The sequence below is a fragment of the Phyllostomus hastatus genome, unplaced genomic scaffold (assembly GCF_019186645.2).
Source record: "Phyllostomus hastatus isolate PE091 unplaced genomic scaffold, TTU_PhHast_1.1 phas_scaffold_443, whole genome shotgun sequence".
NCBI lineage: Eukaryota > Metazoa > Chordata > Mammalia > Chiroptera > Phyllostomidae > Phyllostomus > Phyllostomus hastatus.
This window is the reverse complement of record NW_025334031.1, coordinates 138,055-201,622: the sequence shown is the minus strand read 5'-3', so window position 1 is coordinate 201,622 and position 63,568 is coordinate 138,055. Positions and strand designations below refer to the sequence as shown.

At 64.1% G+C, this 63,568-nt stretch overlaps 6 protein-coding genes across 8 annotated transcripts; 3 read left to right on the top strand and 3 right to left on the bottom strand.

The window, feature by feature from the left end:
* The first annotated feature begins 20,717 nt into the window (after window positions 1-20,717).
* Window positions 20,718-21,698, top strand: LOC123807294 (interferon-induced transmembrane protein 2-like). Its single transcript, XM_045820990.1, has 2 exons — window positions 20,718-21,005; window positions 21,377-21,698. Exons 1-2 carry the CDS (start codon window positions 20,820-20,822, stop codon window positions 21,563-21,565), a joined length of 375 nt encoding a protein of 124 aa, XP_045676946.1. The 5' UTR covers window positions 20,718-20,819; the 3' UTR covers window positions 21,566-21,698.
* Window positions 21,699-22,941: 1,243 nt separating this feature from the next.
* Window positions 22,942-44,512, top strand: LOC123807374 (interferon-induced transmembrane protein 1-like). 2 transcript variants are annotated; one of them, XM_045821156.1, is made up of 3 exons: window positions 22,942-23,155; window positions 42,115-42,351; window positions 42,890-44,512. In XM_045821156.1, exons 2-3 carry the CDS (start codon window positions 42,166-42,168, stop codon window positions 43,082-43,084), a joined length of 381 nt encoding a protein of 126 aa, XP_045677112.1. In that variant the 5' UTR covers window positions 22,942-23,155; window positions 42,115-42,165; the 3' UTR covers window positions 43,085-44,512. The 2 variants fall into 2 exon arrangements, with proteins under 2 accessions (XP_045677112.1, XP_045677113.1); XM_045821157.1 differs by lacking the exon at window positions 22,942-23,155 and adding an exon at window positions 37,918-38,029.
* Window positions 24,167-25,177, bottom strand: LOC123807375 (interferon-induced transmembrane protein 3-like). The gene is made up of 2 exons (XM_045821158.1): window positions 24,941-25,177; window positions 24,167-24,450 (listed from the first exon to the last, which is right to left on the bottom strand). The coding sequence occupies exons 1-2, from the start codon at window positions 25,124-25,126 to the stop codon at window positions 24,307-24,309; spliced, it is 330 nt and encodes a 109-aa protein (XP_045677114.1). The 5' UTR covers window positions 25,127-25,177; the 3' UTR covers window positions 24,167-24,306.
* A 6-nt stretch (window positions 44,513-44,518) lies between the features above and the next one.
* On the top strand, window positions 44,519-45,798 carry IFITM5 (interferon induced transmembrane protein 5). The gene is made up of 2 exons (XM_045821155.1): window positions 44,519-45,046; window positions 45,460-45,798. Exons 1-2 carry the CDS (start codon window positions 44,627-44,629, stop codon window positions 45,670-45,672), a joined length of 633 nt encoding a protein of 210 aa, XP_045677111.1. The 5' UTR covers window positions 44,519-44,626; the 3' UTR covers window positions 45,673-45,798.
* Window positions 45,799-47,775: 1,977 nt separating this feature from the next.
* Window positions 47,776-54,092, bottom strand: PGGHG (protein-glucosylgalactosylhydroxylysine glucosidase). Of its 2 annotated transcripts, none has more exons than XM_045821140.1 (13): window positions 53,628-54,092; window positions 52,938-53,204; window positions 52,390-52,600; window positions 51,879-52,314; window positions 50,975-51,094; window positions 50,515-50,646; window positions 50,230-50,341; window positions 49,755-50,048; window positions 49,532-49,665; window positions 49,333-49,428; window positions 49,051-49,148; window positions 48,765-48,976; window positions 47,776-48,682 (listed from the first exon to the last, which is right to left on the bottom strand). In XM_045821140.1, the coding sequence occupies exons 2-13, from the start codon at window positions 53,194-53,196 to the stop codon at window positions 48,627-48,629; spliced, it is 2,160 nt and encodes a 719-aa protein (XP_045677096.1). In that variant the 5' UTR covers window positions 53,197-53,204; window positions 53,628-54,092; the 3' UTR covers window positions 47,776-48,626. The 2 variants fall into 2 exon arrangements, with proteins under 2 accessions (XP_045677096.1, XP_045677097.1); XM_045821141.1 differs by having other exon boundaries at window positions 49,755-49,891; window positions 49,976-50,048; window positions 52,938-54,088.
* Window positions 54,093-55,708: 1,616 nt separating this feature from the next.
* Window positions 55,709-62,432, bottom strand: NLRP6 (NLR family pyrin domain containing 6). Its single transcript, XM_045821089.1, has 8 exons — window positions 62,244-62,432; window positions 61,265-61,545; window positions 60,966-61,004; window positions 58,924-60,721; window positions 58,327-58,419; window positions 57,153-57,323; window positions 56,885-57,052; window positions 55,709-56,471 (listed from the first exon to the last, which is right to left on the bottom strand). The coding sequence occupies exons 1-8, from the start codon at window positions 62,270-62,272 to the stop codon at window positions 56,333-56,335; spliced, it is 2,718 nt and encodes a 905-aa protein (XP_045677045.1). The 5' UTR covers window positions 62,273-62,432; the 3' UTR covers window positions 55,709-56,332.
* Between the last annotated feature and the right edge of the window lie 1,136 nt (window positions 62,433-63,568).

The following is a 63,568-nucleotide window of genomic DNA, read 5'->3' as shown; positions in this document are numbered from 1 at the left end:
CCAGGCCAAGGCCAGTGCCGGTGTGGCTGCCGCTGCCTGTGGGCACCGCCGGTCAACGGCAACCGTCAACGGCCCGGCTGCCTCATCCCCAGCCTCCTGGTGCCACTCACTGCGCTCCATCACCCTCCTCTCCGGAGTCCGCAGGGCAGGAGCCGTCAGCATCCAGAGAGCAGCGGCGAGAAAGGATGCACCCTCAGTGTCACGAGCCAGCTGCCCCAATTTAATTATTTTAAAAGATTTTATTTATTCTTTGAGAGAGGGAAAGGGAGGGAGAAAGAGAGGGAGAGAAATATTGCTGTGAGAGAGAAACATTGATTGGGTGCCTCCCATATGCCCGCCCCCCCCCCCCAACACGGATTGAACCTGCCACACAGCCATGTGCCCCGACCGGGAATCAAACCGGCGACCCTTCACTCTGCAGGACGATGCCCAGCCCACTGCGCCACACAGTCAGGGCACGACTTAGTTCTTCAGCCCGTGAACACCGCACCACACCGACCCCGCCAGTGCCAATGCGCCACCGAGTGGCTGTCGGAGCGCGCCCGTGCTGTGTCCGCCTTCGGGGGCGCCAGCCAGGCGTTCGGGCCCTCGACCACCAGCCTGCTCCTTGATTTGGGGGCGTTTTGTACGAGTGGAGTCACACAGCGCGTGGCCTTGTGCTCTCCTCGTGTGTCCCCGAGCGTCACATTTTCAAAGCGCATCCGTGGGGCAGCTGGGGGAGGCCCGTGTCCTTTCACGCCTGGCCGGCCCTGGGTGGCAAGGACACGCCCACTGAGCTTTACGCCCCGCCCTCCCCCAGCCCCCCCCCCGCCCCCCGCGAGCGTCCGTTCGCCCGCGCGCGGGCGGGCTTCTCCCACGTTCGGGGACCAGGCACGATGCTGCTAGAGGCGTTCCAGCGCGAGCTTTTGCCGGGACGCGCGTTTTACTTCTCCGCCCCTCACATCTGGCAGCGGCGTTAAGGGGCCACGCGGGGAGCCCGTGTCTGACTCTTGGAGGGACTGCGGGCTGCTGCCCACGGCAGGTGCGCCGCCGCGTACACCCCCGCCCGCAGCCGCGAGGGTTTCGGTTCCGCCTCGTCCTCGCCGCACTCCAGCCGCCCCTCACTGCCCGGGTTTCTCGTGCCTTTGCCCGGCCACCCGCGGAGCTGAGCTCCTTCAGGGCGCTCGCTGGCCGCTGCGCAAATGGGGACCCTCGGCTCCGGGCCTCCGCGGCCCGTCTCCTCCTGGGCCGTCGCGGTCCTGGTTGTCGCGCTGCCGAGGTCGGCTCCCGGTCCGACCCCCAGACCCTGCCGCACCCGCGAACCGCACAGCTCCTCGCTCGCTCTCGGCAGTGACCTCCCAGGCTCACCCGCCTCTAACTTGCCGAGGCGCAAGTCCCCTCCTGTTGCTGCCGCCGCAAAGCAGAAGCCGCTGCCTGGTCCCCGGCCACACAGGGCCACACAGGGCCACACCTGCATTTCTTTCTATCCGTTTCAGTTCTTCTATTAGGTCCGTGATCCACTCCGAGGTAGTTGCGGCAGGGTGTGTAAGGCAGCAGCCCCGCATCCTGCCCCTCCGTGCGGATGTCCAGCGCCTCAGCGCCGTTTCTGAACGTCTCGGCTGGCCCCTCGTGGGGAACGAGCTGAGCCTGGCAGCGTGGACTCACTCCTGGGCCCCAGATCCGTCCCGTCCGGGGGCCCCTGCCTGTGCTCAGGCCCGGCGCTGCGGCTGTGAGGTCAGGGGGTCAGGGCCCAGCCCCGTCCTTCCCCGGGTGGTTTCCGCCTGACATTCCCTGTGCGTGTTGGGGTCAGCTTTTCCGTTTCCTTCTCTCTTCTAATGAGTTCTGCTTGTTTATTTGTAGGGAGAGGGGGAGGACGGGAGAAGGAGAGGGGGAAATACATCGAGGTGTGAGAAAAATGCCATGGGGTGCCTCTCCCAGGCACCCCAGCTGGGGACCTGCCCCACAACTCGGACCTGTGCCCTGACGCAGAATCAAACCCATGACTTGTCACCTCGCAGGGTGGCGCCCGGCCCACCCAGCCAGCGGCTCCTCCGTTCCTGAAAGCAAAGGCGGCGGGAAGTCCGACGGTGGCGGGGCCCCTCGCTACGAAGGGTGAGCACCTGATGTGTGGGTCACCTGCCAGCAGTGATCACGGAACGCTGCGGATGGCTCGTCGAAACGTGAGAAAAAAACATGCACAGAGACAGACCAGTTTCTGTGCAGAAGTAGGAATGGAATGGACACCTCCTGTAGTGGGGAGCGTGCCAATTTACCGACCAAACCGGTTTTTATTGGGTTCGTTTTGCATAAGAATTCAGGTAAAGCACATTACTCATTGCAAGGAAGTAAGGATCAAACTATAGGTAATAAGGAGCTCTGAGGGTCTATTTTGAGTTGGGGTCAAAGAGCTGTAAGACTTTAAGGAACAAACTAACTTCCTCCTTGGACCCTTCTCATTCAACTGAGAGCATTCTAAACCAAGAAGTTTTCACAGGAATTTACATGTTCTTTCTTAGGCCTGATCGCCCGGGGAACCCGCCCTTTCCAGCACAGGGTGGCACCACCCTGTCATTGTTTCAGGCTAGGTGGAGCGAAGGGAAGTAAGGCACCCAGGAGATTAGGAGATTTTCTTGCAGAGCAGGAGGACTCAGGCTTTGTCAAAGCCAAAGGGCGAGAGTCCATCACCCCCTTTTGCTGTAGCCCCTAAAGTCCTTCTTTTGGGGGCCTCCCACGTGATCATGCCTGTCTTAGGTCGTTCCCCTTTGGGGAATCTTACCCGTCATTGGCTAACTGACCCAGCATTGGGTTCCAGGCCGGGTGAGGTATGAAGGAGCAGAAGCAGTGCCCTCCTGTCAGGGAGATAAGCTTGTCTCCTTGCTGGCTTATGGTTTCAAGGGTGTTCCCTTAGCCTTAGCCTGGGGGGGGGGGGCGGTTTACAGCTTCTAATGCCAGGCAGGGCGGTTCCCAACAGGCACCTATGCAAGACATCCGTCTGGGCCTCTCGCTGTGCCCTGTGGGTCTCAGTGCCCACAGGGTTCAGCGTCTTCCTAGCTTTCTCTCCCGATGCCGTGACCAACGACGCTTCTTCCTTCAGGACGTCACTGGGCTGCTTCTGGCCAGTGCTTTGCACGTGCAACTTTGTCACCTGCCACACTCGTGGGTTCCGATCCAGGGGACCGTTGACACGACCCTCCCCCGGTTCCTTTGGCTTCTGTCCAGCGTGGCAGCTGGGGTAGCTCCAAGGGCGGGCCGCGCACGCCAGGCTACACGCACATCGAGGTGCTCGGTGGGACAGAGAAGGGGACCTGGCCCTTGCGGGGGTGACCTGACAAACCCGGGGAGGCGTCCAGGGCGAACCAGGAGGGTCCCCGAGCCGAGAGGTGGCCGGCCTGTGCCCCGGGGCTGCGAGGGGGCGGGCTCTCCCTCAGCCTGACTCCAGCCCCGGGTCCCTGCACAGCAGGTGGCGGGGCCGCCCGACGCCCTGCCCCTCCCCTGCCCCCCACCTGGAGGGAACACCCTCGGGTCCCCTGGAAGGGTTCCTGGGTGACCCACAGCACCCGTGTGACGTGTCGGGGTGTCCAAGCCGTTCTGCCATGAATTCCCGAGGACCCGTGGCCAGAAAGGAGGGGGTGAGCCTGGGGCGTTCTTGGAACTCAGAGCCTCCGGCGGGGCCGCGGGTCCAGGGCCAGCGTTCCTGTGAACGCCCTCAGAGGAACACCCTGTCCCAGCAGACTTGGGGCCGGTCAAGGAGCTGGAGGCCGGGTCTTCCTCCTGTGGAGTCCAGGCTCTGGGAGGTCACCAGCTGGCATCGAAAGGAAAAAGCAGGTCTGCACAGGGGCTAGATGGCAGGGTGGTGAGGGGCGACCAGGGAGCTGCCGAGGCCCACGGGGACCCGGTACCACTAGGAGCACACGCCAGGGCGGGCCAGGCATGCACACCCTGGGGTCAGGGGTGCTCAGGGTGGGGGTGGGGACACGCGGAGGGGCTTCAGAACTGTCAGCAGGACTTGGGGGCGGCCCTGTGCTCCTCAGGGGGTGCTGCTCGCTGCCCCTGCCCCAGGACTGGGTGCTAGGGGGTAGGGGCAGCTGAGAGATCTGCCCCAGAGGAGACACCACCAGGCGCCCTCTGCCCCTCGGGTCCCTTCTGAGCTCTGGTGGCCGCAGGAGACCTGGGGCAGGTCCGGGAGGGGCCGGGCAGGGTGGCTCCCACACTTTCAGGGCCAGGTGTCTGAGTGGCTGAGTCAGGCCTGCGCTCCCCACCTGTCCTTGCTCTGCCCAGCAGGGGGCCTGGGAGGGTGTCCCCTGCTGCCAGGACCCTGCCTGGCTGTGGGGAGCAGAGCCCCCCGGTGACCTTCCTGGACCTGCGTGTCCCGGCTGTGCTGGCGGCCTGACCCACCTGCCCTGAAAGCCGCCCCCTCCCTGGGCGTCCTGGGGCAGAGTCTTCAGCCCAGCTCCCCTCCTTCCTGGAAACTTTTCTTGGCAGGACCAGGCGATTTCAGAAACAAAGTCTGATGAGTCACGTTCCCAGCATTTCTGCTGGCTGTAGCCTGGGGCTCCCGAGTCTGTGTGGGGCACCTGGAGCCCGTCCTCCTGGGAAATGGGACACCCTGACAGAGAGGCGCACAGGGGACTGGGACTTGGGGCCACTACTGCATCAGCCCCTGAGGAAGGGCCCCTTCCTTGCCTCCGATGGCCACCTGCTGGCTACAGGAACCACCACTGTGTGGACATGAGCCTTGCACCCAGAGACCTCCCCCAGCCCTCTTACCAAGTCTAGCAACACCTCTGCTGTGTCTCTGTGCCACCATCTCCTCTGAATGGGCGGCTCCTCCTGGCTCCGTGCCTCCCCCACAGCGGTCCCCTTTGCAGCTGTGACGCAACCCCGAGGTCCCTGTTCATCGAGACCACCCGGCACCTGTCCTGCCCAATGGTGACCTGGGACCTCGGGGTCCCGGGTCTGCCGACCACCTCCCGACCCACCCTGGTGGCAGAGCCTGTGGGTGTTTGTCATCTCCCACGGGAGCTGCCATGGTCACAGCCGGTGCCGCTGACTGTCGTGTCCCTGGGCACATGCGCCCAGCTCCTGGCTCCGCAGGGTGTCCCCACAGAGCCCCTCCGTGTGAGGGGTCCCCTTCAGGGCTTGCTGTGACCCGAGCCCTGTGCGTTGTCTCCCTGAAAACAGCCCCTGTCTGCTCTGTGCCCAGACAGCCTGTCCACTGGGAGCGGGATTTTCAGGCGGCTGCGGTGGCCCGTCTCAGGGTCCCCTGAGTCCACAGTTGCTGTGACGCCAGCTGCCAGCCGAGTGTCACCCCGTCAGGCTCTTTGTCACTTGGATCTTGTGTTTGCTTTGCTGGGGTTCCACCGGGATGTGCTGAGCGTGGGTTCGCCCCTCTTTATTCTGGTGGAGAATGCTGGGTTCCTCGGGTCTGTGCGTTCCTGTCTCCCTGGGTCTTGGGAGATTCTCATCCAGTGCATTTTCACATCTGAGCCTCCCTCACTGCCCACGCCCTGCCCTTCCGGACCCCAGGGTGCGGGAGTGGAGCCCTCCCTCCATCGCGTCCTCACACTCGCCCGCCCGTGTCTGCCCCTCGGCCTGGGCGCTGCTGGCAGGAGGGTTGTTCCTCGTGCGCGTCCTCGGAGTGGGGCTGGGGGGCGGCTGCACAGGGACCAGACCCTGGGTGTCGGCGGGACCCCGCGTCCGCCCCCGCCCCCGAGTGTGCCCCTGAGTGTGCCCCTTGCTCAGGGCTCGGGCACTTCCAGGGTGGCTGGCCGGTTCCTGGGCAGATCCGCAACGGCACGTGTCACCGTGTCCCCTTCTGTACTGGACCGTGCACACTTACCATTGACCTCCAGGAGGTCACCGCTCGGCCGGCGTCTCACTGGGAAATGCCAGGGTCCAGCGCATCTGTCGCCTGAGGTTCCGCAGATCCTCAGCCACCTGTTCCTGTGCCCCGGGTGCCGGGCGGGCAGGTGGGTGCAGGCCTGGGCCACACCCCCCGAAAGGCTCCTCCGGGGTCCGAGGGCGCAGGACTCACCCACGGGCGATCCGAGGCTGAGATGGCCCTGTGTCTCTGGACGATTTCTTACGTTGTATCTCCTGCTGCACCTCCTCCTGCAAGTTCATACTCATTCCATGAATTTCTTTGTTCAGACTTAATTCTTCCATGCTTTTCATATTTAGTATTTGCACAAGTGTTTTTTCTGTTCTTCGTTGATGTTCACGGGTGGACCTTTTTCATCTTACAGCTTTTAGGAAAAGTTCCATTCATTCGTGCATCCAGCAGGGACTTGCTGAGTGAGCCCGGACTCGGGAAGGAGCGGCTGCAGGGGAGGACGCGTGGCCGGCCTGAGGGGCGTGGCGGCCCCAGGCTCACCTGTCCACCTGTCCCGTCCCCCCCCCCCCGCCCCGTCTGAGGGCTGGGGCCTGGCCCCACTGCTCTGGGGTTCCCTCTGGGTCCCCTCTGTCCCCCACCCCGCTGGACCAGCCACCCCAGCAGCTGCTGGGGGCCGGCGTGGCAGCCCTGCCTCCGTGCTGGAGCCCTGCTCCTCCCTTCTGTGGGGGGTGGCTTGTTCTTGGGACACCGGCCTGGGTGGGACCCTGACCCCGCCGTGGCTCCGGCCATTCTGGGCCTGGTTTCCTCCTCTTTCAGTTCCTTCTCCAGTGCACCTGTCTGGGAGGGACGCATCCTGGGGCTTTCTGGCGACAGAAGCAGGCACTCCCAGGCCACTTGGTGCGTCCCAAGCTCTGTATACTGTGCATGCCCTAATAGAGCTAATGCCCTCGGGAAGGCGGTAAGTGCTGCTGTTTCCCGCATCATGGGACAGGGAACGGAGACGCAGGGACGTTCACCACCTGCCCCTGGTCGCACAGCCTCAGAGCAGCAGAGCGGGCCTGGCCCCAGCCCCTCTGCCCCCTTTGCTGTGCTCCTCTCCACAGTGGCTCTCTAGCTCTGTATTCGGACGCAAACGAGACTCAGGAAGGTTTTGAGAGACAGATCAGAGAACTCGGGGCCCCCCTCCCCCCTGCCCAGAACTTCCTGTTGACGCCTTTTCTCAGCCCCCCGCCCCCGCGACCCAGACCAGCACTTGCCTTGAAGGGAAAACGCCTCAGCCGCTGTCCCCAGTGCGTCACTGGGGTCTTCCCAGGGAGGGTCCCCGGTCCCGCTGGTGGCAGCCCTTCCACGTGTGCTGGCTCCTCGTGATGGTGGTGGCCCCAGCGAGAGCACCCCTGCGGCTTCCCAGAGCCCGGCTCTCCGTGCAGTGCCGGGGGCCGGGGGAGGGGCGGCCTGAGGCTGCGCACCTCTGGCAACAGTGTTGCAGAAATGGAGCTGGGCCTTGTCAGCGCCCCTCTCGGGGAGCTGTGCTCCGTGACTCTCTCCATGGCGACGTGACCTTGAGCACCGGGCAGGGGTGGGTCTGTGGGGTGTCCCCCTGTAGAACCCCGGTTTTCGTGGCCCGTGGGAGTGATTGCACAGACACCTGGAGGCTGTGCGATGACGCTCGGGCCTCCCAAGCTGTGGCCCACAAACCCAGCCCGTGGTGGGGGGGGTTGTCTAGGGTTACTCCGGTGCCCTTTGCCCAGAGGTGATTTTCCACTTCCTCTGTCCTCCCTCACGTGCTGACGGGAGTGCGCTGTGCCCACGGGCTGTCCCTCCCCGGGGGTGTGCCAGCAGTGACCCGTTCAGAGCAGCGAGGACCATCCTCTACCCCTGGGCGGAGAGTCCAGGCCTCGCACCAGCTGCTGCTCCAGCCACTCCAGACTCCAGTGCTCCGAGGCGCCCCCCGCCCCCCACCCCCCACCCCCCACCCCCACCCCCACCCCCGTGGTGGTGGTGGTACTACTCCTCCCGCCACCCTGTCCAGTTCTTCAGATTCTGGGGCTGCAGGACGCCCCAGGCCCCTCCTGGACTCCTCCTGCCCAGCGGGCACAGCCATTGCTCCCAGGGGCCCTGGGCCTGTGCTGGAGGAAGGGCCTGGGGAGGGCAACCGGGGCCCTGGGGGGCTGCTTGCCTGCTGTCGAAGCTCCGAGGCCCCTCCGCAGAGGGCAGTGCACGTGCCTGTACTAGCCGGGCACACGCACGTGTCGCTGTCCTTGTGCCGGACCTACGTGGAGGGCCACACCCCCCGGCGGCCCCTGGGGATGGCCGCCCAGCCCTACAGGACCCAGTGCCTTTCTCAGCAGGGACAAGTCCCGCTCTCGTCACAGAGACGGGCGCGTCTGCTCAGTTCCCGTGCACATCTCGGAGCGTCAGGGTCCCGGGAGATGTCCCTGCGCGAGGCCAGGCGGGAGCTGCGTGCTCGGGTCCGCCGGCACCGCGTCCAGGGCGCCCGTCCTGCCCGCCCTCGGGAGCGGGTCCCCTGGAGCCCTGGCTCCCTCCATTAGGCAGCCCTCTGGGACGCTCCCCAGTCCTGACGCTCCACGGTGCTGGTTGGCTCCGTGCGTGTGAGCATGGGCAGCGTGACCTAGGCTCTGAGTCAGAGCAACGGGGCCTTGGGGACAGGGTCGGGGGTGAGCCCCGCCAGAGCCGCTGCTGCTCACTGCCCCCCTGGCTGCGAGTCTCCTGGGGACCCTGAGGTTTAGGAGATGCTCGCTGCTGGGGGAGGAAGGGCGTGGGCGTGCTTGTGGGAGTGAGGGCAGGCGGGCAGAGAGCTGTGTGGTGAGGGTTTTTTGAAGGCTGGGCGTTTAGCCTTGGCTGCTGTGGCTCCGTGGGTTGATCCCCACGGCCTGCAAACCCGACAGCCGCCAGTTTGATTCCCAGTCAGGGCACAGGCCTGGGTTGCAGGCTGGGTCCCCAGCTGGCTGTGATGTTTCTCTCCCTCCCTTCCCCTCTCTGGTAAAGTAAGTGCATAGAATATTGTTGGGAACCGCCCTGACTGGTATCAGAGACTGAAACCCCCACGTAGCTAAGGCTAAGGGAACGCCCTTGGAACCGTAAGCCAGCAAGGAGATAAAAGCTAATCTTCCTGGCAGGAATGCTGCTTCTGCTGCTTTATTCATGACTGAACCCCAAAAAGCTTGGTCGGTTAGCCAAAGACGGGTAAGATTCCCCACGGGGGAAACGACCTAAGCCAGGCACGATCACTTTGGGAGGCCCCCCCCAAAAGAAGGACTTGGGGGGCTGCAGCAAAAGGGGGTGATGGACCCTCGCTCCTCGGCTCTGACATAGCCTGAGTTTTCAGCGTCTGGGAGAAAATCTCCTTATCTCTTGGTTGCCTTAGTTCCCTTGCTCCACCTAAGCCTGAAACAATAACAGGGTGGTGCAGCTCGGTACTGAGAAGTGCGGATTTCCCGGGGTGATCAGGCCTAAGAAAGAACATGTAAATTACTGTGAAACCTTCTTTGTTTAGAATGCTCTCAGTTGAATGAGAAGGGTCCAAGGAGGAAGTTAGTTTGTTCCTCAGTCTTACAGCTCTTTGACCCCCAACTAAATAGACCGGCAGAGTTCTTTGTTTTCTATAGTTCCTTACTTCCCCTGGTGAGTGCTGTACTTTACCTGAATTATTATGCAAAATGAGCCCAATAAAAGCAGGTATGGACGGTAAATCAGCGCGCTCCCCACTAGGGGGGGTGGCCATTTCTGTCCCTACTTCCCCACAGAAACTAGTTTGTCTCTGTGCATGTGTTGTTTTTTCTCGCGTGTTTATTGTCGAGCCATCCACAGCGCTCCGTGGTCACTGCTGGCCGGTGACCCACGCGCAACAGAATATCAACGGAGAAAATGAAGGCTGGGGGTTAGAGGAGGCTCAGGCAGGGTGGCAATAGCAGACTGGCCATCTTTATGCAGATGTGCCAGCATGAGATCACTCCCTGCACTTCCTGTGTGCTGGGCGTGGTCAGCAAATGGCACTGATTGGATTTCTGCTCTTGTCTCCCCGAGTGGGCGGTGGGAGCTGTTGGCCCTGTGGGTGTGACAGGGGACTCAAGACTTGGAAAATTTTAGCTTAAGGTAAAAAGCTGTAAGTCTAGCACGTACTGTGTATGTTAAACTTTTGTTTGAGAAACTACACATAAGGCCCATCCTGGCTCCTGGGGAAAACAGCCCACCTCCTGGGGACACTGAGGAAGATTAAGGCCTGGGGACATCGGAACCTTTGTTCCAGGGAGAGCAGAGGACCACCCCACCCCTTGGGAGCAGCTAACTGCCCAGGACAGGAATGCTGCAGCTTCTGAATCTCGAAGCCCTCACCCCCACCTTGTGTGTCCTCCCCCACCCCCTTACAAAAGATCTGGCCAGGAAAGAGAAGGGAAGATGGGTTGTTAGGGTCTGAACCCGCCATCTTCTCAGACCGCTGGCCATCTGAATAAAGCCCCGTAAAAGATTCATTCACTGGCATTGATTATTGGCTTTGGCAGTGACAGGCGGCCCAAACGCCGGTGTCTTTTCTGGTTACGGTTGGGGTGAAGGGTAAACCATTGACTCCTAAGTGTCCTCCTGTGACGGGACATAGCTGAACAGCAGCCGTTGTCAGGTAGGCGCTGACCGGCCGCTGTTCCCGGACAGCAGCCTTTCCCCGGGAAGCAGTCTCGTGCTCACAAGGGCGAAACACTGACCTTCGCTTCTGCTTCTGTGTGCTTGCTTTTAGCAGTTGCTCCCCCTCCATTTTTGCCTTGTAACAAGCACATAAAGGAAGCTCCAGCTTGAGCTCATGGCCCAGAATTCAGATTTTTTATCTCCTCTGGGTCCGAATGCGTGAACAAGCCCCACTTCGAAAACTCCGAGGCCGTCTGAGTGTTCTTTTCCGTAACACTTGCTGGAGGGGAGGTGGCATTTCCCAAATGGCTGCAAAGTGCTCGTTGGACTGCCTGTCTCACTGTCCCTCTTCCGCTGTCCTGCCCTCCTCCATGGGACCAGAGAGGGCGAGGGAGCGTCTCGGGGGCCGGGGTGGCAGCGGGTGGAGGGGAAACCACTTCCCTGCAGCGGGACCACACAAGGTCACAGGGAGAGCAGCTTCCTCCCCAGAGCTTCCAGCCAGGGGCAGGCACAGAGGCCCAGGGACCTAGCCTCTCCTCCCCCTCCCCCTGGATTCTTGGAGGAGGGAGCATTGGCCTGAGCTGTCTGTCATTTGTGTGACCAGAGTGGTCCCTCCTGTCTCTCCATTCTTCCTGGGATGCCCCCAGTCTGCATTCCTGGTGAGCCCTGGGTCTCTGTCTGAAGATCTCTGGGAAGTGGAGAAATCTGTGCCTGAAAAGTGAGGGTAGACCCACTGTGGTGTGGATGGGGCGGGCGCTCAGGAGTGGGAACATCAAGAAGCCTACTAGGTAACAACTGTGAAAAGCTGTTGTTTCAGGAACTGCAGGTAGGACCCAACCTGTGGTGAGGAGAGCACAGCCATTGACCTTTGTCCTCCAGGAGAGACCTGGAGCCATCCAGGTGGTTTCCCAGCCCTGGGGTGCCAGGGACAGACAGAGGACTGCCCGGGCCCCAGCCCATGGCTCGGAGCAAGAACCCTGCACTTTGCTTTCATCCAGTCTTCCCTGAATTGGACACCCCTCACCACACTTTGGTCTCCATTCTAAGAGGTTGGCTTGGAAGGAAGGTGGGCAGTGTGTCAGGGCACAAACCCTGGGCCTCCTCTGACCCCAGCCAGTTGAATAGAGCACCCGGAGACCCCACCCCTGTCTCTGCTCATTGGTTCTGGCAGGTGACCGGCAACTCGAAGGCTGGCTTTTTGGTTCCAACGTGAACATCTTACTCATCCAGAGACCCTGGGTCTTTCCATTTCCTTATCAGCACTCGAGAACGTTTGTTCATTGCATTTGCGGGGAGAGAGAGAGAGAGAGAGAGAGAACCACTGATTGCTGCCTTCCCACCCAAGCCCCGAGAGGACGTGGAACCCACAACCTACCCAGGCGCCCTGACCGGGAATTCCAACAAACTGAGCCACACGGGCCAGGGCCACTCTGGGCCTTTTTCCAGGAGAGGCTCTGGGCCCAGCTGACTTCAGTCCGGGGCCTCACCACCCCTAGGCCATGAGGGGAAGGCCTGCCAGAGAGGGATAGGGGAACTGGGGGCCTCTCCTGGGTCCCTCCAGGAGCAGCCTCTGAAGACCTGGAGAAAGATTTGGAAGCAAACAAGGTTGTTTGATCGTCAAAGCAAAGCTCCACTGCCAGGGACCAGCACATCTCCAAGGCCTGGTCCTTGTCAGCGCGGGTCCCCAGGGCAGGCACCCATTCCAGGCCCAGCCACCCTCAGCCTGCCAGCCCGCCCAGCACACAGCCGGGAGTCACGTGGGCCTCTGGTCAGAAACAGCTCCTTTGCTTTCCTGGACAAAGTTCTGTTTTCCCCTCGTTTGGGATTGTTTCCCTTCCCACTCCTGCAACTTCCTGGACTTGAACTCAAGAATTGGAGCCCAGGTTCTTTGACTCTCAGCTCGTTGAGGGAAAAGATCCTTTATTTTCTGCACTGGAGTTGCCAGACAACGTTGTATTAGTCTCGGGCGTGCACCCCAGTGTGATCGGCAGAACTGAGCGAGCACCCCCAGAGACCCAGTGCCCAGCGACACCATCCTTGGTGCCCATGGGACTGACTGTGTTCCCTGGGCCGCACCTGACACCCCGGGACTGTTTGTCATCCCGACCAGTGCTTCCGGTCCCCTCACCTTTCTCAGCGGCCCCGAACCCTGCCCCTCTCCCCGTATCTGCGGTCCTCTTCTCTTCTCCTTGTTAGACTCCCCCACAAATGGGCTCGTGTGACTTTGGTCCTTCTCGGGCGTATTTTGCATGGCCTGATGCCCTCTGGGTCCATCTGGGCTCTCGCAACTGGTTTCCCCTTTCTGCAGGGCCGAGCCCCGTCCGTGGTCTGTCTGCTCCGCTTCGCACGCTCTCCTCTGCCCCGGGCAGCCTGCTTGCTCCCTTCTGGGGGCTGTTTAAGCGCTGCAGCGCACACGTGGTGCCTAGGTCTCCTCGAATGCGTTCCTCCAGCCTGATCGTCAGCAGTGGAACTGCCGGGTCCTTCTTTGCCTCTTGTCACCGTCTGAGATACAGTGCATTTCCTGTGGCACGAGTATTGGTACCCCAGCTTTTTTTTTGTCTGTTCCCAATGTCATGAAATATGTTTTTCCACTCTTTTCCTTCAGTCTGTGTATGTCTATTTTTTAAAAGATTTTAGTTATTCACTGTTAGAGGGAGGGGAAAGGAGGGGAAAGGAGAGACACAGTGAAACACGGATGTGAGAGAGAAACTGATGGAGGACTCAAGAGTTGGAACATTTTAGCTTAAGGGAAATAGTTATAAGCCTAGTGAGTCATGCATATGTTAAAGCTTTTGTTTCATGGGTGGGTGGCCTGGAATGGGAGTAAAAGGCAGAAAACTGTAGTTCAATAGTGATGAAAATAAAATTTAAAAATTTAAAAAAGCTTTTGTTTCAGAAACCACAGATAGATAAGGCCCACCCTGTCTCCGGGGAGACTGCGGCCTCCTGGGGTACCGCTAGAGACTTCCGCCTGTGGTCAAGTGGAGACATCTGCGCCCTTGTGTCCCGGAGACAGTCAGACCAGCACCAGCCCCTGGGAACAGCTAACTGCCCGGGGCAAGAATAGCACTGTTTTTTTCCCACCCCCTGCTTTTCGAAACCCCTCAGCACACTTGGTCCTCTGTGATAAGTCTGGCCTGGAAAGAAAATATAAGATGGTCTGTCAGGGTGTGAACCCACTGTCTTCTCAGGTCGCTGGCCATCTGAGTAAAGTGCCCAGAAAGATTCAATCCCTGTGTCTGTGCCTTAGGTTTGGCAGTGACGGTGGCCCAAACGGAAGTGTCTTCTCTGGTTTCAAAGCATCAGGGGTTGCCTCTGGACCAGGACCCACTGGGACTGAACCCACAAGGCAGGCCTGGGCCCCGAGAGGGCGTGGGCAGGGTGGAACCCATGACCTTTAGCTTTGCAGGACCTTCAACCACCTGAGCCCCAGGGGTCAGCGCTGTGTGTGTCTGTGTGTTTGAGGTGTCCCCTGTAGACAGCCTTCGCAAGGGTATGGACTGCTATCCCTTCAGCCCCCGCCCACGCGGGTCTTGATTTGCACAGTAAACTCTCCCCAGACAGCGCATACGGGGAAGGGGCTTCTGTTCCCAGCCCGGGATCTGAGCTGCTGCTGGCTCAGCCTCCGCGGGGACCGTCTGTGCGCTGCATCCCGGTGGTCCCCCCTTTCCAGCGCCCCACCCGCTGCGGCGCGAGCTGGCGGCGGCTCCGCTGGAGGCCGCGGGGGCCGGACCAGCTGGAGCTCCTCTGGCGAACACTGAGCTCGTCCACGTCCGGGGAGACGGAAGCAAAAGCTGCCCCCGCCGTCCCTGGGCCGCGAGGACAGGTCCGTCTGGCCGCTGCCGGGTCCTCCTCGCCTCCCCACCCTCCAGTCCGCCGCCGCTTTGTCTCTCGCTGTCCCGGCAGCTGCCAGGTGAATTACGACGACGGGGAGGAGGGGCCCACCATTCCCGGAGCCAGCGCGCTCTCCACGCCCCCCTAGGAACCGCAAGTCCGCCGCTCCCTCCCCAAACCCACCCCGCGCACGTCACTTCGGGGAAACAGAAAACAGCTCCGGGGGAAGGCGGGGCGACTCGGACCGAACAGCCGCGCCCCAGTCCTGGCCACGCCCCCCCGCCTCCACCCCCGCCCCCTTCCCTGCCGCGCGTACCCCGAGCCCCCGCCCCCTCCTCGCGCGGTCTCCCCTCCACGCTCGCAGCCCTCCAGGCCAGCCGGGCCCACCTGGTGAACCTGGTCCAGCCCCTGGCACCGGCCCCGCCCAACCACAGAAGCCCCCGTCCTGCCCCCAACCCAGCTCCTTGACCCGCGCCCCTGCCCCCCGGGATCCTCTCCCGTCCTCGGGTGCGGCGCCCCAGCCGCATCCCCCCCGCGGCCTGGAGCGTCCCGGGTCTAAAGCACGCGGTTTCTCCGGCACCTTCTGGACCACCGTGACCCAGCCCCGGCCGCAAGTACAGGGTCTGGTCTGGTCCCGGGGACTTCTGCACGGCCTCCGTGGCGCGCCGGGAAACGGGGCCCCCTCCCGGCACACAACACCAGCTCTCGGGTGGCTCAGGCCCGGTCGGCCGCCCGCGGGGGCACGTGCGCACCCGGAGCAGCGAGGCCGCCAGCCACGCGTGGTCCTGCGCTGCCCCCTGGCGGCGTCCGGGCAGACAACGACCGCAGGGCCTGTGCGATGCAACGCGAGGGGGCGCGGAGTGGGATCCCCGCGGGGAGACGTCACCAGATCGGTGCCGTCAGTTCCCCGGTCCCAAAGACAGGGAGGGGCGTTAGACCCCGCAAGGCCCGAATTCTGACTTCATCCGGATGCTGTCCCAGAGTGGTCCCCACCGCGTTTGTGATGAGACTGAAGTCCAAATTAGGACCCGCTTTAACTAGGGCCCGGAAGACGAGTGGCTGGACCCAAACGTGGTGGTTCTTGGTTTAACCTGTGGCTGTTGACCCCAGGCACTGGGGACGACCCACAGAGATGGCGGAGGTCAGTCCTGGACCTGCCCCTGGCGGCCTGAGGTCAGGGCCAGCGTCCCTAGGGAGGGATCGCTGCCTTTGCCTGGGGTCCTCCAGCGCTGCCCATCAGTCCCCCAGGACACCCGCGTCTGAGAGCTGCAGGACACATACCCCCAAGAACAGCCTGCCTTTGTTGAACAGCCAGCGGCCAGCAGGGCGGGAGCAGGTGCCGAGAGTTCAGGCGGACCCCTCCGCTGCCACCCACCCCCTTGAAGAGGAGGTTGGGTGAGTCCCCACAAGGGCTGGGAACACGCAGGCAGGAAGGTGCAGGCTGAGTCCCCAGGGAGCTTTAGGTGAGGCAGGGTAAAGAGGGAGGAAGAGGGAAGCAGGGTGCTTTCAGAGCCTGTGAGGCGGGGAAGCTGTCTGAACTGAGGCGAGGGGAGGCCGTGCCAAGGACCCTGCCAGGAGGAGGGGGGTGAGAGCCCAGGCCGGGGACGAGGTAGGGGGAGAGGCGTAGGACCGTCTCCAGTCCCTCCCAGTAGCAGCTTGAGACACGCCCTTCCCTGGCTGGCGGGGAGGAGCGGCTGGGCGCAGGGACAGAGGCAGCCCTTGGGCCACTTCGGGGCCCCGTGGCTCTCACGGCTGTCCCTCAGGACACACTCGGCCGCAGAGCTCTGGGGTCCTCTAAGGCCCGAGGAGAAGGCGTGGTGGGAGGTTCTGGATCGAGGTCCCCCCGGACAGGGTGGGTCGACTTGCACCCAGATGCCTTTCTCTCCTGTTCGGGGAGAGCTTTTCCTGGGTGGGACGGGCTGACGGTTGTTCCGGCTGGGAGACGAGGGTGCAGGGCGACTCCTGCGGCACCCACGCCCTGCCCCTCACACACGTGGTGAAAGCAGGTGCGACCTCCGACCTCCTCAGCAGCCTGGCCGGGACACTCAGCGAGGCCACCTCATGGAAAACAAGCAGGGCCCGAGACCTCGTGGGGAAATCTTTCTTTCTTTTTTTTTTTTTTTTAAGATTTTATTTATTTGTTTTTAGAGAGGGAAGGGAGGGAGATAGAGAAAAACAGAGAAACTTCAATGTGCGGTTGCTGGGGGCCATGGCCTGCAACCCAGGTATGTGGCCTGACTGGGAATCGAACCTGGGACACTTTGGTTCTCAGCCCATGCTCAATCCACTGAGCTACGCCAGCCAGGGCTGGGAAATCTTTCTAATTAGCTCAGTGATAATCCCTTGGAGATCCCCAAGCTCCTTTGCGCCTTGAGCCTGAATTGTGCCGGACAGTTTGGAAGGTCCCCAGGACCTGGAATTCTTGACTCAGATAAGGTCAGGGGCCCTGGGGGCCGGGGTCCAGGGAGGTGGCGGAAGGCCGGTGCTCTGGAGTCACCAGGAAAACGCAGGAACTGGGGGCCAGCCTGTGGCTTTGTGCTGCCCTGGCCCAGTGTCTGTGCAACGGGGGAGAGTGAGTGCCTTTCCTTCCGAAGGCTGGGGAGGGCTGACAGGACAAAGAAAGACCACGCTTCCGGAAGGGAGAAGCCCCTGGCCCTCGGAAGCGTTCCGCACGCTGAGCGGTGGCGCTGGCCCGGCAGCCCCCGTGCACACCGTCCTCCAGCACCCAGTCCCTGTTCTGTGACACGGGGACAGACGCCCTGCCCGCCGCGCTGGTGCTGCAGGGGCCCCGCAAGCCCAGACCGCCGGGCCAGGCGCCTCCCAGCGCGCCCTGTCTGCCGGCCCCAGGGTAACCGCCTGGCGCTACCAATGTTTGGGGCTGGCTGGCCTCTGTGGGGCGCTGTCCCAGGCACTGTGGGAACCCAGAAACATCGCTACCCTCCACCCCAACATGTTGGGGACATTCCCCCACCCGACTGTGACCACCACCTCGTCTCCAGCCACGGCCAGCTGTCCCCGTGGGGACAGCCAAAGACCCAGAGCCCAGCCTGTGCTTGGCACTGTGTCTGGCTCCTTCCCCAGAAGGGGGCGCCTCGGGCTCAGCCCTGACGAGCTGGGCTCTTCCTGTCCTGTCCTGCACCCAGCTGGGCCGCCCTGCGTGAGGGCTAGCCAACCCTTCCTGAAGGAATGAGCGAGCCCACGGACCTTGGGGTGTGAGGCCCAGCAGCAACTTTGTGGAGCGGGCCCGCGGGGTGCCAGGCGCTGGGTGCCGAGGGCGGCCACCTCCAGGTGGGATCCTATGAGACTCTGTCAACCTCCCACACTGGACGGGAGCCCCTCCCCCGTGACCCGCAGGCCTACCCAGCTCCCGGGTTACAGCCACTTGCCAGGGCTCCTCCCTGTTGTGGCTGACCTTGGACTCTGGGCCACCGCCCAGCCCCATCGCCCAGGCGGGAGGCAGGCCAGGGCAGGGACCAGTCTGTCCCAGTTGTCCCGGGGGGCCCGGGGGTGTGGGGGGGGCCAAGCTTACCTCGTCCTTCACTCTGTGCAGAAGAGAGCACAAACTCACAGAAACCAAGTTGGTGTAAAAGGGAGTGTTTACTCAGAGTGAGGGAAAAGAGGACAAATTATAAGTTTAAAACTCGGAGAAATCCCACAAACACACAAAGTGTGGAGAACAACATAATGTTTTCATTCATCAGCTGCCCGAGCCATCCCATAATACCGGTTCCTGCCTTGTTTGGCCGCTTCCTCGGAGGTGACCTCCGTGTGCGACAATCGACACCGTGTCCCCCAGAAGGACTGGAGCAGGGGTCCCCACCCCCCGGGCCGAGGACCCAGGCCCAGTCTGTGGGCTGTTAGGGGCCGGCCGCACAGCAGGAGGGCAGCGGCGGGAAGGCGAGGGAAGCTCTGCTCCATTAGGGCCTGAGCGCCACCTGCAGTCCCCCGCCGCACCCCCGTCCGTCCGCGGAAAACTGCCTACCCTGGAGCCGGTCCCTGCTGCCGGCAAGGCCGGGCCGGCCGCTGGAGGCCTTTCCTCCGGCAGAGTTGACTGGGATCTGCTTTCCTTCAGCCGCGGGGACCGCCCGCACTGCTCAGGGCACACGGGAAGCTTCCTGCGCTCAGAGCAGCAGGACATGGTATCAAGTCCAACACACAAGGTTCGTGTTTCAAAGTAACTTCGAATCCTGTGCCGTGTGCGGTCGGCAGCACTTTCTCGGGCTGGCGGGGCCCCGGCGGGGGCCCCGGCTCTGCCCCCGCCGGGCCCCTCCCTGCCGCAGGGCCGCACCCATCCCCCAGGGGGCCTGCACCTGCACCGTCAGCTCTGCGCCAGAGGCACGCTTTGTGCCTGATCTTCACGCGTGAAGGTGACCGAGTGAGGACACGGAAGTCACTGCCACCGAGTGACAAGTTCAGTGACAGGTTCCTCTGCGGGGAGCCCCTGCCAGGCCCAGGGCAGTCGTGTGTTCTCGGGAGAGGCTGGGAGGGCGAGGACCGGGGCGTCCCAGCACCGCCCCGGGAAGGCGACCCGAGTGTGGCCGGTGAGCCGGTCAGGTTTGCAACGAGGAAGCCAAACGGTCCCCCCTCACAGGCGACAGCGCCGGGGGACGGCCCGGCGGCGCTGCAGACCCCCTTTGCGGGAACAGGCAGGCAGTTTGGCAGAGCTGTGGGACGCGCGCTCCGTGGGCCGCTCGGCTGTCGCTGCACACGTCAGCACCTGTGTGGGGGAGTGGAGTGTCACTCACGCTGCAGGAGCGAGGCCCGGCCTCACCCTGAGGGGCCGGGAAGCACTGCCAGCAGGCCAGGAGACGCCACCGAAGGCTGGGCCCCTGCTCTGGACGTGGGGAAACAGTTCTCCAGCAAGACGCAAAAAGCACCACCCCCTCACGGGAGAGCCTGACCATGCCGTGCACACTAAGCGGTCTCTGCACCAGCGACACTGGTCAGAGTGAACCCAGCCGCGGGACAGTGACGGGGGCAGCCCAGGGAGCTGGCAGAGCCACGGTGTCTGGAGCGGTGAGGACAGGACGATGGGCCACAGCCTGGTCAGAACAGTGGGTCAGAGAGCTTGACCGGGAACCTCATGGAGGAGGAACCAACCCCGAGTGGCTGACGGGACAGGCTGGGCTCAGCGTGCGGCAGTCAGGGGCCCACAGTCGGCCCACGGGAGGTGCCGCCCCAGGATCTGGGCAGCCGCCTCGCCCTGGCCCACGGCACAGCGTGGCCATGAGCCCCGCGGGAGGACAGCACGGACATCCACGCCAGGGGGAGAAATGTGGACTGCGGGGCCAGCGGGTCTGCTCCCAGGTCAACACCCCAAAGAGACGGGGCCTGGGCTGCTGACCACGGCCACCGTCCTCGGCCCACAGCAGTGTGACCCTGCGGGCGCTGAAGCTGCGAAGGACCCCACCCCCACCCCGGACCTGGCCCCACAAGGTCTGTGTGAGCCGGTCCTCCGCAGCGACTCCCGGAGCCGGCTGGCGGCATCTCACGTGGGGCGGGAAGGCCCCGCCTGAGTCCACACAGAGGCTGTCACGGTCTGGGTGTGGGGACCCTTGGCAGCGGTGGCCCCACACGGGCCTGGCGGCGGGAGTGGGGGCGCTTGGATGACACAGCGCAGCACCCCATCCCCACAGCCTGCTCCTGACATCCTCACTAAACCATCTGTTTCCTTTTTTTGAAGATAATCTTCTGAGGTCTCAGAAGAACTTGAAAATGGCCATAACGAGACCCCCACAGTGAGGCTCTCCCCGCGCTCTGGGGACCACGTGCCCGAGCGGGGACGACACCCCAGGTCAGAGCACAGTGCCCCGGGGCAGCGCCGCCAGCCCCGCAGCCCTCCGGGGCCCGGCTCCTCAGACACAGGGCCCCTGCCCTGCGCCCCTCGCCCGTGGCTCCGAGCCCACGGGGACGCAGCCACGCACGCCGACCGTGGTCGGAGGTTCCAGACCGGAGCGTCCCAGCCGCCTGCAGGCTGTCCCCAGGGCAGACGCCGGGCTGCAGGCCCACGCCCCGACCCGGGTCTGCGGCAGGGACCCAGCAGCTGTGATGAGGCCCCACCTGGTGCTGGCGACAGTGCCAGTCACGGACCTGCTGTGACGACCTCCGCCAAGGAAAAACGTAACATTTAAAGTTAAAATTAAAAATAAGACAAAGGCAGTCTACCTATCCAATCTGATTAAGTACAAGCTCACCAGATCTCCCCGCGAAGATGGAACCCAGGGCACCTGTTTGCTCACCTGGGAGGGGCCCCTTGCAGGACCTGGAGCAGAGCAACGCTCAGGCTGGGTCCACCCTGGAGGATTGGGCCCATAAACGTCTACCAGACACTCCTTTCCTCCACACTCCCGGGTACCACCCCCTTTACCAATGCACAAACTGCAGGAAATAGGCACTTCCGAGAAATCAGAATTACCCCGGAGAGGGAGGGGCCCGGAGCTCTGTCCCTGCACATAAAACCACCCTGCTCTGGGCTCTGCTTCAGGAGGCTTCTACCTATTTCACTTGAGACCTCACCGGCTCCCCAGTTCCAGAGATGATCAAGGGGGAACAGGAGATGGCGAACTGGGGGACTCCCCAGGGCCCAGGACCCGTGGTGTCCACCGTGGTCAACATCCAGACTGAGACCGCCGTGCCCGACCACATCGTCTGGTCCCTGTTCAACACGATCTACTTCAACGTCTGCTGCCTGGGCTTCGTGGCGTTAGCCTACTCTGTGAAGGTGGGTGGGTGCGTGTGGGCCCCCAGGGGTCCTGCTGCCCACAGGAGGGTGGACCCATAGCAGGAGCAGTTTTCTGAGTGTGAGTCAGGTGGGGGCTCCTTCTCCGTGATAGTGTGAGGGGGCTACACGCACACGCCTGCCTTTGGGAGGGTCTGCACCGTGCCCAGGGCCTCTCCTTTCCATCCCAGTTGGAGAAATCAGGTCCTTCACACAGCAGACCCAGACCTCATGTCCGGTCCAGAAACAGAAAACAGTCCTCATTGGGCAGGGGGAGGGCTCTGGGCGGGGACCAGCAGGGCAGGACCTGGGTCAGAGCCGCTGGCTCTCCCCAGCTCCGCTCCAGGCCCCTCTGACCGTCTCTCCTCCCCCAGTCCAGGGACCGGAAGATGGTGGGCGACGTGATGGGGGCCCGGAGCTACGCGTCCACCGCCAAGTCCCTGAACATCGCGGCCCTGGTCCTGGGCCTCATTGTGGTCGTAGTGGGCATTGTTGTTTTGGTGTTGCAGGCAGTCACCTTGGCAGCAATGCTGGCCAGGCAGAACCACAGAGGCCACTCCTAGGTGCTGCCCTTGGCCGGGGGACCACGTCCTCCCCACCCCTCCCGGCCTTGCCCCCGCCGCCCACCCCTCCACACAGCGCTGTGCACGGATGTAGCTGTCCCCACTGAACCCAATAAAGTGCCCTTGGATGTGATGATGCCGACGTTTCCTGGGCCGCTGCCCCTGCTGAGTGCCCAGCCTGCCCCTGAGACTGAGCCCACCACCCACACCCTGGCCCACCTGCTTGCTGCTCTGAGGGGGGCCCAGCTCTTTCTCAGATGTTCCTGGTTTCTGGTCTCCGGCTGGGAGCAGCAGCTGGGACAGGGCCCTAGGGAGGGGCTTGGTCCTTCCCAGTATCTGAGCCCTGATCTGAGGGGGGCTGGGTCCAGTTCACCCTGGGCCCTGAGGACAAGCCTCCCTGACCCCGGGCTGGCCGGGAGCAGGGGTGAGTGCTGCAGACTGGTGCCCTGGGAGGCCATGGTGTTTGCAGGTCCGGTGCAGGGTGGAGCCCGGCCCCATAGCCCCCTCCTGGGTGGTCCCGCCATGGCTGTGCTTCCCCCAGCCCACCAGCTCTGTCCTTGCTCCCCCTCAGGGGACAGCAGCAGTGGTGTGCTGGCACCAGGGAGGGACGGAGCAGGCAGCCCTGAGGGACAGAAACCCTGAGAGGAAGGACCAAATCCTCCCACCAAACAGGCTGGGCCTGCTGGCTGGAGCCTCTGCCAGTGTCCCAGAAGGGCCCCGCAGCCTTTGGGGACCCCCAGGCGTGGGCTGGGAGCTTTTTCCAGGGCCACTGATGCACATGGGGCCTGGGGCTGTCCTCAGCTTGACCCATTCCCTGCCGGCAGACCCTGCAGCCACCACGGAGAGGCTGGGGAAGTCGGGGGGCCACAGGCTGGTGTTGGGGGATGAACCCGTCTCCCCGTGAGCCTTGCCCTTTGGGGACCTGGGTTCACTGGGGCTCCAGCTGTGGGGTGAGGTCAGTCCTGCTAGCTGTGGTCTGGGGGCAGCATCTCTTCCCCCTGTGGTCTTGTTGGGTCCTGCCGCACGCACACTAGGAAGATCCTGACCCTGGTCCCCTTCCCCACACCCTGTTCCAGCCCGTGTGGAGCCCTGAGTCTGGGGCCTAAAGAGGGCTGTGCGTGTCTGCAATAGGCCTTGCCTATCAGGAGGGCGCCCCTGTCCCCAGGGGTCCCACGAATGAGCAGGAGGGGGGTCAGGCCCAGGGAAGGACAAGGGAGGGGCGCCCTCACGTGGCTGCGACCCCGCTCCCCCCCCCCCCGACCCCCGGGTTGGTAGTACGTCTTCTGCGGGGCACCGGTCGGGACGTGCACTCAGCACTGCAGCAGCCCGCATCTGAGCGGCTGCGACTTGGGACAAAGACGCCGCTAGGCCGGAGACCTTCTGCCGCGGCCCGCAGACCAGCCGCGCTCTGGAGCTTTGGGAAAATTGCGCGGGCGCCTGAGGCTTCACGCAGGCGCAGTGCAGGCCCGTCCGAAGGGGCTGAGTGCGGTCCGTTGGGCTCCCCACGGCTCAGCCCACAGCCCCGAGTCCTGGGAGCCGCCCCAGCATCTCCGCCTGGAATGTGGGTGGACGAGGGTCACCTTCACCCAGGTGGGCGTTTCCAGGATGGTAGGCGGGGTGGTCTCCAGCCTGGGTTCAGAGGGCTGTGGGACCCGACGGTGGGCCAGAAGGGGCGGGGCCTAGCCTGCGGGCGAACAGAAAGGGGCGGTGCACGCGTGTGGGCGGGGCCAGACCTAGGCGGAGGGATTCACAAGTGTCCCTGCGGCGCTCTCCTCTCCTCTCCTCTCCTCTCCTGTCGGGCGAGCCCCTCCCACGTCTATGCCAGTGTTTTCGGGACACAGAGAGGCTGGTCTGCCAGCGTCCCCTGTGCAGGACCATCTTCCCTGACCTGACCCCTGTCCTGCTCAGACGTGGGGCCGCGGGGGACAGCCTGAGATCCTATGGCTTATCCTCAGGTCCCCAGCCGGCCCGGCCCCGGAGCGTTAGTGCGCTGCTGTTGCGGGCAGAAAGGAGGTGGGGGTGAGGGTGTGCAGCGTCCACAGCTGGGGCCCTGGGCACAGGGAGGAAGTGGCAGTCCGGGCGGGCCCAGCTCCCAACCCTGCTGTCCCGCTGGTATCCGCTGGGTCTGCCCTGGCCATCCCTTAGTGCCCGACATCTGGAAGCCTTGAGAGACCCAGGTTCGGAGCTGACTTCCAGCTCAGGGAGCTTATGTCCAGGTTGGGGCTGGGTTTCTCTTCCACCTGAAGAGCAGGGAAATGCAGGGCTGTCTTGCCAGGTGACCTGTGGACTCCCGGAGTCACGCCCCCTGCTGCCTTCTGGGGCTGATGGGGGTGTTCAGGGCTGAGGGTGCTCTGAAGCAGGGCCTCTGTGCCTCAGATGCTCCCACTGGGTCAGGGCTCAGACCTCTGGGAAGGAGGGACCCCACCCCTAAGTTTTCCCTTTTGTTGCCCCAGCTGGAGCCCAGGTGCAGGTAAGGCCTGAGGACAAGCGCCACCCCACTGCCAGGGCAGCAAGCAGGTGGGACCGGGTGTGGGGTGGGCTCAGGCTTAGGACAGGCTGGGGCTCTCACGGGACCCCTCCCCAGGTGAGACCACAACATTGTCAGGTGCATGTCCTTTATTGCATTCGGTCGGGGACACACGTGGGTATGAACAGCTGTGAAGAGGTGACAGCCTCAGGCTATGGGCAGCCACCAGAAGCCTCCTCACTCTTCGTGACGTTGTAACAACTGTGTTGAGTAGTTACAGCCGGGTAGTTGCCTTAATTATAATGAAAATGATGAACAGAATGAGACCACAGACCAGGGCCGCAATGTTCAGTTTCTTGGCGGTGGACGCATACTCCTGGGCCCCAACCATGTCACGCACCCTCTTCCGGTCCCTGGACTGGGGGAGAAGAGACAGTCAGGGGGGCCTGGAGTGGAGCTGGGGAGAGCCAGCGGCTCTGACTCAGGTCCTGCCCTGCTGGTCCCCGCCCAGAGCCCTCCCCCTGCCCTTCAGGCAGATCAGGACCCCCCTCTGCCTGTTCCCTGGAGCCCGAGCAGGTCCGAGCCAGGGGTTCCCTCCCTCAGAGCCCCTCAGCCTCTCCAGGTTTTCCGGGGCACCTCCTCCCCCTGCCCTGGCCCCTCTGCTGGCCTCACCCCACCAGGGGTCAGGGCGTCGGAGCCCCTTTATTCTTACTGAGAGAGCTAATTTCTGGCATGGTCAGTAGGGAATTACTTGGAGTCCTGGGGACCAGGGCTGACCCTGCCACCCCCATGTCCCCGGCACAGACTCACTGTGACTTGTACTCGCCCATGTGCACACACCCAAGGGCTCCCCATCCCAGAGCCCTGTGGGCAGGGGGACCCCTGGGGGCCCACACACACCCACCCACCTTTATGGAGTAGGAGAACGCCACCAAGCCCAGGCAGAAGACGTTGAAGTAGATGGAGCTGAGCAGGGACCACACGATGTGGTCGGGCACAGCGGGCTCTGTCTGGATGTTGACCACGGTGGACACCACGGGTCCTGGGCCCTGGGGCGCCCCTGTGATGACCACCTCGTGTTCCTCCTTGATCATCTCTGGCTTTGGGGAGCAGGTGTGGTCTCAAGGGAAGAAGATGGAAGCTTCCTGAAGCTGAGGCCTGAGCAGCGTGGTTTTAGGTGCTGGGGCAGTGCTTGGGGCCCCTCCCTCTTTGGGGTAGTTCAGATTTTTCGGAAGTGTCTATTTCCTAAGGTTTTCAAAATTGTTGATTTCACTGGGTGCGAGAAGGCGGAAAAACCCACGAGTGTCAGCTGACAGGAGAACAGAGTGCAGGGCAGCCTGCAGGGTAACGGCTGCTTCCTGCCCCTTCACTCAGGACGGCTCTTGTGGCTCATTCGGGGCTGCAGTGGGTCCTGGGGCTTTCTCCTGCCCGGAGGCCCCCTCCCGGCCCCCTCCCCAGCCCTTGTGCAGGCCTCACTGTCCCCATGCAGGGCCCCTGCACGTGGTCACACAGACCCCCTCCAGCCCAGGGCCAGCCCAGCCCCCACAGCCCACCCCTCCTCCACTGTCACATGCCCCTCTCTGACGTCCAGGCTCCAGGTGGAGTTGGGTGCCTCGTGGGTGCAGCCCAGGAACCAGCCCCTGTGGCCTGTCCCCCCAGGGGGTCAGCAGGGTCCCCGTGACCGAGGACACGTGGGGACACGAGGAGGCAGCTGGGGTGGGACGGGGCATTTGGCGGTGGCCTGGAAGTGCAGGGCGGCAGGCTGTGCAAGCCCCTGTCTGCTGCGCCCTGCTGCCCCTCAGTGGAGCCCAGGTGCGGGGGGTGGTCACAGGACCAGCTGGAGGGGGCAGGACGAGTCTCGACTCTGGCCAGGACCCCTTCTCCAGGAGAGGACGGTGCCTCGTGGGAGCCGGATGCTGCTCCGTGGGGATGGGAGGGTGGAGTTGTGCTGGTCGCGGTCCGCAGGTCTCTCCTGCGTGGAGGAGGGTGCGGGGTGCTGGTGGCCCAGGCCTGGATTGCCCCCGGGGACCCTGGCCCTCACCCTGCAGCCCAGCTGGGTCAAGGCTCCAGACCCGCACCCCGGCACCCCAGGGCTCCCTGGGGGCCCAGATCCTGGAGTCTCCAGCGCCCGGCCCTCCTGCAGCTTCCGGGCTGTGGTCCCGCGAGCATCTGCCCTGTGTCCCCTCACAGGTGTCAGCTGCCGCCCGTCCCCAGGTGACGCCGTCCTGTGGCAGGAGCCGGCGTGGCTCTGAGTTCCCCTGGACCGGCCGAGCAGAGGCTGCCCTGACTGTGGGAGCCTCGGGCACTGGCAGCCCTGGGCATGGAGAGTGGGCCCGGCCCTGGTGGGCCTGGTCTGGGGAGACCTCCCGGGGCCTGGGACAGAGCTGTCAGCGTCCTGCTGGGCCGCAGGCGCCATCCTGCCTGGCCCTGGTCGGTCATCGCGTGCTTCTGTCTGCATCTCGGTTAGGTTCTGCACTCTCACACGTGTGGAACCGTGTGGTGCTTTATGACCGGCTTGTGCCGTGTGGAAGGACGTTTTCAGGCCCACGCTGGGGGCCTGTATCAGTGCTTCTTTCCTTTTCGTGGCCCATAACCGCCCGTCACGTGGGATGTCAGTCTTTTCATCAGTGGCATCTTCGGGGACGTCTGAGCTGTTTCCGCCGTTCGTCTGCCCCCCCCCCCGTGTGGCTCGCCCGTGAGCACAGTTTCACGTGAGCAGGTGTCACTACTCGAGGGGTGGATTCCGGGCCTCCTGGGTGTCTGTGTTCAATCTTTCCAGAACTGCTACACAGTTTTCCTCGGCGCTGACCCAGCTCCTCAGCCCTGGCCCTTGGGCCCATTCAGGAGCCCCATGGGTGTGGCCAGGCTGTGGGGAGAGGGGCCCACCGCCCGGGGTTAGGCCCCACTTCCTCTCAAACCTGCCCTGGCCTTGGCTGTTCCCTTTCCACAGAGGTGACCCAGGACAGCTCAGGGGCCGCAGGGGCTGTTTCCCTCTCCGCCGCTGGCTGTGCTCTTTGGTGAGGCCAGGCCTTTGCTAAGAACAGCAAAGCACCTTTGGGTTCTTCCATTTCTTTCCCCGCCGGGTGGCCGCGCTGCGAGAGCCTGCTGGGCTCTTGGAGATAAAACTGGCGGACAGAAGTGTGGGGCGCCCTCAAGCGGGGCCCCAGCAGCTCCAGACCCTGGAGTCAGCCTCCACCCCTTGTCCCGCACAGAGCCTGTGCAGTGGGCCCCGCCCCCCCGACCGTGGCTCCGCCCCTTCTGGGTTTGTAGTTGGCGTCCTCTCGACCTCACTTCTCTGACGGAGCTCACGGGAGGGGGTGGCGCTCGGCATCTCCATCTTTTTTCTTGTTGTAAGGATGGGAGTCGCAACTTCCAGCAACTGTACTGGAGACCAGGAGTTTGTATCCAATTTAATTTTAAAAAAGATTTCTAGAGAGAGGGGAAGGGAGGGAGAAGGAGAGGAGGAGAAACAGGGACGTGCACCAGTTGCCTCTCACGCGCCCCCTAGCGGGGACCTGGCCTGCGACCCGGGCGGGTGCCCTGACTGGGAATCGAACCAGCGACCCTTTGGAAACTGAGCCACACCAGCCAGGACTCGTTTGTTTTGTTAAGTGATTCATTTCTTCTTATTCATATTCTCTATCTTAAGTGGCGTTATCCTCATAGCCTCCTTTCTCGTGTGAGCACGTCTCTAACGGCTGGTTCGAATTCTTTTCCTGCGAAAGCCGACAGGCAATCGGGCTCCCACGCAGACTCCGTGGCTGGCTCTCTTCTGCGGGAGGGTCCTGCGTGTAGGTTTCTCCGCGCCTCCTAAGTTTCTGGTGGAAACCACACATTGTAGATGGTATGTGTCGTCACTGTGGGCGCCAGTCTCTCCCTCTCGGGGCTTGCGGTCGCTGTTTGCGAATGTGTTCAGCGACCACGGGGTCATTTTGTCAGCGCGGGGGCGGGGGCGCGGGTGTGCGGACGGCCTCCGGCTGCTCACCCGCTGGCTGCGCGGATCGCTGCGCGCCCCCGCGGCCCCCTGGCGCAGCGGCCGCTCTGCCTGCGGACTCCCTGAGGTCCTGGCTCCTGCGAAGGAGTCGCTTCTGATGTCAGGGCCGACAGCTCTTCCGACCCCCGGCGGGGTCGCGTCCGTGAGACTCCTCCTCCCGATGGCCTTGCCCGCAGCCTCCGCTGGTCACGGGCCTCCTGCTCTGTTGCGAATGCAGACGGTTCCCTTGGGGAGAGATGGGGAGCCACCTGCTTGGCGGGCAGCCGGACCTCTCTGCCAGGACCTCTGCCCAGTGCTCTGCGGCTGCAGGGGGGCCCGTGGCAAGCTTCTCCGCGAGCGGCCCGGCAGTGGGAGCCCGCAGGGGAGGAGGGCAGCCTGGAGTCCTCCCAGCCCACCTTTGCTGGCGTGGAGAGCCACCAAGCCATGAGCCGAAGCCTGGACAGCCAGACCTGCCCTCGGGAGGCAGAGCCTCTGTTCTGTGAGCAGGGTCCCCTCGGGACCGCAGCCACCTGGGCCCGGGCCCCGGCCCCGGCCTCGGTCTCGGCCTCGGCCTCAGGAGCAGAGCTGGGAACTGGGAGAGGCAGCCGGCTGCAGCCACCCCCTCCCGCGGCGGGCTCTGCGCCGGCTCTCAGCGCTCCCTGGGAGCCGGCAGCGCTGGCGGGGGGCTGACTGGTTCCAGGCGTCCGACCTCCGTGCCCACAGGGGCTCACCGCTCAGGGCACAGCCGGACCCCGGGCCCTTCCCCGCACCACACGGGGGGCTTCGTCTTCCGGTTTGCCTCCCGGGCTCTCTGGGACTCCGACCTCGTCCAGGACGCCGCGGGCGCTTGGTGTCGTCTGGTGGTTGCCGCTCCCCGTGAGTGTCCCAGCTATTTCCAGAGTGGGTGACTTGTACGGGGAGACCGACGCTTGTCACAGCTGGCTATTTCGTTCGTCCGTTCTAAGGCGTCCTGTCCCGAGGGAAGCCGGTGGGGACGGGTCCCAGTGGTGAAACCCTCGCCCGCCTTCTCGTCCACCTGTGCTGCTCGGGGCGCCCCACACGCCGGCGGTCCCGTGTGTCCCGGATGCGCCAGCCCGAGGGGACGGGGCGGGCAGGTGCTCTGGAGTCCCCGGCACCCCCGTCACCCTGGCGGGCAGCCCCTTCTGCAGAGGCGCACCCAGCACCCAGCGGCCCCCGCCGCTGGGCCCCGTCGCTGCCCCAGGCACAGCCGCGTCGCGCCGCCCCGTGGCGTGGCCCCTGCACAGCCCCTGCCCGGGCGGGCAGGACCCACAGAGCCCGGGGCCAGAGCCCGGGGAAGCGCGTCCCGTTGGGGCCTTGGGTTTTCGCTGGACTCACTTGCCCGTTAGTCATTTCCGTTTGTTCATTTAGTGTTTCACATATTTGCCTCGGTCTCCCTCAGGACAGCGGAGCGTATCGTTACGTCACACCACGTTGCTGACTAGCCATGTGTTTCTCAGGCTCCCCTGGAAACCCCTCGGAGGAGGAAGTGAAAAATGAGTCAGGCTGCAACCCCCCCCCCCCAACAGAGCCCATTCCAAACGTCCAGTTTCAAGGTCAAATTGTTGGCTGGCCAAGCGGACAGAGGGGAAATGCCCGTGACCGACCGTGCTCGAAGGAGCCCGGGCCTCAGGTGAAGGCTGTGTGTGTGTGTGTGTGAGAGAGAGAGAGAGAGAGAGAGAAGAGAAAGGGGTCATCTCACAGACCGCCTCTCCCTACTCCAGACCTTGTGGTGGTGGGCCTCCAGGTGAAGACTCCCAATGCCCCAAAGCAACGGGACCCATGTCTCACAGGTGAAGGGGAAGCATGAGAACAGCGCTGACTAAACACAGACCACCAAGAAAGAGAGGGAAACGTTTCAGAGGAGCCAGGTAAACATCCTGAAGCTGAAAAGCACGACACACGACACGAGAAATTCCCGGGGCGAGAGCGTGCTTGCCCGCCCAGAGAAGCAAGGGATGAGTCCGAGGACAGGCCACGGGGGGTGTCCAGCCTGCAGAGCGGACGGACAGACGGACCATCAGGAGAAGGGAATCGGCCCTCGAGACGTGTGTCACGGGGGCGGCCAGAGCAGAGGAGAGGGCGCGCAGAGCGCCCATGTGGAGAGAGAGTGTCTGACCCCCCCCCCCAGATGTGAGGGAAGTCCACACTAACGCACACGCCCAAGAAGCCCGACAGACCCCAGGAAGGACGGCCTGGAGAGATACCCAGATGCCTCTCGGGCCGGCCGGCCGGCGGGCCGCAGCCGCTGCTCGCCCCCGCCCTCCGCCCCCGCCCCGTGGAGAGTGGCCTCGCCGTGCGGGCCCTCCGCGCGTTGCGGCCGAGACTGCGGTGCTGGCGCCGGTCTTCAGGGCTGCTGGCGCTCCCGGTCTCCCCCGCAGAAGGTCTCCCCGAACCCTTTGCCGTCTCCACCTGGGGCGCTCGTGTCCCTACGGTCGAGCTCTGCCGTCTGTCCGTGCGTGCCTGCTGCAGTCGCTTTTGTGGGCACTCGCCCGTTTCCTCTGGCTCATCCAGCGGGCTGGCGCACGGCCCTCCCTAGCGCTCTCTTACAATTCTCTTGCTTCCGAATATTGGGTTATTGTCCCCGCTTGCGTCTGATTTTAGAAATTTGAGTTTTTTCCTCTTTTTTTTTTTCAGTCATTCTGGCTAAAGGCTGGTGGTCAATTTTATTGATTTTTTTAAAAGAACCAACTATTGGTTTTGTTGATTCTCCATCTTGTTTTCCTGGTTTTGATTTTGGTTTTTTTTTAATGTTTTATTGATCACGCTATTAAAGTTGTCTCATCGCCCACCATTCCCCTCCACCCTGCACACCCTCTCCCACCTGTATCCCACCCCTCCCCCTTAGTTCATGTCCATGGGTCGCACATACAAGTTCTTCAGCTTCTCCATTTCCTACACTATTCCTAGCCTCCCCCTGTCTATTCTGTACCTACCATCTATGCTTCTTAGTCCCTGTACCTTTTTGCCCATTCCTCCCTCTCCCACTCCCCACGGATAACCCTCCCTGTGATCTCCATTTCTGTGATTCTGTTCCTGTTCTAGTTGTTTGTTTAGTTTTTTTTTTTTTTAAGGTTTGGTTGTTGATAGTTGTGAGTTTCTTGTCATTTTATTGTTCATATTTTTTATCTTCTTTTTCTTAGATAAGTTCCTCTAACATTTCATATAATAAGGGCTTGGTGGTGATGAACTCCTTGAACTTGACCTTATCTGGGAAGCACTTTGTCTGTCCTTCCATTCTAAATGAAAGCTTTGCTGGATAGAGCAATCTGGGATGTAGGTCCTTGCTTTTCATGACTTGGAATGCTTCTTTCCAGCCCCTTCTTGCCTGCAAGGTCTCTTTGGAGAAATCAGCTGACAGTCTTATGGGAACTCCTTTGTAGGTAACTGTCTCCTTTTCTCTCACTGCTTTTAAGATTCTCTCCTTCTCTTTAATCTTGGGTAACTTAATTATGATGTGCCTTGGTGTGTGCTTCCTTGAGTGCAACTTCTTAGGGACTCTGAGCTTTCTGTAGTTCCTGTAAGTCTATTTCCTTCGCCAGATTGGGGAAGTTCTAGTTCATTATGTTTTCAAATAGGTTTTCAATTTCTTGCTCTTCCTCTTTCCCTTCTGGTACCCGTTTAATTTGGATGTTGGAACACTTAAAGTTGTCCTGGAGGTTCCTAAGCCTCTCCTTATTTTGTTGAATTCTTGTTTCTTCATTCTGTTCTGGTTGAATGTTTATTTCTTCCTTCTGCTCCAAACTGTTGATTTGAGTCCCGATTTCCTTCCCATCACTGTTGGTTCCCTGTTCATTTTCCTTTATTTCACTTTTCATAGCCTTCACTTTTTCCTCTATTTTGCGACCATGCTCAATCATTTCTGGAAGCATCCTGATGACCAGTGTTTTGAACTCTGCATCTGATAGGTTGGCTATCTCTTGGTTGCTTAGTTGTATTTTTTCTGGAGCTTTGATCTGTTCTTTCATTAGGGCTATTTTGTGTGTGTGTCTCGGTGCACCTGCTACATACTAAGAGGCAGAGCCTTAGGTATTTGCCAGGGCGGGGCTGCCCACATGGCTCCGCTGTGGTGCTGTCTGTGGGGGAGGGGTCCAAGAGGGAATATGCTGCTTCTCCAGCTCTCAGCTGGATTTCAGCCACTCCCTCCGCTGCCCACAAGCAGATTGGGCCTTTCTGGTGCTGATTCCCAGGAAGGTGGGTTTGTGTACGTCTAGGACCCTGTGGGTCTCTCCAACGAACTCTGCTGTGAGGCTGGGAGTTTCTCCCACTGCCACAACCCCCACAGGTTCTTACAGTCAGAGGTTTTGAGGCTTTGATTCCCCGGGCTGGAACCCTGGGTTGTGTGATCTGTCTCACCCCCAGTTGTCCTCCTGGTTTAAGCACATGTGAATGTCAGACCGCCAGCTCCGCCAGCTGCCACCTCACCCTCTCGGGTCCTCCAGCTGCCACCTGGCCACAGGTCCTCTCCACCCGGCTGCCCGTCTCCGCCCCTCCTACCGGTCTGAGTGAATGTTTCTTCTTTAACTCCTTGGTTGTCGGACTTCCATACAGTTTGATTTTCTGGCAGTTCTGGTTGCTTTTTGGCTTTTAAATTTGTTGCTGTCCCAGTTTTAGTTGTGTAAGGAGGCACAGCGTGTCTACCTATGCCTCTGTCTTGGCCAGAAGTCCAGGATGCATGGAACTTGTCTCCACCAGAATGTGAGTGTCTTGAGGGCTCTCACGTTTATTGCTATGTCTCCACTGCTGCGCCAGAGTTCAGACCAGTCACGTGTCAAGCATCGAACAGCTACACGATGCTTGGCCCTCACGAAATGGCCTCGTGTCCAACACACGTGGCTCTTGTGTTGGACAGCCCACATCTATCCGATTTTCTTTATATTTGCTCTAAACTTATGATTTCTTTCTTCTACAAGCTTCAGGTTTTTAAAAAAATTCCTCACCCAACCTGATGACATGCTCATTGATTTGTTTTTGTTTGTTTGTTTGTTTGTTTAGACAGAGGGGAAGGGAGAGAGAGGGAAAGAGAGGGAGAGGGAGAGAAACATCAATGTGTGGTTGCCCCTCACATGCGCCCAACTGGGGACCTGGCCCACAACCCAGGCATGTGCCCTGAGTGGGAATCAAACCGGTGACCCTTTGGTTGGCAGGCTGGTGCTCAATCCACTGAGCCACACCAGCCAGGGCTTTTTTCTAGTTTCTTAAGGTGAAGACTTAGGTATTGTCATCTCGACACTGGTGTCACCTGTACGTGTCCCTTCTGGTGCTGTTTTCGGGGCATGCAGGTCTGCCCGTCCCCTTCCCCGTCGGCCTGTCTGTGTGGTCAGAGCGGGTCGTCGTGTGGAGACGGGGAACGTCGGGACCGAGTTTTCCTCCCGACGCCCCCTACGCCCCGTCTCTCGCCTGTCTGCCCCTCTCACATGTAACCCAGTTACCGCGGAGGCGAACGTGTGTCTTCAGTTTGCCATTTTCATGGGTTGTGCCTTAGTCTCTAGGTTCTCTCCCTCAACAACTGCCTTCTTTGTATTAAATAGATCATTTGCATTTTAATGTCTTTTACTACACTTTGTGCAAGTTGCTTTCTTAGTGGTTGCCTGGGCATCCACCTCAACGATTAAACTTGCAACGACGCGGTTCGGGTGGATCTCAACCTGACCCCAGCGACGCGCGGCGCGCCTGCCCCGCTGGCCGCGCCCGGCCTCGGCCGTGCCAGGCGCCTCCGCCGACTGTCTGTGTGTGTGGTCTTCCGGCGATTTCTATCTCCGGCTCGCGCCTTCGTTCGCCGCGTGTGAAGGCACACTGTGTGCGTGCCGGCCGCGTAACCTGTCTCAAGGCACGTGACCTTTCACGCAGACGGGAGAGAGAAGCCGGACCCGTGTACAGCGTGCCTGGAATGTTCCCAGAGACAGTCGCCTTGACCGGTGCTGGCGTTTCGCCACCGCGCTTCGAGCCACTGCCCACCGCCCTCCGCTTCAGCCTGGAGAGGCCCGCTCCGTGCCCAGAACCCTTCCGGCCTCGCTCACCTGGGAACGCCTGACTCCCCTTCATTTCGTGAGGCCGGTTGAGCCGGACACAGAATTCTTGAATGACAGCCCTTCCCTCTCAGCTTGGCGGGGCCTGACCCCCCGGTCCCTCGGAAGGGCCTGACCCCCGGTCCCGCGGAGGGGCCGCCGCCCGACAGTGCTGCGCTCTCCAAGCTTTGAGGTCTCTGCCCGCCGTTTCCTCCAGCGGCCCGGTTACCTCGGCCTGGGTTGGGGGTCTTCGCATCATCCTTCTGGGGGGGAACCTCTTGGACGTGCGGAGTGCAGCTTCTCGCCACGTCTGTGGGGCTTCCCCCCTCTCCGCCTCAGACACCACGGTTCTCGCCCCTGGGCCACGACCCTCTTCCCTCCCCCGGAGCACCGGCGTCCGTGTGTCCAGTGTCTCACGCAGCCCCGGGCCCCCGCAGCCGAGTTCCCTTCTCTCTCCCTCTCGTCTCTGCTCCTCGCCCTGAGTGGGCTCGCCTGGCCTCCCCTCCAGTCTGCAGGCCCCTTCCCTTCTGTCTCGGACGGGCCGCCCGGCTCCTCCGTGAGACTCCGTGGCTCGTGCATCTGCACCTCCGCTGACTGTCTGTGTGTGGTCTTCCGGCGATTTCTATCTTTTCACTGATGTTTCGTGTGTGGGGAGACATTCTTGTCGTGCGTGTCTTTGGGTTGTTGGTTTTCTTTTTTTTTCTTTTTTTTCAAGATTTTATTTATTTATTTTTAGAGAGGGAAGGGAGGGAGATAGAGAGAGAGAGAGAGAGAGAAACATCCATGTGCGGTTGCTGGGGGCCACAGCCTGCAACCCAGGCATGTGCCCTGGCTGGGAATCGAACCTGCAACACTTTGGTTCCCAGCGCACGCTCAATCCACTGAGCTGTGCCAGCCAGGGCGGGTTGTTGGTTTTCTTTGTGTCCTTGAACATATTTCAGATAAGAGAGTTAGAGTCCGTTTCTAGTGATTACAGTGTCTGTGCTTCCTCAGAGACAACTTCTGTTGCCTGCACTTTTCTCCTGTGTGTGGGCCCTAGTTCTTGTTTATTTGCATTTCTCGTAATTCTTTGGTTGAAAACTGGGCTTACAAAATGTGGCCACCTGAAAATCGAAAGCCAGATTCACCCCGGGGCGGGGGGCGCTGTTTCCCCGCTCTGCCGCTGCTCCCGCCCGCTCCGGGCCCTGAAGCAACGCCGCTGCGTCTGCCCTTCCTCCTGTGTGGCCGCAGAGGGCCCTGATGCAATCTGCGGTGAGCTAATGTTTGCACAGAAATTACTTAAACACCTGAAACCCGTAAGTCCCACGTTTTTTGCCAAGGGCTTCAGGGAATGTGTCGGGGCGCGCTTGCGACACGCAGCCAGGCAGGCCCCGCGGGCCCTTCCCGGGCGGGAGCGTCTTCCCGCTCGCGTGCCCGGCCTCGGAGGACGGCCGCGTTGCAGACAGGTGACCTTTCAAAACTGCGCAGTCGCGGCATTTACCGAATTCACAGCGTTGTGCAACCCCCACCTGCCTCTCCTTCCGACTCTTTTCGCCCCAGAAAAACATCCTGTGTCCGTTAGGTAACCGCCCCCCACTTCCTGGTGCTCCGGTCCCCCCGTGACGGGCGACCTGCTGCCCGTCTCCGGGAATCGCCCGTTCCGGGAGCACCTGCCGTTTCGAGGGACCCCCCGGTGTGCGACTTCTGAGTGTGTCTTCTTCCTCTGGGCGGGGGGCGCCCGAGGCCCGGGCGAGCTGCGGTGGGTGAGGGCCGCCCCGCGCGTGGCCGGGTGGTGGCTGGCAGGCCCGCACACTCGCCGCCGCCGCCGCCGGGCCTCTGGGTTCCGTGCGCCCCCCGCCGGCCGCCTGCGCGCCGTGACCGCCGCGGGTGCGCTTCTGTGCGGACGCACGTTCCGCGTCTCCGCAGACCCCGGGTGGGCGCGCCCGTCACGTCCCCCTCCGCCGTTTCTGTTCATCTGCGCCCACACTCTCACCTCCTGGCGAGTTGCTGGCAGCCGCCCTGCTGGGTGTGAAGTGGTTCTCGTCGCGGTGGGACTTGGGTTTCTTCGTGATCACGACGCTGAAGGTCTTTCCACGTGCTTGTGGGCCACTTGCGTGTCTTCTTGGGAGAGATGCGACTCTGGTCCTTGGTCCATTTAAAAATCCCTGCGGCCAGCCCTGGCTGGCGCAGCTCAGTGGATTGAGCGCGGGCTGGGAACCAAAGTGTCCCAGGTTCGATTCCCAGTCAGGGTACATGCGGGGGTTGCAGGCCATAACCCCCAGCAACCGCACATTGAAGTTTCTCTGTCTCTCTCTCTCTATCTCTCCCCCCCTTCCCTCTCTAAAAATAAATAAATAAAATCTTAAAAAAAGATAAAAAAATAAAAAATAATCACTCCGGCCTACGTGAACAACAGCAACCAAAAGGATGGGGGGAGAAGACCAAGAAAAAGATTTCCCTTAAATCAGCGACACACAGCACTTTTGTGTGCACAGAGGCCTTCTGTCGGAAGAACGAGGGTAGGACAGGCACGTGGACCACTGCCCTCCCCCTCCCTCTCCCTCTCCCTCTCCGTGGAAGTCACGAAATCTGTGGCCAGCGCAGCTGATAGGTGGCAGACTTCGAGGCAAATGAGAACTTCTGTTCAACCTCCTGTGGAAACAAACTGATTTTTACCAAAAAAATCAGTGACAGCACATTACTACCATGGAATGTATGTAGTCAGGCAACGAAATGAAACAGGTCTGGATGAATAAATAAGGTATAGAACAGCAGGTAGAAAAACACACACAGAGTGGAAGAGAAAACAAGAGAATGTTCGTTCCTGCCACTTACTTCTCAGGAGGGATTAGGAAGAACTATTTGAAATGTTCGGTTTACTGCTAAAATCAAAGCAAGGAAAGAAGTTATGATATTTCCATAAGCTTATTCTTATTTAAGTGAGGATTAGCACTGGGAGATGAAAAGAACAGGCAAATATTAAGAATATCAGATGAACTGACAGTAACCAGAGGGGAGGCGGAAGGGGGGTAGTGGGGGGGGGGGGGGTAATGGGGTTTCGGGAGCACCTGTGAAAGGCACGTGGACAACGCCAAAGGGGGCGGGGTCCGGAGTGGGAAGTGGGGACAGCCTGGGTGGGGTGGGGTGGGGTGGGGTGGGGGGCGGTGGGGGGAGGAGGGGGGAAATGGACACCACTGTACTTGAACCACAGTAAATAAGTAAATAAAAGGGAAGCAAGAGCGGCAGAGAGGAACCAACTTTGATTAAACAAGTGAAGGGCACAAGCATAAAAGAGTCACCTTGGCGGCTTCTCTCTAAGGCCCCTGGGGCCATGTCAGCCCCCAGCTTTCCCTCCACGGCTTTCTGATCAGCTTATCGCCCCCGCCCCCTCACCGCCCCCCCGGGATGAACGATGGTCCTGCTGCTGCCCATTCTGAACAATGTCCCTGGAGGGGGGGCAGCTCTGAGTCCGGCCGGAGAGGAGAGAACGTGGGCAGCGTCCCCAGGCGTCCTCACAGACCTGTAAGCGCGATAGTTCTGGGGGCGGGGCCTTCAGCCTGACAGGCCCCCGCCCCACCGGGGTTGTGGGCTGTGGGTCTCAGGTCCCCAAAGGCGGATGACAGTGGCTGAGGAGAATGTGGGAAGTTGCGGTGCCGAAAGGCTCCTGCCCACGCAAAGGTCAGGTGCTCGCCTTGAACCACACCCAGGCTGGCGCAGGGCCTCTATAAGCCCCGGAGTTCGGACAGGTCCCATTCTTACACGCGTTGCCGGAGTTGCCATCGCTCTCGTGGCAGAGAGGGTTCGGGGTGGGGGGGGTGCCACTGGACCACTGTTGCTGAGGTCGCCCCACCTACGTTTTTAGGTGAGAGCCCTGCCTTCGGGTGACACGTCGAGCCTCGCCGGCCGCACAGGGAACCAAGAACAGGCACGGCCCGGCCCTCCCTACGCCAGACGCGGCAAGAACCAGAGACATTGTCGCGTAACCTCACAGTCACTCTTCATTCTCACTCAGTTAGAAGGTAGAAACAGAACAGTTTCTTTCCCCTCCACGTATCCCTCCTCTAATGCATCGCCTGTCTTTATGGGGGTCCGGGTGTCTCAGTGCAGTTTCATTTCTGCCTGGAGAACTTCTTCTTCTTCTTCTTTTTAAGAATTTTATTTATTTATTTTTAGAGAGGGGAAGGGAGGGAGAAAGAGGGAGAGAAACATCACTGTGTGGCTGCCTCTCAAGTGCCCCCTGCTGGGGACCTGGCCTGCAACCCAGGCACGTGCCCTGACTGGGAATCGAACTGGTGACAGTGTGGTTCGCAGGCCAGCGCTCAATCCACTGAGCCACACCTGTCAGGACGAGAACTTCTTTTAACTTTTCTTACAGGAGCGGTGTGCTGGCATACACATTCCCTGACCTCGTTCATTTGAGAAAATCCATTTCTCCTCCACTCCTGAGGAATAATTTCACTAGACAGAGAATTGCACGTAGGGGGGTTGTTTCCTGTATCAGTGTCTGGTGGGCACCTTGCCTCCTTCTCGCCGAATTCTTTCAGCCCCGGCATTCGGTGCGATTCCTGTCTTTGATTTTACCATAGATAAGGTGTATTGTGTGTTTAATCTTTTTTCGATGTTGTTGCAGTTTGAGTATAAGATGCCTTGGTGTGGGATTTGGTTTTTTTTTTCACTGTGAAATATGCCATTGGTAAGGATTTTTCCCTAAAAGTCTACACTGTTCAGTAGTAATATAAATGCAAAACAACCTCTTGGTTAATATTTCATGCTGTATATTTTTTTTGTTTTATAAAATTCAAACGTTTCTAGCCTTTTCTCAAAATTTGTGTCTTACAAGAAGCATACAAATTTATTTAAAATTTTAAATCAGCGTTAGCAAACAATGAATCTAATTTGAATAAATTAAAAAATCTTACCATTTGGCCCTGGCTGTTGTGGCTCAGTGGATTGAGTCCCTGTGTGGGGGGCTCCACCCGGCCCCCCCCCCCCCGCCCACTGCTGTCCACCATGGATGAGAATAAGTCTACCAAGACATGATTTGCTTGGGGAGGAAAGGTGGCCGATCTCTCTAAGGAGAAGGACCAGGAGCCGGTTCTTCAGTGAGCTTTTACTGGGTTTAATTTGCATAGAAATACAGGTAAAGCTCATCAATCATTGTCAAGCTGTCATGATCAAACCATAGATAACATTCAAAGAAATCTGAGGCTTATTCTGCGTCAGGGTCAGATAGCTAAAGGGCCATAAAACTTTGGGGAAACAAACTCCTTCTATTCTTGGACCCTTATCATTTAAATGGAGGGTATTAGCAAAGCAGGTTTCATAGGGTCTTATGCTTTCCTTCTCAGGCCTGATCACCCCGGGGAATCCGCCCTTTCCAGCACAGGGCTGCACCCACCTCTGGCATTGTTTCAGGCTTAAGTGTAAGGCAGCCGAGACATTAGAAGACTTCTCGCAGACAGAATGAGGACTCAGGCTATGTCAAAGTTGTGGGGTGAGGGTCTATCACCCCCTTTTTCTATAGCCCCCAGGTCCTTCCCTGAGCGCCCCTTCGCAACCGTGTCTGTCTTAGGTCATCCCTCCTTTGAGGAATCTTACCCGTCATTGGCTAACCAGTCATCCTCCTGGGGCCAAGCAGGGTGAAGAGAAAGGGGGCAGAGGTGGCACCCCAGCCAGGGAGATAAGCTTTGTCTCCTTAGTGGCTTAGGGTCCCAAGGTCCTTTACTCGGCCTTAGCCATTGGGGGGTGGGGGTTACAGCTTCTGAAGCCAGGCAGGGTGGTTCCCAACAAGTCCTGGCCTGTGAACCAATAGGTCACCAGTTCAATTCCCAGTGAGGGCACGTGCCTGCGTTGCAGGCCAGGTCCCCAGTGTGTGAGTGGGAGTGTGTGAGAGGCAACTGATCAATGTATCTCTTTTACATGATATTTCTCTCCCTCTCGTGCTCCCTCCCTTCCTCTCTTTCTAAAAATACATAAAATCTTTAAAAAAATACCTTTCAAAAAATAAAAACAAAACCTTGCCATTCGATTTAACTTTCTTTTTTCTATTGTGCGTTCATTTTACCCTCTCTCTTAGTTTCTTTACTGGAGAATTCACTATTCAACTTTTGTTTTATTGAAGATATTTGTGCATATCTCGTCATTCAAATTTATTAAATGCCAACGTATATTAATAGTTACTTATATAAATATACCCTGGGCAATGGGAGGACTGCAGAAGTTCAGTCCTTGTCACCTGCTGTGCTCCCCCTTTCTCTTTGCACTCTGACCCCACTGGCACACCTGGTGTCCCCGCTCAGCTGCTGTGCGGCTTCAGCGTTCGAGGCTCCCTTTCCCGTTTCCTACCTGATGCTGGGCACTGAGTGACGCCCTGCTGTGCTTCTCTGTCCCCACTGAGTCACCTTTCATGAGCAGCGCCCGCACTCCCCCCACTGTCACCGGGGGACTTACGGTGAATTTGAACACGTTTCACATCTGTTCACACTGAGGGCAATTGCACAACTTCTGTGAACCTTTGAAACCCGGGCCGTGTTTATCACACTCACACCCACGGGCACGGGCCGAGCCGTGCAGGCATGGGACACTCGGCACACCCACGTGGAGCGCGGTGTCAGGGCGCCGCGGGAGAGGATGGTGACGATGTTGTTGCCGCCCCGCGCCGTCACCGCAGCCAACACTGTTGTTCCAGTCAGAGTGGTCCGATGGGCGGCTCGGGCCTTGCGCTGGAGGCGCACGGCGGGGCTGTGTTCGCAGGGACTGGCACAGGCGTTTGTCTCACGCGGTGCTGACGACACCATGGGTGACCGTCCCCACCTTCACGGCGCCCGGTCTGCGATCCCTGTCTATCGCCTTCTCCGCCCCTCCTGGCCCAGGGTCCCGTGCAGCTCCGGCAAGATGCCGCCGGCAGCACGGCCGGCCGGCCCGGGCGTGGGACCGGGTCGGGGCTCTGCCTCAGACGCGCCGCCGGCTGCTGGCGAGCCCCTTCGTGCGGCCCGGCCGCGGCGGCGCCGGCGCGGCAGGCAAGCCCGGCTCAAGCGCGTCACCTCGCCGGGTTTTCCGCGGGACGTGCGCTCGCCAGGCGCTCAGGCCCCGGGGCTGGGGCCTCGGCTCCCAGGTCACAGGGACTCCCAGCGCCCTCGTGCCTTCTGCCGGCCCCCGCGGCCTGGTCGCGCTCGGCGCCTCTGCGGGCAGGAACGCCTGTGCGCTGGGAGCGGTGGAGGCTCAGTCGGAAGCACGGCCCCGGGTCGGGAGACAGACGCGAGCTCCCCGGTGCGGCGAGTCGGGCCTCGGCGTGCGGGCCGGTTGGGGAGTGCTTTGTCCCCTTCTTCCCGTCTGCCAGCACCGACCGCCACGGAGACCACGGACCCTGAGCAGCAGGGACACCACACGCGCGCGTGTCCTTGCACATCTGTGTCTTTCTGTTCTCGAATCGGCACGAGGGGCGCACCCGCACCGGAGTCCCGCTGGAGGACCCGCAGCACCCTTGCCCCCCCACTCCCCCCACCCCCCATGAGACACCCCGCGAGGTGGCTGCTCCCATCCTCCCGCCAGAGCAGCCCTTCCCGTCGCCAGGCGCCTGTGTGCGGGTGGTGGGGCGTCTTCCCAGGATCGGGGACCCCCGAAGCACCCCCCCACCCCTGGCCAGCCGGATCAGAAGGAGCACGTGCAGACTCTGGAGAGTGTTAGAAGCTCGCAGAATCCAGCGGAATGCTGCGGGAAGAGAAAACAGACCATCTCAGCACAGAGCTTCCCCCACCCTGGCTGGATCGGGGTCTGTGTGGCCGCTGGCAGGGGCCCTGCAGGGGGCAGTCCAGAGCCTGGGGTGGGGTGAGTGCAGGCTGGGCAGGGTCTCCAGGGCCCACCTCAGCCCTCAGTGAGGAGGGGGGGTGCCTGGAGGGGGAAGTGCCTCTCTTTCACGCCTACCTCCGTGTTGTTCCAGTGTAACTGGACCCCAGTGGTGTGACCCACCCTCCTAGGGCCCAGCCAGGTGCCCAACTTACAACACACCAGGAAACAGAACGGATAAATCAGAACTGCGCCAGGGCGGGAGGGGCCCCAGTGCTCACCAGCACCTAACACCACCCTGCTCTGGGCTCTGCTTCAGGAAGCTTCCAGCTTCTTCACTTGAGACCTCACCGGCTCCCCAGTTCCAGAGATGATCAAGAGGGAACAGCAGATGGTGAACTGGGGGACTCCCCAGGGCCCAGGACCCGGGGTGTCCACCGTGGTCAACATCCAGACTGAGACCACCGTGCCCGACCACATCGTCTGGTCCCTGTTCAACACGATCTACTTCAACTACTGCTGCCTGGGCTTCGTGGCGTTCGCCTACTCCGTGAAGGTGGGTGGGTGCATGTGTGGGCCCCCAGGGGTCCTCCTGCCCACAGGAGGGTGGACCCGTAGCAGGAGCAGTTTTCTGAGTGTGAGTCACGTGGGGGGCTCCTTCTCCGTGATAGTGTGAGGGGGCTACACGCACACGCCTGCCTTTGGGAGGGTCTGCACCGTGCCCAGGGCCTCTCCTTTCCATCCCAGTTGGAGAAATCAGGTCCTTCACACAGCAGACCCAGACCTCATGTCCGGTCCAGAAAGAGGAAAAGATCCTCAGAGATGCTGACCCCTGGTGGGATGTGGCCAGCAGAGGGGCCAGGGCAGGGGGAGGAGGTGCCCCGGGACCCCAGGAGAGGCTGAGGGGCTCTGACAGAGGGACCCCCTGGCCCCGACTTGCTCAGGCTCCAGGGAACAGGCAGAGGGGGGTCCTGATCTGGCTGAAGGGCAGGGGGGGGGCTCTGGGCGGGGACCAGCAGGGCAGGACCTGAGTCACAGAAGCTGGCTCTCCCCAGCTCCACTCCAGGCCCCCCTCACCGTCTCTTCTCCCCCAGTCCAGGGACCGGAAATTGGTGGGTGACGTGATTGGGGCCCAGGAGTATGCGTCCACCGCCAAGTGCCTGAACATCGTGGCCCTGGTCCTGGGCCTCCTCGGGACCATAGGATGCATTGTTCTTCTGGTGGTGGTGTTGCCGGCAGCCTACCATGCAGTGGTGCAGAGCATGCAGCACTTTGGCGGAGGCTCCTAGGTGCTGCCCTTGGCCAGGGGACCACGTCCTCCCCACCCCTCCCGGCCCTGCCCCCACCGCCCACCCCTCCACACAGCGCTGTGCACGGACATAGCTGTCCCCACTGAACCCAATAAAGTGCCCTTGGATGTGATGATGCCGATGTTTCCTGGGCCGCTGCCCCTGCTGAGTGCCCAGCCTGCCCCTGAGACTGAGCCCACCACCCACACCCTGGCCCACCTGCTTGCTGCTCTGAGGGGGGCCCAGCTCTTTCTCAGATGTTCCTGGTTTCTGGTCTCCCGCTGGGAGCAGCAGCTGGGACAGGGCCCTAGGGAGGGGCTTGGTCCTTCCCAGTATCTGAGCCCTGATCTGAGGGGGGCTGGGTCCAGTTCACCCTGGGCCCTGAGGACAAGCCTCCCTGACCCCGGGCTGGCCGGGAGCAGGGGTGAGTGCTGCAGACTGGTGCCCTGGGAGGCCATGGTGTTTGCAGGTCCGGTGCAGGGTGGAGCCCGGCCCCACAGCCCCTCCTGGGTGGTCCCGCCATGGCTGTGCTTCCCCCAGCCCACCAGCTCTGTCCTTGCTCCCCCTCAGGGGACAGCAGCAGAGGTGTGCTGGCACCAGGGAGGGACGGAGCAGGCAGCCCTGAGGGACAGAAACCCTGAGAGGAAGGACCAAATCCTCCCACCAAACAGGCTGGGCCTGCTGGCTGGAGCCTCTGCCAGTGTCCCGGAAGGGCCCCCCAGCCTTTGGGGACCCCAGGCGTGGGGTGGGAGCTTTTTCCAGGGCCACTGATGCACATGGGGCCTGGGGCTGTCCTCAGCTTGACCCATTCCCTGCCGGCAGACCCTGCAGCCACCACGGAGAGGCTGGGGAAGTCGGGGGGGGGGCACAGGCTGGTGTTGGGGGATGAACCCGTCTCCCCGTGAGCCTTGCCCTTTGGGGACCTGGGTTCATTGGGGCTCCAGCTGTGGGGTGAGGTCAGTCCTGCTAGCTGTGGTCTGGGGGCAGCATCTCTTCCCCCTGTGGTCTTGTTGGGTCCTGGCGCACGTGTGATCCTGACCCTGGCCCCCTTCCCCCCACACCCTGTTCCAGCCCGTGTGGCGCCCTGAGTCTGGGGCCTAAAGAGGGCTGTGCTGTGTCTGCAATAGGCCTTGCCTATCAGGAGGGCACCCCTGTACCCAGGGGACCCAGGGCTGAGCAGGAGGGGGTCAGGCCCAGGGAAGGGGTCCTGCAGGAGAGGACGCTGGCAATGAGTTTGTTCTCCCCAGGCGGGGCCCTGGTGTCTGGACGGTGGTTCGGGCAGTCTGCCCGCTGGGCACTGGAGATGGAGGGGCAGTGGTTTCCGTAGCCCTGGCCTGAGGCTGTCCTGAAGCCGAGGTGCCCTTGTCCCCGCCAGGGCTCGGAGGCGGCCCCTCTGACCCTCTGCTGCAGGGGAGGAGCTGTGGTGGGCGGTCCGCATCCCCTGTCCGTCCCAGCAGCCGCCGCCGCCGCTGGAGATCAGGGAACAGGGTGCACAGAGGGGGGACCTCTGGAGGGCGCTGTGCGGCTGCCGCAGGGCCCTCCATGGTCGGGGGCACTCTGGGCGGGGTCCCAGGACCCCTGCTGTTCTGGGCGCATGCGGCGGGGGCGATGGGCGGGCGGGGCGCGGCGCTCGGGGGCTGGGACTTCGGGCTGTTATTTGTCGTTATATTTAGCGGCGGCACCGGGCCGGCGGGCGGCGGCGGGTATAAGCGGCCCTGGGCGCCCCTCATAGCGGGAGTGGAGCGCGCGGCGGCGACGGCGCTGGAACCCATGGACACCGCATACCCCCGCGAGGACTCCGGGGCCCCGGCGCCCCGCACGGCTGCCAGCGCCGCCCACACAGCCGTGGCGCTGGGGCCGCCGCGCGCTCCGCCTCGAGACCACTTGATCTGGTCGGTGTTCAGCACCCTCTACCTGAACCTGTGCTGCCTGGGCTTCCTGGCGCTGGCCTACTCCATCAAGGTGGGCGCGGGGCCTGCGCGCCAACGGGGGGAGGGAGGGGCTCGGGTGGGGGGCCGCCGGCGGGCAGCCAGAGGGGCTCCTAAGTTCCCAAACTGTCCACCAAGGCGGGGGCGCTCCTCATAAACGACGCCCCACCCACCGAGGGTCCCTGGAGGCTTGCACTGGCCGACCAGGAGGCAGGGGGCCCTCCCAGCCTCAGCTCAGGTGGGGCGCCCCCTTCAGGACCGTACCCGGCTGTCTGCTGGTGGCGGTTTGGGGAGGGGGCAATGTCCCCTCAGGCCACATCCCAGCCCTCAGACTCGAGGTTCAGCTCGGCGCTCCGAGGTGTGGATGGACCTAGTGCTGCCGGGGGTGGAGGGGCCCCCTCCCAGCCCCCGGCCCAGGCAGGGACCTGACCCTGCTGCCCTCCGCAGGCCAGAGACCAGAAGGTGGCCGGAGACCTGGAGGAGGCCCGGCGCCTGGGCTCCAGGGCCAAGTGCTACAACATCCTGGCCGCCATGTGGGCCGTGGTGCCGCCCCTGCTGCTGCTGGCGCTGGTGGTGACCGGCGCCCTGCACCTGTCCCGGCTGGCCCGGGACTCCGCCGCTTTCTTCAGCACCAAGTTCGAGGACTCGGACTATGACTGAGCGGCTGGGCTGCCCCCTGACCTGATGCCCACACCCGGCTGACCGACCTCGGAGGTCTGCCTGTGGGACCCCAGGGACCTCACCCTAACCTCGACGGTCCCTGGTCCCCGCCCCAGCCGGACGCCCCACCCCCCACTCACCAGGCCCCGCCTGGGTTTCACGATTAAAAGTGCTTGGTTCCAGGAGGTGCCCGCCGGGCCTGGTTCCTGGCCGGGGCGCGGGTGGGTGTCCTCCCGAGGGGGACAGCCCTGGGGTCGCCCCAGCCGGACCCCAGCAGGACGGTGGGCTGGCTCGTCCCAGATGTTCTGCCATTGGCCGTGGTCTCTGACTCTCCCCGAGGCACAGCGTGGCCTGTGGCTTCTGGGCGGAGGCGCCCGAGTATTTTGGAATCCGATTCGGGAACCCAAGCCTTTCATCTGCCTGCCCTGCTGGGCACCGCGGTTCAGTGGCCTGCCTCCCGGAACATGTGTGGCATGCCTCCCAGGTTCCACGTGTGCCCGCCCTGCCTGCATGGGCTCGCGTGTCTGCACGCAAGGCCAGCGAGGTCTCTCTCGCGTGTTCCTGTCTGGGGATCAGGTGGGTGCCCATCTCCTTCTCTGGGTCACGGGGTCAGTGGGACTGGGCACAAAGACACACACACACACCCAGGCACGCTCACGCCGTCACCCGTGCACACACGCCACATGCTCATGCACAGATGGGACCACACCCCCACCACGAGGCTGTGCAGAGGGGACATTGGGGAGTGAGGATATTTTCTGAGCATCTTGGGTGCCATATGCGTGTCCTCACCTTCCCCCGCCTTGTGCACACCCTGGACCAGCGGTCCGGCCGGGGGGAGGGTACGAAACACATGCACACACCCTGTGTGGCCGGGGGGAGGTCCCCTGGGCTTCGCTGTGGGCAGGCCAATGACAGGGCAGGCTAATTGCAGGGGCCATAAGCACAGGGCAGCTCAGTGTTGTCAGCGCCCCACCCCGGGCCCCTCCGTCCCCAGGGAGCCCCCTTTGCCTGCCCACTCTGCCTGGGTTGGGGGCGGAGGTCTGTCGGCTGTCCTTGGAGTCCCCAAAGCCTCCCCCACCCTCGGTGACCCCAGCAGCTGGCCCCGCTGTCTCCAGTGTGGAGGCACAGAGCCCTGGCCCTAGCCCAGGGGTGTGGTGTGTGCTGGGCCGAGCCGGCACCAGGCCTGGGGATGGAGACACAGTGCTGTGCCAGGCACAGGTCCCACACTGGACCAGAGACCAGGGCTACGGACCAGTGTGTGGTCCAGGATGGAGACTGCCTGCCGACCCTGAGCTCCAGGTTTGGCTCAAGAAGGCGCCGACCTGCTGGACAGAGAGGCTGGGAGCGGGGGTCAGCCTGTGTGTGGCTGGGGGTGGGTCCCCAGCATGGGATGGGATGGGCTGGCGGTCAGGTGGGGGGTGAAGATTGTCCAGCCCATGCCCAGGTGCTGTGGCAGTGTGCGGTCAAGCCAAGTAGGGGGAAGGCCACTAGCACCTGGCTGTGTCCTGGGCAGGCTGAGGGACCCTGGTCCAGTGTGGGCCGCTGGCTGCCGTGGGCCCTCAGCCCAGCCCATGCACATTGCCGCCCGCTGTCCTTTCGAGGGTCGCCCTGCTGTCGACACAGGTGGCCACACACAGGTGGTATGCGCATGCAGCAGGACCACGCTGGGTCAGAGTGGCCCCCTGCCCTGGCTCCAGGGCTGCAGCCCTGGACCCCCTCAGCTGCTGTGGCAGACTTGCGGGGGCCTCACTGGGGAGGGAGAGCCTGTGAGCGCCCGAGGGCCCCGCCAAGGACCTCCGGCGCCGGTGCTGGCACGGGTGATGGGCTGCAGCTCGGCCGCCCCCTCGGAGGCCACTCCGTGCTGTGTGCTGCCCCTGCCCCGCCCTGCAGCCACAGACAGTCAGGCCTGGGATCCCCCTCGCCTCCCCCCACCCCTGCCCGCCGCAGTTCACCTGCTCAGTGTCTGCTTCTTGGAGAGCTGGGACCCCCCCACCGCTAGAACGCACGTGGCCACAGGGAGGAGAGTGGGGGGGCCGATGTCGGGACCCAGCCAGGAGCACCGAGCACCGAGCGAGCGAGTTCCCCACCTCGCGCCCACACTCCTCACAGCAGACAGGGCCTGTCCCGGCCCCGACTTTAATTGGGCAGCGCCCCCGAGAGGGCAGCCTGCCCGGGACGGGTGGGCCCAGGGCCACAGCTTTGAACCCATGCGCACTGGGCTCAGTCCTCCCAGCCCGTTGAAGAGAAGATACGGGGTCTTGCCCCACACCCGACTCGGCTGAGGAAGGGCGTGTGGTGGCCCGGCATCAAGGGCGGAGGACGCTGAGCCCCCACGACAGCCAGAGGGCGCCTGGGCCCGGGCAACATGGCCCTCGGTGCCGTCCGTGGGGCGGAGAGTCCTCTGGCGCGGCTGCGGGGGCCGTGTCCGAGAGATGCAGCAGGGCGAGTCCCCGCACGGCCCGCACCCTGCCTCTGCCTCTGCCTCTGCAGCAGGGTGCCCGTGCTCCCCACCCCTCCCGGGGGTCACGGCAGGTGCGGGCGTCAGCCCCAAGGAGCGGGCCGGACCTGCTGGCGCGGGAGGCCACGGGGAAGCCCCCCGTCTGTGGGGTATCAGCAGAGTCTTTCATGCAGGCCACAGAACCCAGACGTTGCCTGGAGCCCAGGAAGGTGGCTGCCAAGTGGAGGGAGGGAGGGAGGGTGGGTGTCGGACGGTGGGCTGGGACTGCGTCCATGAAGCGCGGGTGCAGCCCGCTGGGGGCCCTGCCCAGGAAGCACCCCAGAGGTGTCCCTGAAGCCCCCAGCACCGCTGGGGCAGGGGCAGGACCTCAGGGCCCGTGAGGGACTCTGTGGGTCCAGAGGGCCCAGGGGTCCCGGAGGGGCTGCGCTGGGCTCCAGTATCTGCAACGACCTCTCCCGGGGTTTCTTGGAGCAGGGCCTGCTGCCACCGTGTCTTACGAGACCGAACTTTGTATCCGGCCGGCACAGCAGGGGAAGGAGACCTTGTGTCCTGCGGGGAGAGGGGCCAGCCGAGGGTGAGGGCACGCACCTGGGGTCACGGGCCCTGGCGTGGGTCGGGGGCAGCGGCCTACCTGGGGGCAGGGGCAGCCGGTCCTGTGACGGCCACAGCTCCACCTCCAGCAGAGGCGCCCGGGGCCCCGCCCGGGCCCTGACCTCGACCGTCACGGAGTCCTCGGAGAAGGAGAAGTCTAGCTTGTTCCCCAGGTAGGAGACGCCAGAGACGCGCACGCCGGAGACCTCCGCCAGACACGTGGGGTCAAAGGTCAGGCCAGCCCCGGTGATCCTGGAGGGAGGCGGCTGCTCTGGGTGCTGGGCGGGCAGGGCGGGGGGCCGCCCCCTGCCAGTCGGCCTGCTCACCTGAACCCTGTGAACCCGAAGAGTGCCGCCTGCAGGAAGCCCCCCATGCCCGTGAGGAAGTTCACGGCCCCGGACCCGTCCGCATTCTCCGTCCACACCTGCAGGGTCAAGGTCGTCAGGGCCAGGGCCACCAGGACACAGGTCTCCTGAGGCCACCGTCCCTATCCCCGGAAGGTTGGGGGTGGGGGGAATGGCCAGGGCGGTGGCCCCCGAAGCTGGGCTCCCACCCCCGCCGCCCAGGGGACCCGAGGACGGGCCGGTGTGGCCGGGGGCGGGGCTGGCCTTGAAGGGCTCTGTGATGTTGGCGAAGCTCCTCTGCAGGAGGTCCCACGCCCGCCGGGGCTCCTTCAGCTCCATCCAGCCCACAGCAAACATGCCCTGGGGTCAGAGGTCAGAGGACGCGCTGAGGTGGGGTGCAGCGCACGGGGAGGGGAGGCTGAGGCGGGCGGGGCGGGGCCGTGGGGACCGCCACCCGTCTTACCCAGGTCATGGCGGGGCCCCGGGGAGACGTCACGGCCTCGTACACCTCCAGGTTGTTCCTGCGAACTTGAGGACTCACAGGGAAGGGGACGGGGTACCCCAGGAGCACGACATCTGCCTGCTTCACCTCCTCTCCTGGGGGGGGCACGGGAGCTGCTGACGAGGCAGCAGCCAGGGACTCGGGGTCGGGAAAGGGGCCTCAAAGGGGCCCCAGGTCCACTCACCGAGTTCATACCCGTCAAACTCGGGGTGGAAGTTCCGCGTCGGGTCAAAGGGCACCTTGATCTTATCAGCCACCTCCAGCCACCGGCGGGGGACGGGCTGACCCAGGTCCTGGGCCAGGGCGGCAGCAAAGCGCAGGCTGGGACAGAGGTGGGGAGAGGGGCTGCAGAACGGCTCGCCCGGCGGCCCCTGCGTGCGGGGCGGGGCGGGGCTGGGGTCTGACCTGCTCTGGGCCAGGACGTTGGTGTACACGGAGTTGGTGACTGCTGAGTGGTACTCGTCGGGGGGCATGACTCCTGGACGCCGAGGGTGGGACGGTGCTCAGTGCGGGGTCCCGGGGTCCCAGAGACCCGCCTGACACCACCGGCCAGTGCGGGCTGTTGGCCGCCGCAGGCACCGCAGGTCACACACGGAACCGAACGGAGAAGCGTCCCCCTGCCACGCCCCATGACCACCCGCCCTCCCCCACGCCCGCACCACTCAGGTGGTACTTCTCCTCTGTGGGGTTCCACTCGACTCGGCTGCACCAAAACTCCGCCACGGCACTGACCACGTCCCAGCCACCAGCCTCTCGGAAGAGCTGCAGGTCCTGGGGCGGGGGGCACAGGGCGGAGCGGGGCCGTGAGACCCCCAGTTCTGGCCCCCAGTGGTTGCTGCACTTCTCGCCAGTGCCCATCCGCTCCAGTGCCCTGGCCTGAAGGCCGGGCCGTGGACGGGCGGCCCCACGAGGCGGGCGCAGCTGGGCCCACGGCGACGGCTCACCTGGGTGCTGTGCTGGTACAGCTGGAAGGCCAGCGCCACGGCCCCGTTGACGTGGACTTCCTGGACCGCGTAAATGTCCTCCGGGCAGACCTCCAGGCCGGACACGGCGCTCTCCCAGGCGAACTTGGCCCCCTGACAGTTGGGGTGACTGTTCTCAGGGGGCCTGGCGGGGCGCAGCCCACACATTTCCCAGAGGGCGGAGGCGGGGGCACCACCTCCCTGGGTGCCCCTGGGGGCGCCTGTGGGCTCTGAGTGCCCACTGCCTGTCCCCTGTGTGGGCCTCGTGGCCTTTGCCCGGTTTCTGCTGTGTGCGTGCTGCCCCTGTGCAGGGCAGTGAGGGGCCCCAGCTGGGGCCCAGCCGGGCTGTAGCCCCGCCCCTACAATGCAGGCTGTGAGAAGGCAGGACGCCCTGGCCCCTCCGGGAAAGGGGCCCCGTGGGAGTGTGCTCAGGCCCCCTTACCTCGTAGCCCAGGTTCTGGGCATTGAGCAGGGCCCCACCCAGTGTCTGGATGCGGTACTGCAGGAGAGCCCTGGCGGCCTCCGGCTGGAACAGGAGGACATTCGGGAACATCCAGAGATCCTGAGGGCACAGCCAAAGGGTCCCTCGTCCTGGAGCTCTGCTGGCCTTCTCCCCCACACTTGTTCTGCCCTGGCGGGCCCCAGAGACAGCCAGCACCTTGCCGCCGCTGGGCCTGCCCACCACACTCACCCGCCCTTCTACAGCTCAGACCCCCGGGTCCCCACCCCAGCGCTTCGCCTCCCCCGTGGGCATCTGGGCCTGGCCTGCCGCTCAGGCCAGAAGCCGGGTGTGGGCAGCCTGGAGGGGAAGCTGCCCCGCAGGGAACGGCTCAGCCTCCCCCAGCCCTGCAGCGACGTGGGGGCCACAGCCCCCGCTCTCTGGACCCCCCCATGTCCACCGGTCACCAAGCCCCAGCTGCTCCTCGCCCCCCTCCATCCACGCTCCCTCAGCTGCTGCGAGAGCCTTTCCAGGACACACACCTGCCCGTGCCGCTCAGTGTCCACGGCTCCTGCAGCCGCCTCTCCCACTGCCCTTCCTGCCCCTGTGAGCGCCCCCCCGCCCCCCGCCCCGGCCAGACGCCATGCACCCTCCCGGCTCTGGGACTTCGTGCCCCCGGTCCCCTTGCCTGAGTCACTTTTCCATCAAGTGCCCACACATCCTTGTCTGAGACACCACCTCCTCCGGGAAGCCTTCCCTTCTGCCTTGGCCCCCAGGCTCCCCCAAGCACAGCCCTGCCCCAGGCGGGCAGAGGCAGCAGCATGCTTGTGCCCTTGGCCACAGGACCCTCTATGCCCGTGTGCCGCCCACCCTGTGGCAGGTGCGAGTTGGGGTGGGCGGTGCGCACCTGGTCCCAGAACACGTGGCCCCAGTAGCATTCCTCGCGGCTCCCGTTGGAGAGCCCCCCGGGGCTGAGTCCGTGGCAGGCCTGTCCTGGGGCCCCGGGCTCAGGCAGGGCACTGAGCAGGTAGTATAGGGCGCCTCGCAGGGCCTGGCGCAGGGGGAGGGGCCCCACCACATCCAGGCCACAGCTGTCCCAGAGCCGGGCCCAGGCCTGGGCGTGGACGGCGTACAGGGTGCCGCTGGCCTGCAGCTGCAGCGCCTCAGCGAGGCAGGCCTGGGCCTCGGCCTGGCTGCCGCCCACCACGGCCAGGAACTCCCAGGTCCCGTGCTGCTGGCCCTCCCCCAGGGTCAGGGCCGGGGGCGCTGGTGTCCACAGCATGTGCACCTCCTGCCGCGGCGCCCCCGGGTGCTCAGGAGTGAGCGTGTGACCGTACAGGTACCTGCGGGAGCACGGCTGTGTCTCAGGGACAGGCTTCCCCCCGGGCCCCCTGGCGGCCCCCCGGGGCCCTCCTCACCGTGCTCCCCGGAAGTCAGGCCCCAGATGCAGGGCCAAGTCCGGGCTTTCTGGGGAGAAGGCGGACCGCAGCATCACAGTGATGGGCTGGCCCCCGGGGCCCAGGCGGGCGAGGGACACGCCGCAGGCCAGCACGTGCGGCAGCGTGCGGTGGGCATAGATGCGCTGGGAGGCCCGGAAGCTGGGCCCCTCCAGGGTGTGCAGAAAGGAGCCTGGGGGGGTGGGGGGCGGGGGGGGACAGGCAAGTGGCGGGCCTGCCCCACTGAGGGCCAGCGAGCACAGTCACTAGCTCCTGGCCTTCCTGCGCTGGAAGTGGCGTCCACCTCCCCCCAGTGAGGGGGACCCCCCTCTGCAGCCCACCTGCCCTGGACAGGACATGGCAGCCGTGCCGGGACCGCAGGCCAGGTCAGACCAGGAGCCCCACCCCCGGCTCTCCTTTCCCTGGGCGGGGCAGGCCGAGTCAGGCATGCCAGAGAGAGGTTCCTATGCCCCCACCCCCGCTAACCTGGAACAGTGGCTGGGGATGGGGCCCGGTCAGGCGGCGGCTACCTGTGTTAGTGTCCAGGACGAAGGTTGTGGTCAGCTGCTCTCCTGTCCCCTCGGGGGCCTCCAGCTGGATATTGAGGGGACTGGGCAGGACGGCTCGGTGCGTGTCCCCCAAGGCCCCATTGTATATGCCACTCACGTGCAGTGTGTCGTGGTAGACACGCGTGCCCAAGTAGGCGTTGGTCACACTGGCCCAGAGCCGGCGGTCACTGGGCAGAGAGTGGGCAGTGAACAGGGTGGGGTCTTCACCTGCGTCCGCCATGGAAAGGCCTGGAAAAGGGTGGGGTCGGGGACCTCCAACTGGCTGGGTCTCTGTCTTCCGAGGCTGCTAACCCAAAGCCCCCTCCTCGGAGCTGGGCCGATGCCCCCAACAGATGGTGGGAGGAGTGTGGACCCACCAGCCCCGGTTCTCAGAGCCCCGACTTTGCAGCTGCCCCAGGAAAAGCCCTGGACCCCTCACGCTGATCTCCAGGGACCCAGCTGAGTCCCCAGACTCCGGCCGACCAACGGGCCCTTTTCAAGCCGCACCCCCAGAACCCCGCCCCGCGCATGGAAGTGAAAGTGAGGAGGCTTCCGCCCGGAACCCTGCTCCTCAAGGCAGCGGGGTGGGGTGCAGGGAGTGCCGTCCCGGGTGCTGGGAGCGAGGGGCCAGGCTGGAGCCCTATCAGGGGTCGCCGCTGTCTCCGGGCTCACCGCAGCCCTGCCCAGTCGCTCGGCTTTAGCCGGGCGGGCGCTGCCGCTCCGGGACCCAAGGGCCAGGTCGCCTGTGGCTGCCTTTTCGGCCGGAAGGCCCCTCAGTCCCCGCCCCCGGGGCAGCCCAGGGAGGGCGGGACTGGCCGGCGGTCCCCGCCCTCGGGGTGGCCCTGGGCGGGCGGGCCGCTGGGCCGAGGCCCCGCTCGGGCTGGAGGCGGGGCTGCAGGGCGGTGGGTGGGGCTGCACCCAGTCCCCACCCAAGGCTGCGGCCCGTCTGCGGCCCGGGCGCGACGGGTGCGGAGATGGGGCTCCAGGGAGCCTGCGAGAGGAACACAGTGTCAGCTCCGCCCTCGAACACTTCTCCCAGGTTGAACCCTAGACGTGCGGGGGCCTCTCGCGGTGCTGTCCTCCCCCCGCCCGCCCTCTAGGGGGCGTCCAGGCGTCCTCCTGCACAGGCGTCCTTCTCGCTCCCAGGCGTCCGCTCCCGGCTCCGAGCAGCCTCTGCTCTCGGCCTCCCTCTCCCGCCCGCCCCCTGGGCTCCCGGGCTCCGCCCCCCGCCCCCCGCCCCCCGCCCCCCCGCGCCCGTCCGTCCGGTCCTGTGAGCCTAGTGAGGCAGGCGCTCTGAGCCCTCAGCCGGGCGGAGACACCCAGATGCAACAGGTCCCCGAAACCGCTCTTCCCGCCACCTCCCCCAGCACAGGCCAAGGCCACACTGCTGACGCAGCTGCCCTGGCCACCTGTGTCCCTCCACGCGTGTCCACCCACGAGGCCCCCCGTCCAGGCCGGCCCGCCCTCCCTGTCCCCTGCCCTGTGGCCCCCTGGGCTGGCGCACCCCACGCTTCTTGCGCCTGCCCTGCCCTTCCTCCCCAGCAGTGCTGAGGTCAGGCCACCCCTTCTACTCCGGAGCGCGCCGTGGCGCCCCCTCGCCAGGGGGAAAAGGCACCCAGGCCCCCTCCCCGACCGACCGCACTCCGCAAGCTGGCTCCCTCCTGCCTCTGGGGCATCCAGACTTGCTGAGCACGCTCCCCGCTGCGGACTGAATGGGTGTGTCCCCCGAATTTGTCCGTCCGCTGACGTCTAATCTGCAGCGGTCGGCGTGTGGGGGTGGGGCCTCTCGGGAGCCTTCGGGTCAAGAACCGCCAAGAATGGGACACGTGCCCTTGGAAGAGGCTGGGGAGCAGGCAAGACCCCTGCGACCTGAAGACGACTCGAGGACAGCCCCCTGCGGCCAGAAACAGGGTCCTGACCAGACCCCGAGTGGACGGCACCTCGACCTTGGACTTCGCAGCCTCCAGGACTGTGGGGAATAAAGCCCCGTGGCCCGTGCCCCGCCAGAGTCTGTGTTTTGCCACAGCAGCCCCAGCGCACAGAGATGCGCCCTTCGCGGCCTGGGCGCCAGCCCGCTTGTCCGTGGCCGGGAACACTCTCTCGGGGTGTCCTGGGGGCCCCTGTCCCCCTTAGGCTTCCCCAGGCCCCTCCAGTCACAGGAGACCCTCCTCCTCCCTCCTGTGCCTTTGCTCTGCATTCCTCGCTGCCACCGCGCTGGCCGGCCCCGGCTGCGCGGGTTTGCTGCCTGTCCTCCTGCCCGAAGGCCAGCGCCGGGGGATGGGGGTTTTGTCTGGCGTGGGTGGGGAACCAGTGACCGGGTGTGAGAGGGACTGGGCGGGGGCGGGCCCCCTGGGGAGTGGGGCAGAGGACGCCGGAGGACCTGAGAGCTGTCCACTGCTGGCCTGCCCCCCGAGCCTCAGGGCTTCCTGCTGCCGGCCGCCCCCTCGGGTCTCGGTTCTCCTGCCCCCGAAATGGGGGCTTGGGCCCCGCCCCTCGAGGATGGGTCAGACACCACGGGAGGCAGAACCCAGCACAATGGGAGCCGACAGATAAGGGCAGACAAGGCCGCCCTGGCTGGCACGGCTCCGTGGGTGGAGCCGGACCAAAGGGTTGCGGGCTCCGTTCCCAGTCGGGACACACGCCTGGGCTGCGGGCCGGGTCCCTGGTAGGGGGCCCGAGAGAGGCAAACTCACACTGATGTTTTACTCCCTCTCTCCCACCCTCTCTAAAAAAAGTAAACACAATCCTAAAAATAATGCAAAGGAGACTTTATCTTCAACGGACACCGCCTGACCCCATGCCCTCCCAGAGTTGGGCCGCCGCCCTCTCCACTCTGGCCTGGCCTTGGTTCCGGAAGGCCTCCCGCAGCCCGTGGGCCCCGCGGGCCCAGCCCTGCCGCCTCGGGGACGGCTTCCCTCCTGCTGCCAAGACCCCAGCTCCAGGGGAGGCACGGCGACCGGCCGCCTTCTGCTCGAGGGGCAGCCCCTGCCTGAGCCTCAGTGGCCGGGGACAGAACCGTGGGTCCGTGGGGCTGGTACCGCAGACGGCGACAGCGTCGGTGCGGGTGTCACTCCGTGCCCAGCACACAGGGAAAGGTCCACCCAGGGCAGGTACTCAGTCCCTGGGGGTCTCGGCACTGTGACTGCTGCCAGGGACACCGGCAGGGGGGTGGCTGCAGGGCCCCAGCAGGGGGAGTGGGTGGGGACAACGTGGAGGTGAGGGGAGGAGTGGTCGTCTCCGACCGTCCCCAGGGCGTGCCCTGCACCCCATCCAGGACCATGAGAGGGACCCTGTCCATCTGGGTTTCCCCTCAGCACGGAGAGACTGACTTCGTAGGGCTGGCGGCAGCCCTCCTGGCCGCGCTGGCCTTCGGGGCCTCAGAAGGCTGTGCTGTATCCCTTGGAAGGCTCAGGGTGGCTGTCCAGCGCTGGGTGTGTGATGACCAGGCCTGGCTTCGCTGTCCTCACAGCCCGCAGCTCCTCCAGCGACTGCTCACCCAGCTCCACGGAGGTCAGACTGCAGCCATGGACACAGGACGAGGGGGGCGTTGGTTGGGAGGGAAGAGGAGTCCCAGGTGGGGGTAGGTGGTGTCAGGAGAGCAACAGGGGGCAGCCACGGTGCACGGTGACAGCAGGTGGCCAGTCAGGGGCCGCTGGAGGCTGGGCAGAGGGGTGGGAGCTGGGAGCCAAGTCTTTGGGGAGCGAGAGGGTGCTGGCTCATCGAGCCAGACTGGCCACGGGCACCAGACCCCACGTGGACATTTGGTCTGGCGGAGTGTCTAGGTAAGGGCTGGGCCAGGGCTTTGGAGGCTGTGTCTCCAGACACTCAGGGGGACCCTGGGAGGGGCTCTTCTCCAAAGTCGAGGGGAAGCCCCCAGGTGCCCACCCCGACCTGGGCTTCAGAGGTGTGTCCCCACACCCTTCCTGCACCTGAGGGTCTGCAGGCGGCATCCTGGGTGCTGCAGGGCCGCACACAGGTAGGTCACCATGGGCTCCGACAGCTGGCAGCCGCTAAGATCCAGGGTGGTCAGCGCGGGGCTGTGCCGGAGCAGGGCGACCACGTGCTGGAGGGCTTCCTGGAGGCCGGGCTGCTGCAGCCTGGGGGACGGTTGAGCTCAGGAGCCGCTGGGGGGGGGCGCCCCGCCCCGCCCTGCCCCGCCCCGCCCCCTCCCTAAGCCCCTCTCAGACCCGGCCTCACCTGAGTGTCTGCACCCGGCACCTGGGCCAAGCCAGGCCGTCGCTCAGCACGCGCAGGCCCTCCTCGCTGAGCCCGCTGTGGAGGAGGCTCAGCTCGGTCAGGGCGGGGGCCAGCCTCAGGGCCTGGGACAGGTCTCGGCAGGCCGAGTCTGGGAGTCTGCAGCGGGACAGCCTGGGGGCCGGGAGCACAGGGTCTGTCTCAGGCCCCTCCGCCGCCACACGGCACCCCCGCTGGCAGCACGGCCTCCCTGCCCCCGTCCCCGCGGGGTCCCTGGGGGCAGGGCCGCACGCCAGGCTCCCCCGGGACACCCTGGCGCGCGAGCGTCAGGAGGAGCCCACGCAGACCCTCCCCCACCGCCGCGCGTCACCTCCACGCACTCGTCCCCCTGGTCAGGGCGACCCTAGTTGGGCGGCCTGGTGCCCAGCGGCCAGGCAGGGAGTGGCTTCTGCTCCTTCTGCCGCTCTGAGCAAACGCTGTGGGGCAGGTGTGCCGGCCGATCGCCGCTGGGGTCCCCGTGTGTGCTCACTGGAAACACCCCGTTTGAGCGGAGCTGCCGCGTCCCGTGACACACGGACCGCCCTCCCCATCCGGCCGGGTGCCCGCTGGCTCCCAGGGCGCCCCGGCTCGCCTGCCGGGTGCCCACCGACAGGGAACGCCAGGACGCACTGAGCGCCGTGCTGGGGACCTGGCTGACGCGACGCTCCCGGCAGCCCTCTGGGGCCGACCTCCGGCTCTGTTTCCCGCTGGGGGGCGGGGGGGCTGAAGCTTGGACGGACTGGCCTGCCCAAGGGGGCAGAGCACAGCCTGGCCTCCTCTGCTGCCCCCGAGGGTCCAGAGGGGCCGCCCAGCAGTTGCACAAGGTGCAGGGCAGCCCCCCTGGGATGGGAGACACACTCCCCCCATTCCCCCCACCCCAGTGCTCAGCGGCTCCCTGCGTCTGGCTGGAGCCTGGCCAACCCCCTTCCTAACCAGCACCTGAGCCCGTGGGGGACCCGGCCCCTCCGCTCTTCTGCCCCCCGTGGCCAGAGCCTGTGGACCTCGGGGCAGGAGACCAGGGGCTCCAGGCCCTCGGCTGTCTCCTCAGCCCTTCCCAGACGGGGACACACCTCTGTCCTCCCCAGGGCACCCTGCTCTGTGTCCCTTCCGGGGAGGGGCTGGCGGCGTGGTCACTCACGTCAGGCTGGTCAGGCCGCACTGCTGGTCAGTCAGGGCCTCGCAGAGCGGGTGCAGTGAGGACGGCTGGGGTTTTCTCGTGCTGCCTTGAGAACTGCGGGGGGAGAGAGAGGTGAAGCCGCGGCCCCTCCCAGCCCCTCCCCGCTCCCCGTGGTCCTCAGGTGTCTGGCCTGCCTGCGTCCTCACCCCAAGCCCAAAGTGAGCCCTCTCACCCGCGGCCCCACGTGCCTCGCCGCTGCCGCCTGCCGGGCGGGGCTGTGGGGCCCGGTCACCCGCGTTCCCAGTGGGGGGCCAAGCGGGCCCCTGCCACGGCGCCCCCGCCCCTGTCAGGGCCCTGACGCCTGTTCTCTCAGCAGATGCTGAGCTGCGGGTGGGGCCTGGGTGCCAGACACAAGGACCCCGGCCTCGCCCTGGGGTCGCGGAGGGTCTGGTGAAGGAGACAGGCGCGGGCAGCCGTCCTGACACACAGTGCACTTGGGGGTGGGCGTGGGGTGGGGGAGAGCAGGCTCCCCACGCCCAGACAGGTCTTGGGGTGGGCAGGCGGTGAGGCCCCGCACACCGCGCGGGCCCGGGAGAGGGACCCGTCCCCGAGACTCACGAGCCGCCGCTCAGGCTGTTCTGCAGCCGCTTCACCAGGTTCTTCTTCTTCTTCTTCTTCTGCGGGGCGGGCAGCGCGCAGCTCACCAGCCGCAGCGCCTGTCCGGCCGGGCAGCATCGCAAGCAGTAGCTCAGGACAGCCAGGTCCATGCGGCTCAAGCGCAGGTGCTCCAGCGCCAGCTCTGGGTGGCCGCGCAGGGCCTGGTGCACGAAGGCGCTCTCCTGCGTCTCATACAGGCAGTACAGCAGCGCCATCGAGAAGTTGAACGCGCCCCCTTCCTCCTCGTCCTCCTCCTCGTCCTCCTCCTCCTCCGACTTGGACTCTGACCTCTCAGGGCCCTCCAGCAAGTTGGCGTCCTCGGCCCCCTCTGGCAACACCCTAGGGCGACGCTGGCCCTGCTCCTGCACCCACGCCAGCACGTCCTGCTTCAGGCGCTCCGAAACCACGCAGCCGAAGTGGCGCTCGAGGTCGCGCGTCCTCTCCGCACTCAGCAGTCCGAAGAGGAAGCGCGTCGTGAGCGCCAGGTGGTGGCGCAGCGCCGGGTCGCCCCGCAGAAGCTCTGCTACTCCGCCCGCCGGCGCCCCGGGCGGCCCCTCCCCCTCCTCCAGCACGTAGGAGAGCGCCGCGAAGAACTCCTGGAAGCTCTGGTCGATGAACTGGTAGCTGACCTCGGCCTGGAGCACGCCGGGCAGCTCTTTCTTGCTGAGAAACAGCGTCTGCACCTTGGAGCCACGAAGCTGCAGCCTTTCCAGATCCTTCTCCGTGAAATGCGCCCTGCGCCCCAGAACGCCTTCGCGGGCCAGGCGGCACAGCTTGCGCAGCTCTCCTTGCAGCCCGGACCGGTCCGCGGCGGGCTCCGGGCTGAGGACGCTGACGATGAAAAGCAGGTACACGGACGTGGTCGTCTTGGAGGTGCGCGACAGGTCCTGGCCGAGCTCCAGCTGCTGGCGCAGAACCGTGCACACGATCCAGCACACGAAGGGCACGAAGCACAGCGCGAACAGCGTCTCGTTCTCTTTCACGAAGCGGTAGGCGCGCTCCGCCTTCCAGTCGTCCTGGAAGTACTTGTAGAAGTACTTCTTCTTGTCCTTGTCGGAGAAGCCGCGCACCTCGGCGCACTGCGGCGAGCACAGGCGGCCCTGCAGCCTGCCCGGGTCGGCGGTGCGCGTGGTCACCAGCAGGCGGGCCTGGGGCAGGAGCGCCTTGCTCAGGAGACCGCCCAGGACCCGCGCGCCGCCTGCGGCCTCGAAGGGGTCGGTGCAGGGCGCGGTCTCCGCCAGCCCGGACGCCGGCAGCTCATCCGCGCCGTCCAGGATGAAGAGCAGCCTCTCCGACTTCTGGAGCATCTGCCGCACCGGGGCGCTGCGGTCCGGGCACTGGTCCAGGATCAGGTCGGCCAGGCTGCACGTGCCGGGCCGCTCCAGCAGCTCCGCGCAGGGCAGGAAGAAGGCGAAGTCCACCTTGCCCTGGTACAGCTTGCCCGCCGCCCAGTCGTACAGGATTTTCTTGGCGGCCATGGTCTTGCCGATGCCCGCCGGTCCCTGCAGCACCACGGTCAGCGGCCGCTGGCCCTCCTCGTCGCGGCTGAACAGGCGGTTGAAGGTGTGGGTGTCTGAGCGCCGGGCGCGCTCCGGCTCCGGCTCCTCCGCGGGCCCCGCGGCCTCGCACTCCGGGGCGGCGCTCTCGGGCGCGATGAGCAGCTTGGTGAAGCGCTTGGAGATCTTCACCGAGCGGGCGTTCCTCTCCTTCACCTTGGCGTGCTGCCGCAGCACGTGCTCACGGTACTTCTTCTTGTACTCTGGGGGCGGGGGGGGGGCGGGGCCGGGGATGGGGCGGGCTGCGTCAGCGGACCCCCGGTGCCCGCTGCGCTCCCCACCCGGCTCCAGGCTCGACTTCCCAGGCTGCGCCACGACCCCCCAGCCCGCTGGCCCTCCCGCACCCGCTGCTCTCTGGGAGCAGCTGTTGGGGCCAGACTGGCTGGAAGGCACCTGTGTTCCAGCCCAGGACAGCCCAGGGCCTGCGCCTCCCACGCGGAGACCTACCGGACACGGAGAGCTGCGCCGCGGAGCTGGGGCCGAGCCCTGAAAGAAAGGCCTGCCGTGAGGCCACGGGCACTCGCGGGGGGGGGGAGGCAGGGGCGCAATGGGGGGTCGTGGCCACCCCCAGGGGCACCCGGGGATCCCAGCCTCGGTCCCGGGAACCTGTGGCCGAAGCCTGCGCGGGCGAGGGGTGCGCCCGGCTTTCCTGGGGAAGTGGAAAGGAGGGCGGCTGCGTGCCGGACTCCGCCCAGATGGCAGGGAATGGAGGGGCAGGCACTCGGCGACCCCCGCCCCGCGCTCACGCTGCAGCCGCTGCTCCTTGAGCCAAGCCGCGACGTCGCGCGCGTCCGCCCTCTTCAGGGTCTTGCGGGCCACGTCCAGCGCGGGCTCCGGCCCGTAGAACTGGGTCAGCTGGTCGGCGAGGTCCACGGCGTCCGCCCGCTCCAAACGGCCCCACGGGATGCTGCGGCCGTCCGCCGGCGCGTCCCGCAGCTTGTGCCGGAAGCGCTTCAGCTGCTCCTGGCTGAGGTCCTCCAGCGCAGCGAGAAGCAGCTCGCGGGCCGCAGCGGCGCGGGGCTGCGCGCTGCGGGCAAGCGGGCGGGCGGGCGGATCAGCACGTGGGCCCCGGCCGGAAACCCCCCCCACCCGGCCGCACCCCTGACCCGGAGCCCCGGTGCCCACGATGGGCAGGGACTCAGGCGCGCGGGGGTCTCCCCAGGTGGCTCCAGGCCGACACTGTGCCCGGAGGAGAGTCCTCCCCTCCCAGGACCCAGGTGGGGTTTTGCTCCCAGGCGTTCCCACACTTTGCCTGTGAAGGTGTCCTGGCCTGGTGGTGAGGTGGGTGCACTCCAGGGTGGGCACCGGCCACTTAGGGGTGCCTCTCTGCTTCCCTCCTCCCCTCCCCGCGCGCGGTGACTTTCACAGGTCTGGCCTGGCCAGGCCAGACGCCCCGCCGAGGTGGTGAGGAAGGCTGTGCCCTCTGCCTCCCTGCCCTCCCCCCTCCCCCGGGGCCTGGGGCGGCACAGGCTGTGTTCCTGACTCCCAACCGCACCGCACCCACCCCCAGCCCGGATCCTTGTGCCCAGGTCGGCGGGGTCTGCGTCTGAGCACCCAGTGGGAACAGGCCCTGGGAGGGTCTGTTCCTAGAGTCCGGAGCCTGGGGCCCTGGGGGAGGGTGTGGGTAGGGGCTGTGGAGCCCCGGGAGCCAGCAGGGTGAGGCCCCTGACCCAGAGACCCAGACCGGCCAGTTCCCGAGTGGCTGCTCCGAGGGGCCGCACTCACCTGGAGCGGGGAGCCTCCGGCTCCTCCATGGCCACTGGCCCCCAGGTCCAGGTGACCCCTCAGCACCGTGACTCGAGCCAAGCGCTAAGGGGGCCGTCCAGCCCCGTCCATGCCCCAGGCCCCGGGGCTTTAGCTTGGCCGGTGCTCAGCCCCCGCACACCTGTGTGCCGCCGGCCTCCTTCAGAGCTCTGCCCGGTGACCTTTGAGCCTCTCCGCCCTTTTATTCGGTTACTGTTCCCCAAGGACCCGTAGGGTGTGGCAGTGAGGCTTGGCTGTGAGCAGGTAACTGTGCAGATCAGGGTGGACTGCATGGAGGAGGTGGCTGGCTCGGAGCTAGGTTGAATCCTGAAGGCAGGGCGGAGGAAGGGCTTCCGCAGTGGAGGGGGACAGAACAGAGAGGGGGCTGGCAGGGTTTCCAGGGAGAGGAAGGCTGCCCCGGGGGCCAGGAGACAATGGGACAGGGAGGACCCTGGCTTCCTCCTTGAGCCTCCTTGAGCCTCCAGCCAGCCCACCAGGCCCGGGCATGCTGATGGGGAGCGGCCTGGGTGTGCGGAGGGTGTGGGGCTGGTGGGGACCCCATGGGGCCATGTGAGTGTGGGGCTCTCCTGCCGGTGCCCGCCTGTGTGCGCACGTCAGTGCCTGTGTGGCCGTGCCGGGGGCTGGCTCCGTGTCTGGGGGCGGCGGGGGGCCCTCACTCTGGCCCCTGGGAATGTTTCCTTCCTCCCCTGTCACAGGGACTTCGCCGATGAGACTAAATTCAAGATCTTGAGGCGGCCTGACTGTCCCGGGCCATCCCGGTGGGCCCTGCGCGTCCTCGGGCCTCACAGAGGGAGGGGGCAAAGTGACGGGCGGGGAGGCTGCTGGCTTCCCTTCCGGAAGAAGGGCCCCCGGAAGAAGGAGCTGAGAAAGGCCCGCTCTCCCCAGAGCCTCTGGGGAAAGTGCGGCCGGGCCCCGCCCGGGTCCCCGCCCAGCGAAACGCGCTGTGGACTCCTGACCTCCGGGCTGGGGCGGAAGAAACGTGGGCTGGTTGAAGCTGCTGCACTTGCAGTTCCAGCAGCCACGGAGCGGAGCCAGGGTGTGCGAGAGCACGTGTGAGAGAGCGTGTGTGTGTGCGCGCGAGAGAGAGTGCACGTGTGCGAGAGCGCTGGACCGCGCGCATCTGCAGGACGGGTGCCTGCCTGCGGGGCCGCTGCCTTCCTGGCCCCGTCGCCTGCAGGCCCCAGGTCCCCCCCGCGATCCGTCCTGCTTCCGCCAGGACTTGGGGCAGAACCGAGTCCTGGGCGTCTCTGTCCCGCTGCCCCGCCACAGGAAGGGGCCTGAACAGG

What these genes read in the sequence shown, in the direction of transcription:
- LOC123807294 (XM_045820990.1), top strand. Translation starts at nt 20,820, where the DNA reads ATGATCAAGGGGGAACAGGAGATGGCGAACTGGGGGACTCCCCAGGGC. An exon ending in CGTTAGCCTACTCTGTGAAG is followed by an intron (nt 21,006 to 21,376) that starts GTGGGTGGGTGC and finishes CTCCTCCCCCAG; the next exon opens with TCCAGGGACCGGAAGATGGT.
- LOC123807375 (XM_045821158.1), bottom strand. Translation starts at nt 25,126, where the DNA reads ATGATCAAGGAGGAACACGAGGTGGTCATCACAGGGGCGCCCCAGGGC. An exon ending in CGTTCTCCTACTCCATAAAG is followed by an intron (nt 24,451 to 24,940) that starts GTGGGTGGGTGT and finishes CTTCTCCCCCAG; the next exon opens with TCCAGGGACCGGAAGAGGGT.
- LOC123807374 (XM_045821156.1), top strand. Translation starts at nt 42,166, where the DNA reads ATGATCAAGAGGGAACAGCAGATGGTGAACTGGGGGACTCCCCAGGGC. An exon ending in CGTTCGCCTACTCCGTGAAG is followed by an intron (nt 42,352 to 42,889) that starts GTGGGTGGGTGC and finishes CTTCTCCCCCAG; the next exon opens with TCCAGGGACCGGAAATTGGT.
- IFITM5 (XM_045821155.1), top strand. Translation starts at nt 44,627, where the DNA reads ATGGTCGGGGGCACTCTGGGCGGGGTCCCAGGACCCCTGCTGTTCTGG. An exon ending in CGCTGGCCTACTCCATCAAG is followed by an intron (nt 45,047 to 45,459) that starts GTGGGCGCGGGG and finishes TGCCCTCCGCAG; the next exon opens with GCCAGAGACCAGAAGGTGGC.
- PGGHG (XM_045821140.1), bottom strand. Translation starts at nt 53,196, where the DNA reads ATGGCGGACGCAGGTGAAGACCCCACCCTGTTCACTGCCCACTCTCTG. An exon ending in CCTGACTTCCGGGGAGCACG is followed by an intron (nt 52,315 to 52,389) that starts GTGAGGAGGGCC and finishes GTGCTCCCGCAG; the next exon opens with GTACCTGTACGGTCACACGC. An exon ending in GTTTGACGGGTATGAACTCG is followed by an intron (nt 49,666 to 49,754) that starts GTGAGTGGACCT and finishes TGCCCCCCCCAG; the next exon opens with GAGAGGAGGTGAAGCAGGCA.
- NLRP6 (XM_045821089.1), bottom strand. Translation starts at nt 62,272, where the DNA reads ATGGAGGAGCCGGAGGCTCCCCGCTCCAG. An exon ending in AACAGCCTGAGCGGCGGCTC is followed by an intron (nt 58,420 to 58,923) that starts GTGAGTCTCGGG and finishes CTCCCCCCGCAG; the next exon opens with TTCTCAAGGCAGCACGAGAA. An exon ending in TGCCGCCTGCAGACCCTCAG is followed by an intron (nt 56,472 to 56,884) that starts GTGCAGGAAGGG and finishes CCATGGCTGCAG; the next exon opens with TCTGACCTCCGTGGAGCTGG.